Here is a 71,679-nt window from a genome sequence, read left to right as displayed (position 1 = left end):
ATTATTTCCTTAGGAAATAAGGAAAATTAGTTTAAAAAATAATTCACTGAAGGTTATTGATACTCCCATCCTTTTAGAGAGTCTTATACCAACACAAAAAGTACTGTTTATGACAGAACTAACACAATTTGCATGAATTACATTTCTGAAATAAAATTACTATAAACTTAATTTCAGCCTGTAATAAATAATAAAATATATGTAATGAGTTTTTCCTGTATTTCTACAGATTGATCCAACAAGAACAATATCTGCAGGAAAAGTAAATCTTGGAGCTTTTAGGACATATCCTAAGGTAAATAGCTAAAATTATCTAAAATTATTTAGTGTGTGAACACTGAACTGTCTTTAAATGATTGTCTGAGTTTGGTCTGCTGTGCTGTACTGAATGTTCATTCCAAAGGAAAATGTGTCCATACACTTGTTTCTGCATGCCTTTTTATATTGGATTACATTTATAAAGGTTAACTTTTATTTTGGTTTTCATAGAGTTTTGGCAGTGTTAAATCAATTACACAGCTCCAAAATTGTGGAGCTGTCCCAAAATTATGTAGCTTTATATACCTGGTTTTTAATGGATATAGTTGTAGGTAGCAGTCATCAAAATTGTTTTATGTTAGTTGTTCTCTGTTTATTTTTTAGACCTAAACCCAAATGTAATAGCATGTTTAATATGTTGTAATTTGCTTTTCATTTTAGAAAAGGAAGCTTCAAAACTATCTACTTCACTTTTTCAAATAAATATTACGAATCTTCACAAACTAATGTACAAAAAAATTAATGAAACCGTATGGGTTAGGCTTAAAACTAAGAAATCACATCGGTATTGGAGATCTACGTCTCCAAATGCATCCTCTCATGTACACTTCTGGCTGTGCTATTTAATTTCAGTCCAGTGAGGTTCAGGTATATCTTTTAAATACCCAGTTATGAGTGACTCATCAAGAACTTCAGACAGGCACTCAATAAAACAATTACCAAAATTAATTGCTTAATAAAAATTAAATTTTGTAATTAACAAAAATGATTGTGAGAGGTCCAGGCATTATTCAGGCATTATTTTTGTGTTGACAAAACCATAAGGTATCTTAGAACAGTTTGTGATTCAGGAGAATATTCACTTCCATGGGCAAAATCAGTTCATAAATACTTAGAGAATTTTGAACAGGGAGAAGAATCCTGTACCTGAAAACCAAATCACATCTGGAAAAGGCACACGAGAAGCATATTTTTATGGAGTTCTCACAGTGGACTGCAGGCAGTTCTTGCTTAGTCAGTAGCTGTGAATGGCACCATCTTGGCTAAACAAGCAACTGGAAGTTTTAGGTATCTCTAAGGCATATCCATGGATGTTTCTTCCCTCTTCTCAAATCTTCCCTCAAAATTTCCAAGAATAGGTAGAGAAATACTGTCTAAGAAGAAGTTTGCCCTTTCTTTGATCTAATCATAGCTACTTATTTGAAAAAACTCAACTATAACCACTACTTTGCTTTTGATAAACCTACGAATGTAATGACCAGTACAGCTCGTAAAGCCAAATGTCCTGAGATCCAGGAAAATTCCAAATTTCAGACTACCAGGGAAATGTCATTTTCTCTAGACAAAAAAAAAACCCAAAAAAACCCAACAAAACAACTAGAGTTGCATAAGCTAGAAACTTTTTTGTAAAGTTTAGGCATTCTGAAAAGCCTCGGAATTACTGTGTCATTTTTGCCATTTGTTAAATTTTTAGGGCTATAAACCTCCAGATGAAGGTCCCTCTGAATACCAGACTATTCCACTCAATAAAATAGAAGACTTCGGTGTACATTGTAAACAGTAAGTAACAAAAAACTACTAACTTTTTTTTGTGTGTTTGTGTTTAGGTTAGTGATTCAGTATGGAAAAGCAAATTTCTTGTAGTGTTTCAAATCTTGAAGTTACTGTTGCTTTAGCACTCTTGTTTTTGTGAAAAAAGGGTTACTGGCATTTATCAGGAGATGTTTTTAAGGGAGAACTGCAAAGATAAAGATGAACCTGGTTAAAAGCTTTAGCAGCTGATTGCTGAACACTTTTAAGTAGTGATGCCTTGCTGGGTCACATGTCTATTGATCAGCAGGACTGGGGAGGCTGTGATCCCACTGCTCTTCTTAGTGGGGGCAAGTGTTGTACACCTCCTTTTCTTGCATTACTGAGTGTTCATTTGTAACACCACTAAAGCCTGGCTTTCAAAATAGGTGTGGTAGGATGTAGGATTGTTTGCCTGTTTGTAACATTTACTGCTACCAGGCATTCCTCAAGAAGTTAGAAGTGATACATGCAAAGCTACAATCATCTGTAAGTTATTACAGTATTGAAGAACCCAAGCATGAAATATGTTAAGAGAATAATGTTAAAAACTCTTGCAATCTCATTTAGCAGAACACAGCAGTTTGTGTGGGGATTATGTATTAAATCTACATATGAATTAGTTATGGAACATCATACAGAGAATTGGAACTGGCAGTAACCTTAAGTGCTTTGTATTTTTTAAGATATATGTCATTGTTAAGGATTTTTTGAGTTGCATGTACTTTGGATGTGACAGTCAAGCAAGACATTTTTAGAGGGACACTTCTTTTGTTTGCATGTCTGTTTTTAAAGGTATTATGCTTTAGAAGTCTCATACTTTAAATCGTCTTTGGATCGTAAATTGCTTGAGCTGTTGTGGAACAAGTACTGGGTGAACACTCTCAGTTCTTCTAGTCTACTCACTGTAAGTACCACAGCTGTGTGCATTCATGAGTCTGAAAGCCAGGCCCTCTGCTGTAAAATACTTAATAGAACACTGATAGATACAGACCCCACATTAAGAATCTGTCCAGTAGAAGAAGAAGGGAAGGTTTTCCTAATCATAAATACTGAAATGTTCCTCATATCTGCTCTGTAAAAGTAGAAGGTGGGAATAACACATTTAATTTTACTGAGTTCTGTTTATACACGTAGATTTTGTCTTAAATAGTTTTTAACCTTGTATCTATAGAGCACTGCAATGAATAACGGTGTTTAATAAGTAAACACTTTAAAAAAAATAAACAATGGAACTGTTGGAACTAGGTTACAACAGAAGCAGTGCAGGTACACCTTCAGTGTAACAGCTGAGCATCAAAACCTTCCCTTTGCAGAAGCCAATTTTTTTTTCTCTTGGTCAAAACCAAGTTTTACTTACTCCTACTTGACTTAGGGCATGGGTTGAAAGTAATAAAAAGAACCCAAATCAGGCTTTAGGGATTGAGCATTTGTCAGATGTTTAGCTTCTGTTCTCTTAACCACCAGTCATGTTCTATATCTTCAATTTCAGATATAGATTCAAATATGCAGCACTACACTTTTAAAAATGTTTCTCAGATGGGGTTTATTTTGTGTACCAATGCTTGAATTTTTAGCTTAAATTCAAAATATTTATTACTTTCTTTCTCTTAAGAATGCTGACTATACCACTGGCCAAGTCTTTGATTTGTCTGAAAAATTAGAACAGTCAGAGGCTCAGCTTGGAAGGGGCAGTTTCATGCTGGGTTTAGAGACTCATGACAAGAAATCAGAAGACAAACTTGCAAAAGCAACAAGAGACAGGTAAGATAACACATCCATGTGTGCTTCATGTAAAAAGTATTACTTAGTTTTAAAGTTTTCTCATGCCTGCAATTGTAACCTGAGAAGATTAGAGATAAGAATTAGGTTGTAGGTAGAAATGAAAGGGTCCAGAAGTCACTAGTTGTTTTTGAAAGTTAAAGAAAATATTGCCTATATTAAACCTACAATGAATTTTTAATTTTAGGGTGTTTGGAATAAATTTAACTCTAGTTTATTAAACAAAAAATGCTGTAAAATTCCATCAGTGTCTGACAAACAAAAAAAATGTTTTCTGTCTAAAGCAAAATTGTAACTTTACTAGAAATTACACATTTTTATGGTTAATCAGGTTAAAACTAACAGTAAGTAAAATTATGGTATAGAACATGATTTTAAGAACTAGTGTTAACAGTCCAGTAAGTTCAGTTTACACTTGTCTAATACTTTTACTAATGTAAAAATTATGACCTCCTTTTTTCATATTTCTTAAATAATGTATCATTTTTTAAGAAATAAGAAAAGGTTGGGTTTTTGTTGTTGCTTTTTGTTTTTAAGAAGTACCTTACAGATATTCTGGCCTTTATATTTAGCTACCCTGCCTGACAGCAAATACTTGCTATTGTAAGTTAATAAACTTCTTATCACTAGGTGTACAACGTTATTTCAAAGAAGTTGCAATATTTTCCCTCGGTTTTCCCTATGTTTATTGGTGATCAGCTCTGTTTATTTTGAGCTTTGAAGTACACAAGTTGCTTCTCAGTAATACTCACATCTCTTTCCCATTAGCCTTAAGAATTACATGTGTGCTTAAACTATATCATGTTAGTCACCATTTTTCCAAGTAAAATCTTTTAACCGAGGTTAATAGTATCCAACAGCTCATACAGCTGGGTTGTTCAAGTACATTGTATTTGGGAAATTTCAGACTTTGAAAACCAGGAAATACTGCACTTTATATAGTGGTACAAACTCAGGTCCTTCTGTGGAGAAGGCAGAACTCACCTGCATTCATCTTAGGAGTATTCTGAGTGAGATGTAGTCATTACATTGAATAAGGAAATAATTCTGCAGAATCCCTTGGAACAGAGTGCCAAAACTGAACAAAATCTGGGATATTTGCATATGCATGTTTTCAGATGTTGAGGCTTTCTGTCCCTCTTCCCCATGACTTTATCTTGCTAACAGAACAGTTTCCTGGTATTCTCTCCTCCTGACACACCTTTGTTTATTTTTCTGCAAAGTTAACAGCTCTTACAAGTTTCCTGACAAACATGATCGAGTTGCAGGGGGGTTGACTTTATGAAAATTAATACTCATTTAGCCTATTTTAACTGCAGAATACATTTGCAGTGGAGTTAATCTGTTGCTAGCTCATAGCAGCCAGGTTAAGTGATACCTCCCAGTTCCTATAGGGAAACAGAATAGCAATGCTTTAAAGACATGAAGAGGAGGGAGTTGCTGATAAGTTTGCATTGCTGTCTGGAGTCCCATAAAACTGACTGCATTTTATTTTCCCCTTACTCTCACATGTTTACAGTTATTCTAAGAAATAGCTCTTTATCTGATCATGCTACTATATTATTTGTTGCAGTAGTTCTAGGCATTTTTCTTTTCTGTTTTTATTTAGTCTTCATCAGTAGTTGGTTTATAAATTGTAAGGGATTGGAAGGAATTGTTTTTGTCAAAAATTCTGCTTTCCTGTGCAACAAAAGCTACCATAGTTCCCAAAATTGAGTGTAACACTTTTAGAGATGCATGTTTTTCTTCACTTACTGATCTTTCCTAACAGAAAAGACAGTAGAAGGCCTGTGCAGACACAGGACAATTAATTTGGTGTCACCCTAAATTACTCTGAAGAAATAAGGCTGCAGAGATCACTAAAGGATTGTTAGACATACATGCTTTGGGAAAACAGTGCTGTAAAGCATTAGCATCAAGGTGCTTCCACTGGGCTGTCTGATAAGTTCTGGTACTGTCCATGTACATCTCTAAGCCATTTTCTAAGAGAGCACATGCATTAGCCAAGTTGTGCTCCAAGTCAACTTGCTTTCCCTAGGATTCCTTTATCTGTCTAATAATTTGTCCCTGTTCTCCATGCCTTCAGTCCTGATTCATCTTTTGCATTTTTACAGTCTGTTTTAATTGTTAGTTTGACACCACACTGCCCTATGGCAGACACTGGGGAATACTTGGATCAGTAGGAATCCTCTCAGCTCTTTGAAATTTTGCACATTACATAATTTGACCAATAACTGATTTGTTTTGTAAACATTTCTTTAATGTTCCGTGTAAAGTTTCTCAGAGGAACCATGGTTACTGTACACTACTGCCCTGGGCTTGGGCAAAGGAGATAGAGAGCAGTGAGAGTCTGCAGGTATTGCTAATACCATTGATAATACCAGCTGATAGCTCCATTCCCCTAAGGATTTTTTTTTCTTTGTTCAAATGACCATAGAGCCCACTTGCTGTTGTTAATATAAGATGTCATAAATTGCAAGACAAAGTTTTCTGTTATTTCTGTGGTTTTGTGTGTATGGTTAGTTTGCGTTTCAAGTAACAAAAAGGTATTGGCAACAATGGCTAAATTGCTCTATGTGACTGTTCCTTTCTGGACAGTTTTTAAGATTCATGGGGTTATGGGCACCCTGAACTTCCAAAACAGCTGGATATCTTCAAGGAAAATGACAGTTCAGTTCAGTTTTTGTCCAACATTGAATTTATACTTGTTTTTCAGCTGCAAGACCACCATAGAAGCTATACATGGATTGATGTCTCAGGTTATTAAGGATAAACTTTTTAATCAAATTAATATAGCTTGAAGTGCATTACCAGTTGATATGTATCTCCAAAGCAGAAAATACCATCGTTTCTTTTGCTTGGACTTGTTCAGTTTGGAAATGAAGCTGAAGCGGAAAATTATTCATTTAATTTGTAGTTCTTTAATATTTCCCACCTGTCTGACCAGTTTTAAAGAACAAAAGGTTCCAAAATGCAGTGCAACTTTTTGTTCTTTATCATAAACCAGTTTGCAGAATTGTTCCAAAGGAAAATAAATGTGACTTACTGGATTTTGCTCTTAGATATTTATCTCTATTACCCAACTGCAATAAAAGAATTTTGAAACTAAATGTGCGTTTTGGGCCTTGATATTTTTGGCAAATGTTTATCTTCTCTTTTTCTTGTTGCTCTGTGGAAAAATTCTGTCTGCACAGATTAGATAGGTAACCTATGTAATGTAAGAAGTTTGTTTCTCAGATTTTAATATCTGTGCTTAATTTTAAGAATTGAAATCCCACTTGTTTATCTTTCAACAAGTTATTAAATTTAATGGAGCCTTTCCTGATTGAGGTTTACTGCTCCAGCCAGAAGTGGTTTCTTTCACAGTAATGGAACATTTATGCATGGTACAACGGTGTTTTGCTTACAGCTTCACACTCATGATGGACATTTTATATTTCTAAGTAGTCAACTATTGACCAGCTCTGCAGTGGAACTCATAACATGGTTATATACCATTATTCTTCTCCTGTAACTCACCTTCTATTGCTTGTCATAGTCACTTGTTGCATACAAAGGAACAAAATGAAAAATTACCTTTGAAATACGCATTAGGCTAATTTCAGGCCACAGATACTAAATGCATTAATCATAATTTCTGGCTTACAATGTGGTGCTGCTGCAGGGCTGATCTAAGTTTGTTTTGGAGGCTTTCATTCTGCATTTCAATAATACAAGATGTTTGGATTCCTTTTAAGTTTTCATCTTTAATCCTGAGTTTCCTGGGGGTTTTGGAATGTTTACTTTTGGGATAATTTATGCTTTATACAATATGCCATTATGCTTTATACCTTAAGTAACTGAGTCTCCTTTTCAACCTTAGCTCTGCCTTGATGTGGATTTTGTTTTGGTCTGGAAATTTTAATAGCTATTACTCATTTAGGCCTTTTCATACAAACAGATTCCAGTGGATTTGAAGTTAAGATGCAAGTTATACAATGAAAATTTGTAATTCAGCAGGGAAATGCAGATAGCCCAAAGCAGAAGTTCATCAAGAGTTTTAAAACAGCAGCATCCAAGTGTATAGGAAAAATTGTAGCTCGTAAATTTGAGATAATAATCAGATGTGCAATTTGGTAGGAGAACAGTTTCATTCTTCTTTCAGCATGATAGTGGTGGTGGGGAGTCAGGAGAAGAAAGCTGTGGTATTTTAATAAGGTATTTATTTTCTTGGAAATGCACTAGTAGACTTTTGTACAAACAAGCACATTGTGTAATACACAGGAGTTCCTTTTAAGTTCAAGGAAGACAAAGCAATTGTACCTGGCCAGTGAACTTTTCTTACTTAATTTTCTTCCATAGGTCTTTGAGACTTTAAATTGAACACACAGCCATTATCCCAGTCAGTGTGTGTTTACACAAAGCACCCTGCCTTTGTGAGATATATTTCCTAATAGGTATCTCTGTTGCTACTTTGTAGAATTCTCTTTGCATGATCCAAAAGTTTTGCACATCTTGTATCTACCTAACATATAAAATAATAGTTTCATCTCATATTAGTCTATTACTCTATTTAAACTGTCCTTGTTTGTGATAGCAGTGAACTGAGTTTTTCTGCATGCAGGCTCACACACCATGTTTTTAGACACAGATGACTTCAAAATACCAAGTTGTTATATAAAGTGTTGCAGTATGAATGCTGATGTTTAAATGCTCATGTGAACACTTGTCCATTGAGTTATGTGTCTTGTTACTTGCTGAGCATATGGTGTTGCAACTCAGTTTAAAATTATACATGTAGTGGGGCTGTACCTGTTGCCTGCATAGGATCCTTTCTGCAGTGTTCAGGAACCAGAAGAACAGAGCCTTTGTCTTTGAACAGCCATTTTTAATGTTAGCATTATTCCAAGTTCTGAGATCAGAATTCCATGCATTGAGGATCATTACCACAAAGGAGTCATCCCCATCTACATTCACAAACAGTTGTATCCTGAACAATGGAGAATCATTCATGGATAGATGCCTTAATTCTACCAAGCAGTTGTGAGACTTCAAAAATATTAGTAATGAGGGTATTCTTGAGAACAGTACATGTTCACTTACATTGATTCACCTTTGCAGCCACTTTTTATTTAGAAATCAGTTTATGCAAATGAGTGCCACGTATCAGGTAGCTGACAGCTGAAGTAATGCAGTAAGTACTAAAGCACATACAAACGGATTCTCTTTGGTAAGATTTTTTGAGACAGGCATGCATTCCAAAATAGTGAGTGCCTTTTACATTTCAATAAATAAAAATCTTAATGAACACAAATAATTTCTTCATCTAACAGTATTTGTCAACATACTAAACTACAGAATGCTGAAAATGCTGAATTGTATTTGAACTTCTTCCATATCCTGTTCTGGTTTTCTTTTTTGAAGCATACCTGTATGCTCACCTTTCTCATGCACGCAAATTACATTTTAAAATAATTTATACATACTAATACCACCAAAATCCAAAGAAATACGTGTGTATTTGTGACAATCAAATACAAAGGACTACACTGAAATTCCTGATAGAATACTGGTTTGCCTTATTGCAAATGGGCTAAAAGCAGAGCCATTCAGATTTATTCTGTGATTACTGGGACAAAGATTATCCTATCAGATATCCTACATAGCTTCATTATCCTATCAGGTCTGCTACTCCTTTGAAGTCCCCTTAAAATGTTTGGTAAGGAATGGGATTGCAGCTCCAATAAATTAATTTATTGCCTGAGATTGAATGGCTTGGCTTCTGTTGCAACAGAATGAGAAAAAAGACATCATGTTTTTTCTTGCTTTTATCATTTTTAAATTTACTGCATGGAGTAATGCAGCTGTGAGAGACTGGCTTCTCTGCATGTTTTCTTGTTGTCTTGTCCCCCAGTCTACATAAAACAAAAATAGGCAAGAGAAGGTGAGGGGATATGGGAAATGCCCTGCTGATGGACCATCTCCCAAGACAGCTGTAGGAGGGCTGCTAGGGAGAGCACCTGAACCTGGCCACTTTTTACCTGTTTTGAATGGATCTAGTAGCTTTCTAGAGTATTTCTAGTTCTAATAGCATGGCATGGAGTGATGAACAATTTTGTTTGCTTTAACCTCCACCTTTATTAGATTTCATCATATAATTACCTCAGCCTTCTCTAAATCGTTATATTTCAGCTTTTTTATGTTGTCATTATAAAGCTGCCACTTTGCCCACTTGACAATTTTATTTGCTTTCCATACATCCTACCTCCTAATTTGACCTTGACACACAGAACCCAGACCTGCGCTGTACTCAATATTTGGGTGCACCAAAATTTTAGAGAGAGGAAAATAGTTCTCCCTCATTCCCTTGTCTTGCTTGTAAAAACCTAATTAGGTGACAGACTATTTATTAGGGTCAATTTTTGCTAAATATGTATGAGCTGCATCCAGCAGCTCCATTTGCATCCTGAAGCACACAGATTTGCAAAACCTCAGCCCTTACTCTGAGGGAAAGTGGGGGTTAGTAAATGTTCAGTGTTTGCCTAGATCTCTTACATTAGATATCTACTGGAGAGTGAGCCTTTCTGAAGGCTTATATTAAACAGGAATTTTAAATAAGAAGCTCAGTACACTGAAGAAAGACAAATTTTAGAATATGTTTCAGTCCCAAAAACTTTCTGGCACCATTAGTCACAGGTATCTGGGTTTTGTCACAAACTCTACTCTTAACAAGCAGCCTCAGTCAAGACAAGAAATATTTTTGCTTCAGAAAAAGCTAATAAAAAGGCTGACCTTAACGTTTTGCTTTTGAGGAGTGTCACAAGTTCTTCAGTTGTTCCTTACCTCACATTCATGCCAGGACAGAAGAAATATTCCTCGAGCTTTCCATAAATTATCTTTGATTCTAGTACTGGAATAACAGGCATCTGTGACCTGGTTACAAGAGCTCTGTTCACTCTCTATCTTTGGTATTCCTTGAAAAACTTGCTTTACCCCTGTTCTGACCCTCTCTGACAAGGGACTTTCTCATTTTCCTTGACTTTGGTGGCAGTGGGCACATGTGCTCAGCTTAAATAGAATGAGCTCTCTTAAACTTGATATTTAGTAAATGAAGCATAATGTTGTTGCATTTCTATCACTTGTGCCTTTATAAAGTTTTGACTGCAGCTGGTTTTGAATATTTTGATTTTACCCTAACTTGTCCAGTGTTTCATGAAACTTCAGTGTGACAGATACATTTGCTTCAGAAAGTATAAGGTTGCCATGAAGCTGAGTACAGGATCACTCCTGCACAGCATAGTACATTGCCCCAAGACATGCAGTGTTTCTACAGTAGTCCTCCATTTATTATGAACTGTAATGCCAGTTATTATTTAATGTTGATTATGAAAAGTTGAAGAATACAAGCTGTAAAGCTAATTGCTGACATGTTACTATTTTGTTTATGAGGTTAAAAATATATTAAATATAATTAAACATTAATCATCTTAATTATTTTCTCCCTTTTGCTAAATTTTGTGGGGTTTTTTATTTTCTGTCAGTGTTTTGAAATAAGCTTGGTATGTTACTTTCTCTTTAATAAATATGCTATTTATTTAATCTATTTTTATGGCTGTGCCCCAAAAATTCCAAATCAGAACTGGACTCTCATTTTACCACTAAAATTTGTCACTGAGAGGGATCAAGCACTGGAACTGGCTTCCCAGGGAAGTGGTTGAGCCACCATCACTGCAGGTATTTAAAAGACATGTATGTGTGGCACTTAGGGACATGGTTTAGTAGTGGACTTGGCAAGTGCTAGGGCAATGATCTTTCCAATCTTAATTACACTATTATATTTATGAAATCTATCTACACTATTATGAAATCCCATCATAAGGTATTTTCTATATCATACCATAAACTAGGTTAAGATAAAAAGATAAATACTTTAAAAGTAAAAAGTCAGAAAAATGTAAATACTACACAGCTGAGATAGCATCATTTTAAAGTACAAGTCCCTAAGAGGTGAAAATTATTAAAATATGGGGTGATAAAATATAAGATTAATTGCATGCACATAGAACTTTTTTTGTGTGTCAAGTCTTGAAGAACTGACATCAGAGAGTATCCAGTTAGTTGAAAGATTTTTCTTGAGTTAAAAACAATTATGCTAAACCTTTAAGGAATTAATGAAGTATCTTGTTCCTCAGGGTGTATTTTTATGAGCTGTAGTTTTACTTTTCAGAGCCTCAGAATAATATCCACAAGGAAATATGTAATTTAGGAAAGTTAATTTTGACCCTCAGATGAAACCTCTGGCATATGAAATATTTGCTGTGACATTTGGTTTGTTTTTAATTATGAAAAATTGCTTCATAGAGGACTTTCTGAAAACTACAGTATTCTGGGAAGTAGTATGGTCCAGTGGATAGGTCACAGGACTGCATCTCAGGAGAATGGGGTTTTCTTCCTGGCTTTTCAAAAACCAGGAGTGCATAAACTTTAGCAAGGCATTTTTGCCAGAGCTAGTGTCTGTTTCCCTCTATCAAATAAGAAGATTGATCATCAGCCTTTTAAAAATGTAGTTGGTAAAGCATATGTAAGTATTACTGGGTTTATATGCACTAACATAACATCTCTAGTTTGTCAGACATTACCACCTTTAATAACAATTTGTAACAATGTTGTTAGCAAAGAGTGTTTAATCTGTTCTGCACAGTTTTTCTCTTCAGATGACCACAGATAGGAAATGGCTAAGCCCTTTGAGGGATTATGAAAGTATTGTGTTTAGAGCTCTTCATTTTCAGCTGAAACATGTATTCAACCCCTATGTAAATTTGTCCATAATTTCCTGTGTGAATTTCTGTTTGCTCTAGCCCAGATTACCTTAGGGTTTATGTGCAACTGCAGTGGCATTACTTTATTATAAAAGGAAATTAATTTATATGCCTGCATCTAATGGCATGCAATCTTTAGTAATTACAACCACCTGAACTTTCTTCTCCAGCTGAAGACAAGTTGCATTCACATCATTTGAGGTTAGAATTAAGCTTATATTTTAAATCTGTTACTAAGGGAGGCATTTTCAGTCTGAGTTCTACAAAGATCTAACTAGAGAAAATGGCAGATACTGTTTCAACTTAAACAAGATGTATTTTATATGGTGATACAAGCTCCAAACTAGCTCTTCATTTTTCCAAGTTTGTGTGGAATTCTTCCTTTTCCACTTTAAAAATTCTTCTTAGGACATCTAGGTAAAACTCTGAGAATAGCAAAAATGGTTTAACACAAATATTTATGTAAATCATCAGCTGGGGACAAATAACACATAAATAACATTTTACAGTATTTAAGAATAAAGAATGACTGTGTGAGTACTCAGATATCTGTACAATGTTTGACAAAATAATGCTGAGATGCCAGTATATCTTTGGACTGTTTCTGAATCATAGCAGCATATCATAATTTTTTCTTTCTATTGTTGATTCATCTGTTAAGCTTCATTACAAAATTTGCCAAACTGTTATTTCCTCTATGGTGAAAACTTGATGTTGGAAACAGGATTTTGCATTTCCCAAATCTACATTGTCATCTCTGCTGGAGGTAAGATACAATGTTTATTAAAAGAAAAAAAAAAAAAAACACTATGAAGATAAAATGTTTCTCCTAACAAACAAATATTTTTCTAATGACTTCACCTTTGTTTCCAGGCTCCAGCAGATTTTGATGCTGCAGATCTGAGATGCCACTTCATAGTCTTTGGTGACTGGAGGTGCTCCAATCCCAGTTGCTTAATTGTTCTGATCATGTAAGTATGTAGTGCAGATGCTTTGAAGAGGTTTGTCCATCTCACTGTGAAATTAGCTGTTGTAGTACGTTGCACAAATAGAATCAGCTCTCTAAAACTTCAACTTCTTGTTTTAAGTTAAGAGTTTTGCTTGCCCCAGCCTGCATACTGGTTGGGTTGCACAAAGCAGACTTGAGAAACTTAACAACTTGTGAGGTTATAGGAGCTGTAACAAGGCAATCATGGTTTAATAGGATAAAAACTTTTACCTTATGTGAAGTTCTAGAAGGATCAAATGATACAAATACAGATCTTAACTTCAGACTGAACTTGCTCTATTGAAAGGCAGTCTCTTTAAAGATAGTTGAACTTTCTCTTTCCTCCCTTATGTTTTGTTGTTGTGTTTTGGGGTTTTTTAATTACAATAATTTCAAGGTATTAGTTTACTCCTCATAAACATTAAAGCCTTTCATTTATCTCTGAAATCATTTGACAAAGTTGTCTGGCTGCCTAGAGCACCAGGTTTTGCTTCTAACAGGAAAAAAGATGTGTAGATCTCTTGTCTATGCTGCTACAGAAGATGAGCCAAAGAATTGAACTGTGGCCTCTTGTCAATGTTGAATGTTCTTTTGAATGCAATGCTCCTCCATAAAAGACTTTTTTCTTCTAACATGGTTTGTTAGCTTTCTAAAAGGAGGTCTAAGGATGTGAATTAATCTTGCAAAAGGAAGGCAACATGAAATGTAGACTTTTCTCCTGTTCTGAACTTACAGCAAACCTTTGCAGAGGACTCAGTATGGTTGCAAAATAAATGTAGAACCACTGTACTGTGCATGGAAAATAGGGAAAGCAGGGTGGTGTGTAATATTCTTGGCTTTAGGAAAAAGATATTGTGATCGATGACATCTTGCATGTAAGTAAAACAAGAAAATAACCTATGTCCTGTAATGATATTTAAATCATTTCAAGCCAAAATAATATAAAATCCCATTCTTTCCTCCCCACTTTTCTTAGGATGTGGGAACAAAATGCTGTGTGTTCATGTTGGTATGAGATGGGAGTTTGAGATGGTGGCTTCAGGTCTGCAGACAACAGTGTTGAAACCCATGAAGTGTGCATAGGAATTCTCCATTTTTATAGATACTTATAGCATTTTGCCACTTAGAGGTCTGAATAACATAATTCCTAACAACTGTTGATCCAAAATGAACTTGTACTCCGTACAAATTTAGAAGCCAAAGTCCCGAGCATCAATATTAAATTTCTTGTTTTATGGTAGACTTTTTGTCTACAAATAGTGTGCTAGCTAAGGAATAGAATATGCAGCAGCCAAACATTCATGAAACATTCATGACTTTATCCCATTTATTAGTGTTAGGGCTGAATGGGCTTTACATAGCCACAGATATCGGTCCTGGGACCAGTCACTTTAACATCTTGGTTGGTGACATGGATAATGGGATCAGGTGTACCCTCAGCAAGTTTATTGACAACACCAAGCTGTGTGGTGTGGTAACATGCTGGACAGGAGGAATACCACCCAGAGGGACCTTGATAGGCTTGAGAGGTGGGCCAATGCAAACTTCCTGAAGTTCAACAAGGCCAGATCCACATGCACCCGGGTGAGAGCAATCCCAAGCACAAGTATGGGCTGGGCTGAGAAAGGACAAGAAGTCTGACATGACTCAGCAGTGTCCACTCACAGCCCAGAAAGCTCAACTGTGTCCTGGGCTCCATCAAAGTAAGTGTGGCCAGCAGGTTGAGGGAGGTGATTCTTCCAGTCTCGTGAGACCCCACCTGGAGTACTTATGTCCAGGTCTGGGGCCCCTAAAACAAGAAAGGCCTGGAGCTGTTGGAATGTGTTCAGAAGAGGGCCACTAAGCTGATTACAGGGCTGGAGCCCCTCTCCTATCAAGTCAGGCTGAGAGAGCTGGGGTCATTCAACCTGGAGAGGCTCCAGGCAGACCTTACAGAACCCTCCCACTACCTAAACGGGCCAACACGAAGAACAGAGATGGACTTTTTACAAGGGCATGCTGTGATAGGACAAGGGGGGGTGGCTTTAAGCTGAAGGAGGGTAGCTTTGGATTTCCATTAGGAAGAAATTCTTCTTTGTGAGGGTGGTGAGGTACTGGAATTGTGGTTAATGGCTGCCCAGAGAAGTTATGGATGCCTCATCCCTGGAAGTGTTCAAGGCCAGATGGGATGGGGCATTAATCTCGTCTACTAGAAGGTGTCCCTGCCCATGGAAGGGGAGTTAGAAGGAGATGACCTTTAAATGGATCTTTAGGGTTGCTACAGCCAAACCATTCTAGGATTCTACAATTCTATGATTTCTCAAGTATCGGAGCCACCACCACAGCCCCAAGAGCACAACGGCAGCCAGAGCCCAGCTCTGCCACTGCAGCGTGGCAGTGGGGAGCAGGTGTCTCTGGGCCATGTCACCCTGCTCCAGTTCCTGCAGCAGCCGAGTCATCTCCTGCCTCAGCATCTCCTCACGCTGCCGCATGCGCTCGCGTGTGGCCTCATCCAGCTCCCTGTTGACCATCCACGGGTGATGGATGAGGATGTTCCGCACCACTTTAAAGAACACTCGGGCAGCCATGGCCTGGATGAAGAGGGAGAGAAAGGGTCAAGCTGGTCTGGGAAGGAGCAGGGAGCAGGTAGGAGAAGGGATGAGGCTGGGCTGGCAGGGGCTTGGGCTCTTGATGCAGGGTGAGAATCCACATTTCTGTCCCAGCTCTCGCCCAGCCCAGCCTCCCCTCACGGGCTTACCTCTGGTCCAGGCCCTGAAAAGCAGCCCCATTATGACCCATCCCCTAGGACGTCATAGGGCCAAAGCCCATCACAGACACTCCCAGCTGTACCCTGGCTCTGGCTCTGCAGCTCACAGCTGTCCCTGGCAGCCAGAGCCCTGATAGCCTCAAAGGCGGGACAGTTAATAGGGGTAGGAGGCAAGGGTGGCTTCTTCATACTAGGTGAGAAGATGCTAGAAGTTCCCTTCATGTCTGATAGAGCCAATGCCAGCCAGCTCCAAGACAGACTCACTACTGGCCAAGGCCAAGCCCATCACTGATGGTAGTAGCACCTCAGGATAACATATTTAGGAAGGGAGGAGAAAAACTTGTGCAACACTAGCAGCTAGAAAACAGAAGTGAGAATATGGAAGAGAAAGAATTCTGCAGAGCCCCAGGTCAGAGAAGAAGGAGGGGGAGTAGGAGGAGGAGGAGCACCAGGCACCAGGGCACAGATTCCCCTGCAGTTCTTAGTGAAGACCATGGTGAGTCACGATGTGGCCCTGCAGCCCATGGAATTCTGTGGTGGAGCAGACAGACACCTCTGGATGTGCCTGAAGGAGGCTTTGACTCTGTGGGAAGCCCATGCAAGAACAGACAACAGTGTAAAGAACCTCCAAAGCAGGAAGGAGTGACACTTCCCACAATCCCCATTCCCCTATTTGCTCTGCTCCATGTTTTTGAGAATCTTATATTTTCTACCTTTGAAAACATAAAACCCAAATTGAAATTAATTGGACCAAGTTATTTCAGACATATTTTACACAATAAAACATGTCTGTTCCTAACAACATTTTGTGTCATTTTTCCTATAAGAGAAATGAAGTCATAATCTCAGTTTCATTGGAAGCAAACACCCTGAACCTTTTTCAGACTGGACAGTCCCAGCTCTCTCAACTACTCCTTAAAAGAGAGATGGTTCAGTCATCTTTACAGCCCTCAGCTGGTCTCTCTCTGGTATGTCCCTGTCTCTAAGGGCTCAGAGCCAGACACTGGCACTCCAGGTGTGGCCTCAGCACTGCTGAATAAAAAGGGTATGATCCTCTTCTACAATTGGCAATATTCCTCTAGGGCAGCCCAGGATACAATTTGCTTTCCTTGCTGCTACACTGGACAGTCCGGTGTCCACCAGGACCTCCATGTCATTTTCTGCCAAGCTGCTTTCCAGCTGGTCTTTGCTGTGCCTGGGGCTGTTCCTCCCCATGGGTCAGGTTTAGCACTTTCCCTTGGTGAACTTTTTTGGGCTCCCCTTGGCTCATTTCTCCAGCCTGTTGAAGTCCTTCCTCATGGCAGCACAACCCACTGGAGTATCAGCCCCACCTCCCACTTTTGTGTCATCAAAAACTAATTACCACACTAAAAAGTGTAGTATAATTGATTAAACAAAACAAAACCAACAGCCAACCAACCCAAATTGGAATAATATTTCACCATTAAATAAAATCAATTAAACATATTCTAACATGGTTTTTTTTAGAACTTTGCTGTCAAATACAGTATTAATTTCATTTATAAAACTATTAACTTCTCCAATTCAAGCAGGAGGAAAAGGAACCATATGATCTTAGTTTTGCCAGTAGTCTATGCTCACAAAAAAAAGCCTGGCATGGAGGAAGAAGAGGCAACACCAAACAGAAAAACCACTGGTTAACAATAATTAAAAACACATAGCCTCATTAAGACATTAATAAGACAGAGTTCTTTGTAGGGGTGGGAAGTGTGGGGGATGTTGTTCAAAGTCCATTTGCATTAACAGATTTCAAAGATTTCTTCTGGGACAAATTAGAGAGCTGGGCAATCAGCAACAGCAGGGAGTTAAACAAGGGCAGTTCTGGATTCTACACCTGGGATGGGCTACCCTGGATGCACGTACAGACTGGGAATGAGAGGCTGGAAGGCAATGCCACAGAAAGGGACCTGGGGATCCTGGCTGAAGAAAGCTGAATGTGAGCCAGCAGTGCCCTGGCAGCCAGGAGGGCCAACCATGTCCTGGGGGGCTTCAGGCAAGGGAGGGGATTGTCCTGCTCTGCTCTGCTCTGCTCTGCACTGCTCTGCTCTGCTCTGCTCTGCTCTGCTCTGCACTGGGGTGGCCTCACCTTGAGTAATGTTGTCCACAAAAACTGTATTTATTACTCGGTGTGCAACAAGCCAGTAACACACCTCAGAGGGACATTGATTTCAAAATTGCACAAGCCTGGGTGTCTGGTGGAATTCTGCAAATCAAGCACATGGACTACCAAAACATTTTACAATTTATACAGTTTAGCAGATAAAGGAATTAGTGTTCATTAGCTAACAGTTACATAGTTTCCTTATGAATTAATATTCTACTACTGGTTAACAATTCTCTTGCTTCTTATGCTAATTAGTCAATATGCCCGATCTTTCTCTTCTTTTGGGTCAGTGGTCTCTGAGTTGGAAGTTGCAGATCTCCCCCTGCTGGAACTACCTTTCACTCAGAGCTGATTTCAGCACAGTTGTTGAGTTGACTTTATTAGTTATTCCCTTATCTTCAGAATTCTACCAGATGTCTTTGTAGGTCATAAATTCTGCATTCTTTGTGTCTAGTATCAGTTGGGATCCTTTTTCCCAAGCTTTGTTAACCTCCCCCTTGGTCTCAGATCATTGAAGCATGTCAAGCCCTAAACTTTAACAAGGTAATTCTACAAACAAGTAATTTGTTCTTCTAGATATCATAGATATCACAGATATTACTTAGAGTTTGCTTGTTAGCTGCTGTTTCACAAGTTAAACCTGCCTTGTTGATTGGACTTGAAGGTATACAAAGATCAAACATGAAATAACATTCTTTAAAAAGTTTTTACATAATCCACATTTTGCAACAGTCCTGTGTGCAGTTTTGGGTACAACAGTATAAAAATGGCATGAAGCTGTTTCAGAGGGTCCAAAGGAGGGCATGGATGGAGGACAGAGAAGGGCCTGGAGAGTGGGGAAGCTGTACAAGGAGCGGCTGAGGTCACCTTTTCTGTTCAGCTTGGAGGACACTGAGGGGAGACCTCATTGCACTTCACAATTTCCTCATGAGGGAAAGTGCAAGGTCATGCACTGATCTCTTCTCTATTGTGTCCAGTGACAGGACTCCAGGGAATGGCCCAAAGTTGTGTCAGAAGAGGATTAGGTTGGTTATCAGGAAAATGTTTTCCAACCAGAGGGTGGTTGGGCCCTGGAACACGCTCTCTCGGGAAGTGGTCACAACACCAAGGGTAATAAGAGTTTGAGAAGCGTCAGAGCATTGCACTCAGGCATGTGAAAATGCCCATCACTTGTTTTTAAAATTTTAAAAGTTTAATAGTAATAAAATGGTTATAAAAATAGTAATACAATTAGAGTAATAATAACTTGGACAATTTGAATTAGGACAATATGAGACAATAGAGACACAGAGTTACAGACGTCTGGGTATCTTTTTCTGTGCAGCATAAGCCCCAAAAAGGACACCTGTTAACAGAGGATTAACCCTTAAAAACAATAACCTGTTGCATATTCATACATCTCATACATGATGCATAAATTCCATTCAAATACAGGATTCTGTCAGGTCATCGTCAGCTTCTTCCTCTGAATCCTAACGTCATCATTCTGCCTGAGTGAGGGGGGAAGAAGTTCATTCCTCCTGATAATGGAGCAATAAATTCTCTTTCTCTGAAAGATTTAGGTGTCCTGTGGCTGCTATCTCACTGCAAGTCCTTTCTTTAGGAAAAAAAGTATCCTACGTAGCATAGTTTCTATTTTAACATTGTTACAAATGATCAATCGAAAGACAAATTATCAAAAATGCGAAAAGATTTATTTATCATTTTGCACAACCAAAATACAGTCCTCAAAACCACCACAGCCAAAGAGAGAGCGTTGAGCCCCGGAATGGCGCTGGGTGAACCTGGATCTGACCTCTATCTCATTGAATCCCCCCTTATTCACAAGAGCCGCTTCTAGCGGGGATGTTTTATACAGTTTATTGTCCCCCAGGCGAAGGAGTCCAAGTTTCTTTTGTAAGTCTGCATATTCATAGTTGGTTCTTTCACTGTGCAGAGCTGGACAATCGCCCGTCTCCTGGTTGATAGCCAGCGTTGATTGAATCTCGTGAAGCTGCGTATTCTTATGTATGTTCCTGGCGACTTAGGCGGTTTCTGATGAATCGAGATGCCGGTGATCATCGCCTTGGGTGTGTCTATTAATGAGCTAAATGCTGATGGTTATCTGGCTGACTCCAGGAATTTCAGAGTTTGAACGGACATCCGCCTCTCAGGGTGCTTGTGCTCAGAGACTTGTTTGGATTTCACGATCTTTATAAAACACATTCTTTTATAGCATGAATTATTTCTAATATATTACAACATTTTGTTATAACCTAAAACTATATTTAACACACTACTTAAGCAAATTAATACAGCTATTATATGTTTTCTAACACAAAACATATAATATCCATTTTAATATTTGCGGAAAGCCAATCATAAAATACGCATTTTTCACAGGCACAAGGTGTAACTTTTGAGGTGCCCAGTGCAGGAGCGGGACCCGACGACCCACGCTGGGATATTCTCCGACTCGCCCAACATGGCCGCCAGCGCGGCCGGACCCGCCAAGCCGCGTGTGCAAACAGGCCCCGCCCCTTCTCTCTCTTTCCTCGGCGCTGATTGGTCCGAGGGGGGCGCGCGCCGCAGCCGGTAGCGAGCGCCCCGCCCCTCGGGCGCTGGCGTTCGGTTGCCGCGGCAACCAGAGGCGGGCGGCGCGCGCGGGCCGGGAGCTGAGGGGAGAGCGGAGCCGGGGCCGGGCCGGGCCGGGCCGGGCCGGGGGCGCTTCCTACCGGGAAGGAGCGGGGAGCGGGGCTCGGCCCGAGCCCGCCGTCAGAGCCGCCTTCCCACCCGCCGTGCTGGGGGGCGCTGGGTGGCCGGGCCGAGGGACGGGGAGGGCGCTGTGAAATCGCGCGGCTGTAGGTAGGAAGGAGCTGGGGGACCGAGGGAGGGGAGACCTGCCCGCTGCCCCTCGTTTATTCTGCTGGGTTTGGAAAAAGGTCTGAGAAGGGGCTCTGAAAGGTGTATTTTATATAAAAAGCAAGAAACTCACAGTAGAAAGGCAACTCACATTGTCCTTTCAGCTCTTCTTCATTCCCACTTTTTAAAATAAAAGTAAAAAGCAAATCCCGTATGGATAAAGGAGAGCTACTGAGCTTCAGATTTGTTTACTAAGAAAGGAAGTTTCCTCTGCCTCCACAGCCTCGATCTTGGCTTTTCTTCAGCTTCTCCTAATTGTAATGCTGGCAGGGAGGATTCTCTGTGCGAGGTTTAGCGCTGGGATGCTTTTTGCTGTCTCCTCAGTTGTTCTGACACACTAATGTAGGGCTTTTGTGTACAAGCTATAATACATAATATACATTGGTATATTTACTGGCTGTGAAAAATGCGTATTTTATGATTGTCTTTTCGCGAATATTAAAATTAATATTATATGTGTTGTGTTAGAAAGTAATGCTGTATTAATTCTCTTAAGTAGTGTGTTAAATATAGTTTTGGGTTATAAAAAAAAAGTTAAAATAGAAACTATGCTATGTAGGATACTTTTTTTAAAAGTAAGGACTTGCAGCGAAAAGCAGCCACAGGACACCTAAATTTTTCAGAGAAAAAGAATTTATTGCCCTCTTATCAGAAGAAACAAACTTTTTCCCGCCTCAAAGATGCTGTTAGGATTCAGAGGAAGAAGTTGACTATGACCAGACAGAATCCTGTATTTGAATGGAATTTATGCATCATGTATGAAGTGTATGAATATGCAACGGGCTATTGCTTTTAAGGGTTAATCCTTTGTTAACAGGGTTCCTTTTTCGGCTCGTGCTGCCCAGAAAAAGGTACCCGGATGTCTCTAACTCTTTGTTTCTATTGCCTCATATTGTCCTAATTGAAATTGTCCAAATTATTATTACTCTAATTATATTACTATTTTTATAACCATTTTATTACTATTAAACTTTTATAATTTTAAAAACAAGTGATTGGCGTTTTTCACACTGGCTAAACAGGTGGCCTTTCTATTCTGATACATTAAGTTGTATCCATTAGGGTATCTTTATCCCCACATCATTTATGCATCCCGTTCAATATTAGCTGCTGGCCTTCTTCTCTCTCCCCCATTCTGTCATTTAAAAGCTCACTTATATGAGCCAGAGTTTGGAAAAAAAAGTTGGTATTGTGAGAGTCTCTATAATATGACACAGTGGGAAAAACTCACAGTTTTTAACTGTGCACAACATGCAGTTGTGTGCATGACAAAAATGCTGTGCAGATATACAAAGAGTTCTGGAGCTTAATACCACCTCTCACAGCCTGTAAAACCTGTTACAGTCTCCTGTATTTTCTAATTTATAATCAAATTGTGAGCTTCCATTAACTAGCTACTATGTGTGAGAATTATGCCTCCTCTGGAGCATTGTGCTCATATTTCTTTGTGAAAAAGACAAAAAACTAGGATATAATATTCTTAAGCGAACTGAATCAACAAATCAAATAGAAAAAATGTTTTAAATATTTATTAATACACCAAAAACTTGATAAAATATCAGCAATAAATGGGTAGGATTTTATAAGCAACATAGTATCACTGTAAATGAAAAGAGTGTTGGTGAGGTTATGTCAGATTTGAAGTACACATGAAAGCTTTGTTGAAGATCTGGAGTACGAGTAATATAACATTTTCCTTTTTGTTTTTAAGGCATTCTTTACTACTACTTAGAAGAGCACGTGGAATACAGTATTAAAAGAAGCAGTAGAGCAGCTTGACCTATTACAGAACCATGGTTCGACTAACAATGGACCTAATTGCTAAAAATGCTGGTCACAAGAACCGTAGTGAAGAGGATTTTGGACAATATGTGCAAAAATTAACTCATCTGAATTTATCAGATAAAAATATAGATTCAATTGTAAGATTTATTTTTTATTATTCCTTTTAAACTGGCTACTCTAATGTTTTGTAGTTACTGTTAAGATGAGGTGTTCGTTGTTGGAGAGACAAACATGGAAAGCCAAGTTTTACAAATTTGTAAACTCACAGCATAATCTTTTCAATCTATCTGTGATTTATTCCTTAAATTTCAGAGGAAGTCTGAGAAAGGAAAGGAGAGTTCAGGAACAGGAAATAACCCGAGTGAGGTTAACAAATTAGGACTGGTGTAGTGGCTTTTTCAAATTAGCCAGGTTAAAAATATACTTCTTTTTTTTTTTAATTGCTCCCTGGGGCTTACTCATTTAAAAAATAATCCATGAGCTTTTCATTTTCAAAGACTAAATCTGCAAACCTAACCCAGTCCTCCTTCCTCTGAGTTTAATAATAGGAAATGTATACAGGTTTCAATAAGTTCTGAGTTAATTCAGATCCCCTCAAGATACTGAGTAAGTTTTGAAACTGCTGAGCCCAGAACAACTGCATTGTTGAATGTGGTGAATTTCAATTTCTGCTCTAAAAGTGTGATTTTATTTAAGAAGAAATTGTTTGTTCTGTGTGAACAGATGCTGCAAACCAACAGGTTTATTCAGCCCACTCCTATGCACAGCCATAGCAAGTTAATAATTGGATCAGTCCATTGGATGGGGTCTGCTTCATCAGCTGCCACAGCAAAGTTTTACAGAAACCTTCATGGGGAATGGTCTTTTAGTTGTTTCATAGGAAAATGTTCAAAGAAACTCAACATTTGAGTGTAAATTTGAGTTCAGAAACATATTAAAACAGATTGAAGTGCAAGGTTTTGTAAAAACCAATAATTCTTTGCCAAGAACTGGTTTCCAGTTACATCAGTGCAGTTTAATGGAGACAACTACACAAAAAATTGTGCTTTTCTGAGATCCATGTGATGAAGCCAGGGAAGGGAATGAAGTCACACTGGATGTGGAGTATTTGCTGGTAATGTCTGTAGTCCTCAGATTCTGTAGGGCAAAATGGTAATGACAGATTTCAGTCTTTAATCTGTAGATAACTGACAATATATAATAACTCTGGTTTTCTAGGAAAAATAGTTTTAAGAAATGTTTACTAAAGGTGAAAATTTATAAATCATGCATCAGAACTTAAATATAAGAACAATCAATAGCTTCCAGAAGCAGGCAGTGACTGAATGTTAAGTAGCATGTTATTGTTTATTTCAGGGTGACCTCTCTTTCTGTAGAAATCTGAGAGTTCTGTATTTATATGATAACCAAATCAACCAAATCCAGAACTTGGACTTTGCTTCAAACATAACGCACCTTTACCTTCAGAACAATCGTATTTCCAGTATAGAAAATCTCTCACCACTGAAAAAACTTGAAAAACTGTAAGTTGAAAAGAATGTATTTATTTTACTAGTAAAAAGAATAGTTATGACACTTAAATTGTTTAAATTATGTAGCCATTAAAGTCCTTTCAGCTCTTAAATTTTGCTTTTCAAATAGAAAACAATAATTGCTTATTGTTTTTTTATGAGATGTTCTGTGATAAAGGGAATATCATCTTGACATATATTTGTATTTAGATGATTTTATTTTTTCAGTCTAGTAATATTAATAATAATAGCAACAGATAAAACTGCAAAAAACTGCTTGAATCAGTTAAGTGTATATTCTACTTGTATGCTAGGTTATTTACTGTAGCTATCATAATTTCCAAGTATTATTCAATAATGCTTGGAAAATATTTTTCTCTATATATTGAAGCCTTGTGTTTGCTCTTACTTTCAAAGGATATTAAATCTATTTTGTGTTCTATTCTGTAGGTATTTAGGAGGCAACTATATCACTGTAGTAGAGGGTTTGGATAAAGTAGGAGAACTGAGGGAGCTACATATTGAAAGTCAACATCTCCCTCCTGGTGAAAAGCTTCTGTTTGATCCAGTATCTCTTAACTCCCTGGCAGTAAGTATATTTTGAGAATTACAATGAGCCAATTATCAGGAGATCAGTATTTTTAGGAGAAATTATTAGAGTTGATAATTCTGTGTTTTCCTCCTTTGCCAACTGGTGGCATTATTTGAAATTCTACCAAGAGACTTCCACCCTAATTCTCTTATAAGGTGTCCCCAAAATTCTACTTCATCTTTTTTTCTTTATGAAGAATGAAAATGAGAATCAAGAGAGAGAGAGGAAATAAGGAAGTACGTGGATGCCCTGTACCAACAGAATGTGAATTAACTAAAAAGGAGGTTGGAATTTATCACTTAGTTTTCTTAGTCTGTTTCATTTGTAGTGAATTAGTTTGTTGATATTTCAGTGATTTGATTGGTATAGTTGTTTATTTATTGCCTTTTGTATTTCTGTAGAAAAATGGAATGGAAAAAGAAGGCACAAACAGATTTTTCTTCCTGGATATTAAGAACAACACAATCAAAAGCATCCAGTTTTAGTTCTGCAGTTCTTCTATGTTGTGTTATGTCAAGAGTTCAGGAAATCTCTTTGAAGTTGTCTTTCAACATGTTAATTGCTCATAAAACATATAGTTGAAAAGGTTAAAAAGTAGGATTTATTTGCTAATGGATGTAGTTCTGTACTATAAAAATTCCTCTTGCTGTATCTCCCATACTGTAGTCAGGGCTTGATAAGCCTCTTTTTGTGAAGATTAAAAACTCACTAAAAAGTGAGTTCTTTTGTTCACATGTATATCATAAATATTTGACCTAGCTCTATTTTTTTCCTGTTTTGAGATTATGTAATCCAAGACATGCATTGCTGTTTTTCTTTAATAGAGATGAGTCATTTCTGTGAGAGCATTGGTACTTTGTTCCTTCTATATTGGAGAAATTATCAAAGTAAAGGAAAGTTTTACAGCTGTAATCTTCCCAGGATAATAATGTATAATAACTTCTTCCATGTTTTTCAGAAGCCTGGTCTAGATTTTGTTCTTTGTGGCTTTTAAGGCCTTTTGATGTGTTGGTTTGGGCTTTTTTTGGGGTTTTTTTTTGTTTGTTTTCTATGAAACAATTTTGCATTCTTGATGATGCAACATCTTTTGTGGAGGCTAAATGTAAAAATATTCTATTTTATCCTTTAAGTGTCAAGTGTTTGGAGCCTTTTTAAGGCATTACTTTTTACTTCTTAATCTGTTTCTGGCTCTGTTAATGGTGTCAGAGATAAAAGAGGTAAAATCATGAGGCTGTATAGCTCTGTGTTTACCACAGGCAAATGTTTGGATGATGACAATGTCATGAATCTGACTGAGAAGATTATGTTTATGAACTGTGTTTCTGAGGATGATACTGGTAATTTCCATCTGCAATGTAGGTCTTGATCAAATTTTTGAAGGGGCTTAGTTTTCCTGTATAAACTGCTGAAATAGAGATTTTTCCAAATCATGGTAAATCTTATTTCTTGTATAATTCTAAACTCACTGGATTAGGAGTCCTTGTCATTTTCTAGACATATAAACTTTTTCCTTTCATGTGAAACTACATTAGTATTTCCCAAGATAAACAACTGAAACACATTTAGATTTTTATCTAAAATGTAAAGATCTCTGTAACTATTGTCTGTTACAAATGGCAAAGTGCAGTATGTGGCTCAGTACTGTTCCAGAGAAGGAGTAAGGATCAGAGGTATGGATACCAAGAGGTTTGTAGGATCAGGCCTGAGAGAAAAGCAGTGTAGTCCAGCTGTTAAATGAGACCATGTGAGTAGCACATATGGGCTTCAGCTCTGCAGTTCAGATGCACTCTTGGGGCCCACAGTCTAAGAACATGGACTTGTTGCAGCAAGTCCAGAGAGGGCACAGAGAGGATCAGAGGGCTGGAGCATCTCTCTTATAAAGACAGGCTGAGAGAGTTGGGCTTGTTCAGCCCGGAGAAGAGAAGGTTCCAAGGACACCTTATATCAGCATTCCAGTACCTAGAGGGGGCTTATAAGAAAGCTGGAGAGGCACTTTTTACAAGGGTGTGTTGTGAGAGGACACAGGATAATGGCCTGAAGCTGAGCAAGGGCACGTTTAGATTCCCTATTAGGAAGAAATTCTCTGCTTGTGACTGAGGTGAGGCATGGAACAGATTGCACAGAGACGCTGTGGATGCCCCATCCCTGGAAGCGTTCAAGGCCAGGTTGGATGGAGCTCTGAACAACCTGGTCCAGGGGAAGGCATCCCTGCTCATAGCAGGGGGCTGGAACTAAATGATCTTTAAGGTCCCTTCCAACCCAAACCATTCTATGATTCTAAAAAATGCAGTCAGTTTCAATGTATGTTTCATACTTCGAAAGTAGAGTTTGTAGCACTTGCAGAACTCTGTAAAGAATTTGAAGGTGTTTACAGAAACCTAAAAATTCTGTATTTACTAAGAATTTCTGAAATAATTGAGAAACAGTCTTACTTTGGTTTCACTTCAAAACCAAAATAAATTACATTTTAGGACAAGGTGGAACACCAGCATAAAACAATCTGTATGGTGTGTGGAGGTGGTGTTTGCATGTTTCTTCTTCATATGTTTGTTCGTCTTTTAAGATAATTTTCTGTAATAATTTATAACTTGACTCATGCATGGCATGAAAAAAATATTTTTCTGCTTTTCTTCCTTCAGAAATCTTTGTCTGTATTGAATATCAGCAATAACAATATTGATGAATTAGAAGAACTGGCAGTTTTGGAAAATCTTTCTTATCTTAAAGCAGTCGACAATCAACTTAAACATATGAAGGTATTAAAGTAAATATTTGTTATTTTAAGTATGGGTGTTCAAGAATTAGCCATGTTCATCCTTATCACTAAATATATACATCTAAACAAATTTTACTTCTGCAGTTACTAAATCTGGCTTGTCAAGCATGATCTCTTTTCTCATATAAAAATATTACTGAGAGTAAAAATGGAGAAGCATTTACCTGGGATGTAAAAATTTATAATTTTATTAATTAATATTGAAATTAATTGGATTAAATAGTAACCGAAATCACCAAGACAAAGTCTTGATTGAAATAAACTCTTTATTTTCTGGTTTGCATAATCATTTTATTTCCTTAGTAAACTTAACTTTCATTGCTTAGTAGTTATTAAAAAAACTATTCTTATTACTTCTGAGAACACAACATATTTTTAACTGATTTTTGAGAGAATTTGGCAATTCTCTTTACTAAAGAGGACATTGCAGTATTTTGTATGCATAACCTATCAGTTATCTAGATGAATTTACTCTATTTGGACTCTTCATTTTTTTACACTATAATATTAAAAAATGTTGAATTATGCCTTTCTTTTTTACTACAGAACTAATAATGGTTTGTATTTGAAGTCCTGGCTGGCAGTTGTGATTGAATTTATATCAAAATGCAATTCATATAGACTTTTGCTGAGTAATTAAATTTACATTGAATATGTTGGTTACATCCAAATAGCAAAAAGCTTTTTTCAAATAGGCAATCTCCCCAAATCTTCCCTTTTTTAAAGGAATCAATTTCTGAATAAAACGTATTACAAAAAAAATTATATTGGCTCTTTCTTTCTTATAAATAAAATATACTTCTGTTGTGATGATTTTAAAATAAAATTATCATAGCCAAAGAACCAATTAATTTTAAGAATGAGACAGCATTTTCAGTATCTTAGAGGAAAAACCACTACTATCCTCTGAAACAGAAAAAGGAGAGGACAAAATTACTGCATTATTCAGTAACTGTGTATATGTTATTTATTCTTTATTAAATTTCATTATTTAATCATTAGGAAAACCAGAATTACATTTACCCAAACCTGTTAGACCTGAAGATTTCTGTATAGTCACAACTGTGGAAAAATTATACAATTAGCATTTGAGTTTGCTATCCCTTACACTTGTACTAAGCTCCAGTATATTTTGAAAGTGACTCTTCTGTGTGTTTCCTAAACAATCTCCAAGTCTGGAAATGTATGGAACAGGGAAAGTGTTTCTATTCATATCTTTGCAGATATGTAAAATTAATGAACATATCAAATGTGTTTAATATACATTGTAATGCAGGTGGATATTCAACTTTCCAGCTACAATTACTGAGTTTTAAGGGATTGCATTTTGGTAGTCTCTACATATCACTAATATAAATTCTTAGATAAATAAAAACCAAACTGTTCAAAAAAGCAGTAAGCCATGAAAAGTATTTTTTACAAAGTCAGTTTTTACTCGGTATAAGGGTTTAGCTCACAGTGGACATCTAGCAGGAGAACAATCTTATACAGCCACTTACTGTTCTAAGAAATAGCTGAGGAAAGTTTTGAGTATATTTCAATATTTTTTGCATCCATGAATTTCATGATTTCACAGCATACATTATTCTAAGCTGTGAAAGTTGCAAGGATTTTAGGGGTATACAGTTCTATACACTTAATTGGTTCTGCTGGCTGAACTTGTTTCATGCAGCAAAGGCTCCTTCATTCCCACATGAGCTGCTTCCCTTCTCCTCCCTCTTGCCCCTCTGTTATCAAAACTCTGATGTATAGCTCTTTTTCATGCCAAAAGCACTATATCCCCTGTTTTCCCTTTCTTGCTTTGCCATCACTGCCATCAAGAACTTCCCCAGGAATGTCCAGCACTGATCAGAGATCGTGGCAGTGCCACATGACAGGAAATGTCAGAGCTCTGTACCCAGCTGTGCTTCACCTGGTGGGGAGAGAAGCTGCAGGGGAGCAGGTCTGGTGAACTGCAGGAACAACATGGAATCTTTGAGAAAGAGGAAGATATGAAGGGCATAAGAAATCATGAAATACAATCTTATGTAGACTTTTCTCACTTTTGTGTACTTAGTAGAATTATTTTCTATTTTAAAATTTCAGTTTTTTCACTTTATTATGAAAACCCATATTCCTTTGATTTCTTACCTATGCCACTTTGATTGCAGCATAGTTAAAAATTAGGACTAATAAATTCAATAAATTCAAGCATTTAAGGTCGTGGCTAATACATGGCTTTGTTAGCATAATTAACAGACATCAAGGCATATGAACTTGTTTCACTTGACTGAAATTTATATAATGAAGTCTGAACAGTAGACAGATGAAAATCAAGTAATTTTTCTGAATTCATGCAAAATAACTATGACTAGCTACCACATGCAAAAAGTCTCAGGTCAGTTATCAAAAATATAATTGATTTTAATAGAAGTGGCTTTTATTTGTTTTCTATTGCTCGCTACTTCATTTATTCATTGTATTGAGGTTCTGGTTTGCTTTAGTCAGGATCACAAGGTCTTCTAGACTGCAGTGTACTTGGGTTGGAATTAAGGAAATTTTTTAAAGCATTGTATCTATTAAAAAAAACCCCACACCTATTCCTTTTTACAAAAAGCCAGAATACAATTTATTTATTAAGTTCATTAGTTTTGGAAATACTATGAGTTGTGTGAGTCTTTGAATAGATAGAGAAAAGTAGCTAGAAATTCCTGGAAAAAATCTGTATTTCCCAAGTCTTTAATTTATTCAACCTCTGCCCAGTATTGATTATGACAAGAGATATCACAAAAGATGAATTCATTCGCTTTAGAATTGAGTCAGGAACAAGAGAGAAATTATAGATTTTCTCAAATAGATTATGACAGGTAATCAAACTGGTGACAAATGGCTGTCTGTAGATGTAGCTGGGGCAGTTGGATTAGACGTTTCCAATAAAAACTGGAGCATACTGGTCAAATAGCAATTCTTAAATGGCCACTGTTAATTGGTAAGAAAGTTACTGCCAGCACTACAGCTGCCTACTCAGGCACTTGCCCTTCCCCCTCCCCACCCTCCCCGATGGAATATAATTTGCTCGTCAGTATTTTGTAGCAGACCTCAAAGTGATAGCATGACATGATCATTTATCAAACGGAGCCTGCCCACAAGAGTGTCTGGTCCCTTTAGTACAGCTTATTGAAAGGCTGGGAAGTGAAAGCACTTTATTAGAGACAGGAAGGCAATGAACAAGTGGAGCGTATCGAAAGGGTAATCATATTTCAGCACAGGATTAGTGTGCTCTTAGATAAACACACACTGGAGTAAGCATGTTCAGGGTCATTTATCAAGTAAGTAACAGCTAACAAAAATCTACAGGACTCTGTATACATTCATCAAAGTTAAACTGTATACATTTTGTTTCAGTCATAGACAACTTTGTGTTGCAAAACTATTACTTGGAAAAATTCTTTCTAATGAAATCTAGAACACATTATAGACTTCAATGACAGTATCTGAATGCTTAGGTAAGGATAAATAAATATACTTGCTAAATGTTTTTTTTTTAGTAAGTCTAGCCTAAAATATTTTGCCCCTAAATTTAGTTTGTGATTAAGTGTTAGCACCTAAACTGTGGGGGTTATCACGTTGCTATTCTGATACATACTGATTAAGCTTTGCTGAATAACATGACAAAAATTATTAACATTTCTTCATGTGGACTAGCCCTCAGAGTTTCTTTCATTGTTTTATCAGTCTTGATCCTCACAGAACCAGACTTTTGCTCTCCAGTTTTATAAAAATACATTTTTATCACTGAATAACAATAGATGATATCACCGTCACCATAGTAGACCAAAATTATAGGGTTTGGAGGTATGAGGCTGTGCTGCCACTTTCTCTTCCACATGATTTTTCTAAACATGGATTATATAACTGATAGAATATTTCCAGGAGGATTTTCTACTACGGGAGATGAGCCAGCAAAAGCAGAATTCTCCCTGCTTGTGTTATGCAAGCAAGTTTCTAAATTTGAAGGAGCTAAGAGATATCTACATTGCTAGAGATTTCATGGTTGGCAGCAAGCTACAAAGTTTTACACCCTCTGTGGTTTAGAATCCATCACAGCATGATCAGTAGAATTTTCCAAATTATTACAACAGCAGAACATAAATCCTCTCTCCTGTTTGTACCTATTGTCTTGAATCCCTCTTTGAGCTTTTCACACATACAAGGAAAACCTGTCAAGAGTGAAAGTTCAATGGAATTTTGGAAAGAAAGTATTTCAGAAAGTAAGGTGTCTAGTAGAAAGGACCAATCTGATAAAGTCTGCATGTTTTCAACTTGGATTTATTATATTTGAAAGAGTAGTTTCATCTAGGTCATACTGCCCCTGGGTAAGCAGACAGAAACAGAGATGGAGAAAGGTATATTTCACTAATTTCACTTTGTAGGCCAATACTGTAACTGACCACCCACAGTTAGGTAAGGGGGGGGTTACTGTTTCTCCTGTAAAGTACAGTTCTACATGTATAAAAAGAGAGAGGCAGTCCACTGTGGATTGCATGATTTTTAGCTTTTTTTTCTTTTAGTCTGTACTTTATCTGTATAAGGTATTTATTCTTCCACACAATGATACTCTTAAGGGCTCTTTTAGACTTTGGGGATGCACTAACAGACACTGTGTATAATACGAATTTTTTCATTGCTAGTTCCTAGGCTTTGGGTGCTTATCAGTGGGATTGAAGTGGTAATTTTCCATAGCTGGCATTACTGTATCCCTAAAAATGCAGCATCTTCCAACATCACTGTTTCTTCTGTGCAATTTTGATACATTCAGAGGATGCTGTGGACCACTGTGTTTGAAAATGCACATTCTTAATGTACATAATACATGTGAATAGTCTCACTGAAGTTATTTTTGTGTGCAGGATTTGGGCCTGGCTGAACAAATCACATTACTGTTGAATTTTACTCTGGAGGGGAAAACATAATCACAATGTTCTGTTGTTGTTCCGATTGCAGGATTTGGAGGGTGTATTAAAAAAATGGACAAAGCTACGCAGAATAGATCTTACAGGAAACCCCATCTGCCAAAAACCAAAGTACAAGGATAGGATTATAGTACAGTCACTGACTTTAGGTAAAAAATTCAATCAGTAGCCCACCCATGACCCCCAGTCTTTTAGGAAACAACTGAAAAATTAATTGTTCTTGAGTAGCACTCTGCATGTAAACACAGTTACTGCTATAGATATTTATGTCAAATCATGAACTTTTAATTTATGTAGAAAGCTAAAATGGCTTATGTAATCAGCTTCACAAGCCATCTTGCTTATCTTTTGGTATTAGTCATAGTAATCATTTGTTTTATAATAGATGATTGGTGAGATTGTTACAAGACAGTTTTTTGTGTTAATATTCCAGATGTGAAACTGATTTTCAAAGATCAGTTTTATCTATTCCCCTATCAATTTGTAGTAGTTGCTAAAGTGTTTTTGTTGTACAGTGCCAGTTATGCAGATCCCACATTACTGTGTTTGAATTTGTCATATAACATTAATCCTTAAACTTATAAGCAGTTCACACTTATGTTGTGAGTCTATTTGTTAATCTTAACACTTATGGTGCAGTTTTTATTATTATTTTGCATAAAATCTTAGCATGAAAGGAAGAAGCTGATTCTTCTGTATCTAAATATTTATACTGTAGAAATAAGTTTAAAAAAATCTGCTTCTTTTTCCTTTTTTTGGATAAAGATGGTGATTATTTTTAAAGTTATAATGACAGAACTTGGTTTTTCTCATAGTACAAAATATTGGCCATTTAGAAAAAGAAAAAACCTTTCTGCACAATGAAAATAACAGTGCCTTAGGACAGTTCTAATGCAACCTAAATTTGTGGGCACATGAGGTATTTCATTTGGGCTGACTCAAACATGCAGATGCAACCAATGAATCATAGAGCATAAGGTTTATGGCACCTAAGTGAGTAAAGTTGATCTCAGAGAGGCAAATCTGTGGGACTGTCTCCATGACCAGTAGAATTCCTTGATTGCTAAGATGTGCAGTTTCCCTCTCCACCTGGATTTCTGCATCTATCTATACCCTGTGGAAGAGCATAACTTTTCTGCAGAATGTTATAGAAAGTCTTGCATGTTAACCAAATGTGAAATATGTATATTTCCCTTGAAATTTATAAAACTGTAGATTTTTTTTTTTGTAATTAAGACATGTTAACTCTCTTGCAGCTTGAATATGAATATCAGTCTTTATTGGGTATTTTTTTCTTTACCAAAATGCTAGAAAAAGGAAAAGGACTTGAAGAGAATTAATATAGAACAAACACACATTACCTACAACTTTGTATGATCCTTTAGTTCACTTTGTATCACAGAAAATGTTCTCTTTTGCAGAATCCCTGGATGGGAAAGAAATTCAAGAAATGGAAAGACGTTTCTTAATGAATTGGAAAGCCTCCAGAGCTGCCAGGCAAAAAAGCAATGAAAGAAAGACTGATGAACAGGCAGCCAAAGTAGAATCTTGTAAGCAAACAAATCAATTACTTCATGCTTATTTAAAACTTACAGAAATCATAAAATTACTGCTAAAAATAAATATACTAAGAATTGTTTATAAGACACTTGTACCAGTGATGAGTCCAAAAGACTTGAGTAGAAATGGAGCTTTTTAAATATAATATTTAATTTTAGCACTAGTTCATATGTCGTTTTTGTTTCCTCACATCCCAATCACCCAGAATTATGGAAAGGTAGCTAGTGTATTTTGATTGTGTAAATATTCACATTTACATCCATGTTTTAAAAATGTTGGGCATTCTAGAATAAATATGCATAAAATATATCAGACTTTTAAAATCTATTTGCTTATACTTATTTGATTTCTGTATATTGTCAGTCCTTTAAAGGCCTTTGCAAGATACATGTCTAGCAGAAGTCCAAGTTTTTAACTTGGAAAAAAATGTCTGGGAGGTAAAAAAGCCTTAAACCCTTTTTGAGGTTAAAAGGCAACCTGTTCTTCAAGGGGGAAAAGAAATTAGTTTTGAAACTCAAGCAAAACCTGAAATAAACTTTGATGTTTTTTAAAAAATGGTGGGAAGGTGGTGGTTGTTACAGAGTTGGCTGCAGATTAAAACATAAATGACTTAACAGCATGTCTTGCTATTTTGCAGGACTTGGATGCAAACATTAAACTTGAAATTATTCAAAATTGCTTGAATTACCACATTTATAAAATAAATTTGGGAGCATTTACACTGTTGCTTTCAGAAAATAAATTAATATGTTATTTTTGAAGACATGAAGGCTGATGCTTTGCATGCCAGCACCAGCCCTAAAACAGTTGGAGTCTCTGCTTATTGTTTGGAAGCCATATGTAAAAGGCAATGGTTCTGAAATGGTCTTCTGAATAACTACTGATATAAGGAGGTGCTAATTGAATTTACTCCCTTTCAAATAACTCTACCTGAATGGGAATACCTGTTTTAATATTCACCTTCATCAGTGTTTGCAGCACTTTCTATAACTCCATTCAAAGTTTTCCGTTCTCAGTTATCAAATCTGAGGTATTGTACCTTAAGGTTCATTACATTGTTTTCTATAATGAGAAATATTGGAACCTGTGATCAATCACACTGAATATATATGGTTTCACTTGGGATCTTGAATTAATCCTTTTTTTTGTTTGTTTTCTGCAGCTGACTTTGAAGCACCTTATTTCACAATTCCTCTTCACCCCAGTCGCCCTGTGAAAGAAAAAAAAGGAAAACCAGATTTTTTAGATTTGGCTCACAAGCAGAAAGGTGAAAGAAAACCTCCGCCAAGAATCCATGAAAGAAGAAGTCAGATGAAAACTCAGGTGTGTTTCTCTAACAACTTCCTTTTAGTTATGTTGGTTATTACTTGTCTGAAATAATTTTTTTAACCATGTTATATTTATTGTCTTTATTTCTTTGAAAGACAGGATAATAGCTTTCAGTTTCTGGTTACAAATCAATGGACTAGCTAATAGCAGCAACTTTAAGGTTGCTAGTTTCTGTCATATGCCTTTAATTGTAATCATTTTCCACAAGGGTAAAATAATGTTGAAGTTAATTCTCAGAAGTAAGTTGACGTGTGAGAACCATTGTTGAAGGGTGATGCTGTGGACAGAATTATCTGGAGAAGGAGAAACAATCAATTTTCATCATTACAGCTTACTTCTAACAGCCATGCTCCAGTTTCACCTGTGGCAATAGTATAGTCAAATATTTGGGACCTAATATCACTCCTTCCAGATTTTCAATGCTATTTTTAACCTAACAGTTTTATTACTTATCAGCTGAACTAGCCAACAAAAAACCCACATCATTTATGCAATGCTGTCAATAAAATAAATAAATGCATGCAACTGACATAGGCATTTTTTGTAATTAAATTAGTAAATGTAGTATTCTATTTTACATTCAAGTTAGAATTTATTAGTATGTTTGACAATTTAACCGAGCAATATTTAATGCTATTTTATTTTTGACACCTTACCACTTTCCATTCTATGAGTTTTGTTTATTCTGATTATTTGTTCTGATTAAAAATAGCTGCCTTTCTGTTGAGAAGGGAAGAAGAATTGCAAATCACAAAGCTCCTCTCTTTCAAATAATAATTTTTGTTCATCACAGGCAATGGATATATTCTGGATGTATTTCTGGAGAAATTGAATTTGTCAAATACGTACCCATTATTGAACTTTTTTTCTTTCTCAGAAAGCACAAAGCAGTGGAGCAGTTAAAAAAAAAAAGAACTGCAGGAACAATGTATTCATTACTATTAAAAGTAATATTTTTAGTACTATTATAGTTGTACACTATTATTTTCCAGTGAATAGTACAGGCTTCTGAAATTTGGAGTGACACAGACTAATACACATGCCATATAAATGTTGGGATTTTTAAAATTCTATTGTAAGATGGGTTTGTCCACATGCTCAGTGTTCTGTCAGCTTGCATGCCATCTCTATTAGCATCGTGTCTTTTGGGCCAAGCTGAGCAAAACTGTGCTTTGCATTTACCATTCCCCTTAGTCCTAAAAAAGAATGGAACATGTGTGCACAATGTCTTTTCTCCTGTAAGACTTTCTGCTATTCCCTTTGAGGCAAAGCATTCTGATTCTGCTTTACAATGGTAACAAGCTGAGCTTTTCTTGGCAAATATTTTCCCAGTATTAAAAATCTGGAATACAATCACGGCTCTGTTGAAATCCCTTTTGACCCTAGAAAGGCAAAGAGAGCACCTTCCATACTTGATTGAAATAAAATGTCTATATTTTAATTAATTTACATTTGTAAATTAAACAATTTAATTGATTTTTTTAAACTGTTAATATAGAAGATTTTAGCCTGATTTCACAGAAAGGTTAGAAGAAACTGTAGTCACATTACATGCATGTGGGACTAAATGGGACTTTTATCTTAGATGCTGAAGGTTACTGTACCTTACAATTTCACATCTAATCACTGATCCTGAGATGTATTCTAATCTTGTTAGTAGAGGAATTTCATAGAAGCCAAAGTTTTAAAGTTTTGTTAATTCTTTAGAACATATGTTGGGAAAAACCTCAAAACCTCAAAAAATAGAAATATTCGTTCTCAGAGCTTATGCAGATATGAAAAAATGACAAATCATAGTATTCCCTTGCCAGATCCACTAATAAGGGATATACGTGAATGTGCTCACAAGTAAAGGAAGGAATTTTTTTCAAACTGAACAAATACCTGTATTGTTTAATTGAAATTCGGTATCAGACCAAAGAAATTAGTGGGTCTTAATCCTGTGTTAGTCAAATAAATTATTCCAACAGATGTTTCCTCTTTCCCTATACATACTAGGTGATGTTTGACCTTGGCAACTGAAAAATAGGCATTAAATACCTTTCTAACATACATCTAAGATCCACTGAGGATTGCATGTAGCTTGAACAATGAAAAAAGCCACTTATTACTAGATTACTAAAATATGTCATTAATCTTTCCTTTTTGATGATATGAAAGCAGTAGCAATTTTATATTGAATTTTAAGTTAGTTTTGAACATTCAGAGAAAATTATGGATATTGGCAGGAAGTAATTAAAAGAAACCAAATCACTTAACTATTTTGAAGATACCTAATACCTTCCAATGGGATACACCATTATTAATGTTCCCTGAGTAGAGAAGTTGTTGAAATTTTGATGTTGTAAACTTAATCTGTAACCAGCAGTTTCTGCCCAGATTGCCTTACTCATGGAATTAAATATTGTGGTAGGTATTTGTAGCAATTCAGAATGTGGTGGGAAAGTCACCTTTTGTCCCTCCATTGTATGTTATGGGATTAGCAATGTAGAAATATCCTTAAATTACAGTCAGCATGTAATAAATACACTGGATTGTGCCAACTAGTCATAAGCTACTCTGCTGCCACCATGCGCATTATGAATATTTCAAGTTCTAGTCTAAAAGGAAGGAACTTGCAGTGAACAGTGTTAGTTCTCCCTCTTCTTAGGCAGATGCTTGTATGAACATTGCATTTAATTAATTAAATATTTATCAATGCCCTGAGTTGCAGTGATGTGTGTGGTCTGAAATCTACACAGGATAGTGTATATTTGATAACAGGTAGGAATGTGCATGTTCTGCATGTATACTGGGTTTTTGTTTTTATTAATTTAGCTAGCATCATAATTAATAGAATCATTACAGCCTATTATATGACAGGTTTTTGGGGCGAAATGATACTGGGACTGATAATGGTAATGATGTACACCCAAAACATAAGCTTTGCAATCATACACTTTGCATTACAGAATGGAGCTCTCTTATTTGAGAGAGAGGTGGAGAAATATGTTACCTCTGGGTGACCTAATTCTTGTTTTCTTACTGAATATCAATTTCAGCAAACATCTGAAAATTCAAAAATAAAAAAATATCCTCAGTCTTAGCTGCAGGAGAACGAGAAATACAGATTTAAGATATAAACCAGGGCAGTTTTAGCTGTGCACCCTCGAGTTGGTTTTAGCAGCAAAGAGCTTGCAAGCACTCCAAATGTATTCAGAATTAGGTGCATTAAATACTTCGAGATAGCAGCTGGAGCACTTTGCCAGCGCTGAGAGCATGCTTAGAACAGACAGGGAGTGCCTTTTCTCTCTGCCCTCTCACTGCCTTTCCTTAGTGATTGTGTTGAAGGAAAAATGTAAACATTTCTTAGTGAGGTCTACAAAGCACCAATCAGCATTTAATGCTGAGGGCTGTGGAAGAGAAATGTAAGGAATTTACTTGCTGTTGAATTATTCGGCCATGACATAGGATATGAAAGGAGTCACCATAATGCTAGATAAAGTGTAAGGATAAAGAGATAAAGTGAAGTTCTGAAATTAAATAGGATTGCTGAAGCAGAGCCTTTTGAATGAAGGTCAGGTATTAGAAGTTTCTGGTTACTGTGGCCCATGTAAAGTCTCAGCAGGCAAATCAGCCAGTTTTAGTGGTTGGTTCCCCCCCCTTTTTTTTTTTTTTTTTTTTTTTGTGGAGAATATGCACTACCTGTTAAAGTGAGTTTAAATACTTTTGAAGAGACATAATTAATATTATGGTAATCTGCAGCCTAGTGGTATTTTTGGTATCCATATTTACAGCCGTGCTGAATATGGTGCTGGATGATTCTCCCCATGATCATTCATACTCTGCTCAGAAGCAAAAATATAACTGTCTTCACAAACATACAAAAACATACAAGACACAAACAATGGCATTCTGTCTAAACTTCTTTCAGTAGTGATAATTTTTAAAAACCAAGAAAAAGTAGGTCTACTATATGCTAAAACTGTAGTACTTAGCAGTGCCATGTCATCCAGCGTCCTAAAGGCAGTGACAAAGGGCATCCCTTTTTCCTGTCCCCACTCCAGTTCCCTGTGCTGTGCCTGTGCCCAAGGCTGAGGAGGAGTAAGGATCTAAGTCGTGCTGGCAGAACACGTGCACAGACCCCCTGTGCCCTTGAGAGGAGTACATTCTTTCAAAGCAGACAGAGAGCATGTTAGCTGGTGAGCAGATTGCCAGCTAGACTGTGATACTCCTACATGTCTGGCTGGCCAGATAGAGCACAGGCACGTTCTTGCTGGGCAATCTGGCAGCAGCACACTTGCTTGCAATAGTCTGCTCCCTCTGCCAGGAGATAGGGGCTGTTCCTGGACGTTTAGAAGACCAAATGGCACATGTGACTTGTCAGCAACTTAGCAGGGCACATCTGGGGCTGCAGGCTGTCAGATGCTCTCAAGAACATTGAAACCCAGACTGTCTGAAGCCTTCTGCATAAAATACATGAATATTTAGAATGCTTTAGGTTGGAAGATCATTGAATCCAACCATAAGTCAGTAACATTTTAAACAGAATGCAGAATGAGAGGGGACTACTTAGTGATGTTAGTGTGAGTTGTGTCTTGTAACTGGGTCCATCAAGACTGTATCAGGAATTAAATACTATTTTAGGATGATAAACAAAAAGCAAACTCAGATCTTTGCCTATCTATTTTTCAGGTCTACACGCTCACCCTAATAGTTACTAGATAAATGAAACATTCAGTATGCAGTATTTATTTTTTCCCCATCCTTAAATCTTTGTTGTCAGTACTTTTAGAGCACTGTTGAGATAAAACCTCAAAACTTCATAACATTTTTGGTCTGCTGTATTAGCATTGCACATTTTTTATTGTGTAACTGACAAAATTATAAATATCCTTTTAATAACAAAAATTTGAATCTAATTAGAAAATTGTTAAAGAAGTAATGCTGTGGTTTTAGGTTTTTAAAATACATAACTACATGGGAGTTGGAAAAAGTAATTTGAGGTTTAAATAAAGACTGCTGCTTGAATAGGAATATATAAATAAATTCTGTCATTTCAGTATAATTCTGTTGAAGTCAGTTCCAATAATCTAATTTACTGCAATAATATAAACACTCTTTCAATATTTCCCTTCCTGTACCCTGTCTCACATTATGTAGGCACACTCCCCTCTCTGAAAAGTTGAAAGCAGCTGCTTTAACAAAGTTGAGGTGAAAACACAGTCACTGTGCCCTCATCTAGCAAGATGAGCTGCTACATTTTGGAGGACAGCACTGCAACCACTAATTCCTTCGTAGCAGCTATACCTCCTCAAATTCACTTCCAGCCCCTTGGGATGTATCCCATCCAGTTGCAAAGACTTGGATATGTCAGATTTGCCTTAGTGGTTCCTAAATCGGTCATGACCTACTGTTGGTAGAATTTCTCCCCACCAGAAAGTAGGACCTAAGAGGTGTGAGACCAGGCCAGTAAAGATTCCGATGCTTTTAGAGCTTCCACAGTACTGTTAGTGTGTCACTATGTTAGAAGTACCAAAAAGAAAAAAAATAGACATCATTGCCCAAATACCTTCCTTTGATAATGCTGTTACCATAATCAGAATATATGTAAACACACAGGGTTTGAGTTACCGATCTAAAGCTCATATTTGAACTTTCAACCCATAGCCAATGAAAAAATCCTATTTTTTTCTAATGCTGTATTATTTGTTTCTATATGCAGGTATAAAGCAGTACACAGCACTGCCTGTGATACACCTTTAAAAGCCATACAGTTCAAAAGTCCTGAGATAGACAGGAGGAAAAATAGCCAGAAAGCTGTCAGTGTTCAAGATGTGCCCATTGATTTTTCAGGATGAGGATTCAGACATGATCTATTAATATGGGATAGTTATGTGATTGTATTCAGAGTGTAACTGGTAAAAGTTAAGTGCAACTGAAAGGCTATCTTCCCTGTTTTTATTATTTTTTATCTCAGTGGGGTGTGCAAAGTAGCTATTCTGACTAACAGAGCTCTGAGGCAAAATGATTAATTATGTGAACCTGATTATTTACAGCCACAAAATTATAAATGCTATATATTGTAACTGGAAACAATACTTTTTACTTTGCTAGGGAAAAAAACCCAGTGTTTTTATTTTAAGTCACTTGGCCTTGAAGAATTCTAGGAATTCACTGCTAAAAGAGTTGTATTTAAGCCTTACCTCTTCAATCAAACTACACTGTAACCAGACACTACAGAAATGACTGACTACATCTTTCTGTTCTCTTAATTCTGAGCAAAATTAATTGCTGCATCAAAAACAAGATAAATTCAAGCCAGCTGTGAAATGATCCATGTAATAGACTAATACTTTAAATCAAAAAGAGTTTTTAATCAATAAGCTCTTCCTTTCTTGGAGAGTTAATATGTTAGACTGCCATAGTAACCACTGATTACACGTCCAGTAAAGTTGGGTATAATCAGTTACACTTAGTTTGTAGGAAAATATTTGGGAATAAAAGACTGACTCTTCATTTATATGAGAAATTGTTTTGATTATTAATAAGATTTTTTTTCTTATAGGACTTGAAAATTAAAGTATTTGATACACATTTATGTAGGAAAAAACGTTAATACCATTTCTGTCCATGGAAAAAGTAATTTTTGTAATAAAGGGATGTACAATACCCTAAATAGACAGATTCTGTCAATTCAGAATATTCTGGTTTCAGATTTGGCATTGGGAAGAAGAACAAAAGGGCTTTCACTGCAGCAGCCAGTAATCTTGCAATAGTTAAAGATCTTTTTTTCTAATCAGCAGCATTTGATAACATTGCTTATCATTGTTATAGAAATGTGGAGTGCTCCCAGGAAGTGTAAATGACAACAGGAGCAATAGGTGCTTTTGTGGGGCTGTGACATGAAGATCTCACCTGTCTCCTCTGATCTCTCTGATGTAGGTGGAGGAGGAATCTGAAGCAACAACATAATTGTTTGAATTTTAAAAGCCAGAAGTTACAGGACGTGAAGATTTGGTCATTATTGATTTTCCTTTTCCTTTTTTTCCCTCAAAGCTTACAAAGAAAGATATTGGTGTCCCTTTGGATATGTTGCCTGTGTCTTTTTAATCTCAAAACCAGACAAAATTATGTTTAACTTAACACTTCTTTCTAAGAACATTTAGAAAAATAAGGGGCCTGCCTATTTATGTAGAAGCAATGTTTGTCTCAAAAGCATGTAAAAACATCAGCACATGCTATGTTAAACTGGTTGCCTAATTCTTAAGCTTCCTCAAGAAATGAACTGGTTTTAGCCAGTGCCTTACCTAGCAGATGCTTCTTTCCCTATGTGGCACCCAGCAGATGTGCAGAGACGTGTTCACAGCAGAGTCATGGAGTCTTTAAGGTTGAAGAAGACCTCTAGGATCATGCAGTCCAACTGTAAACCTAACACTGCCATATTCACCACTAAACCATGGTGTGGTGAACACCAAACCACACATCTGCACCTTTTTTAACATTTCCAGGGATGGTAATTCCACCATTTCCCTGGACAGCCTGTTCCAATGCTTGACCACCCTTCCAAAAAGAATTTTTTCTCAACAGCCCTAAATCCTCCCTGGTGCAACTTCAGGCCATTTCCTCTTGTCCTGTTACTTGTTACTTCAGAGAAAAAACAGCCCCCACCTGTCCACAACTTCCTTTCAAGCAGAAAAAAGCTATTAGTACATGATTTTTGAGAAGATCTGTAGTCCTAAAAACTAATTTCCATCATTTGGATTTTTCCAAGTTCTGGTGAATATTGTGGAGCATTTAGCAGAGGAGGCGCGAGAAGATTAATGATGTCTGTGCTGATTAATTTTTTGATTGGGAGTATAGTTCATTAATTTATCTTCAAATTCTGCTTGTTTGGCAGCTTTGGACTAGTTTGAGTAATTAAATAAATGCTTGAGACTTGAGAGATATAGGGAAATTCCAGTCCTACAGGTAAGGAAAGGAAAGCCCGGATTACAAATTGCCCCTGGGAAAAGACCTTTCCTAGTGCAGTTTCTCTGTGTGAATGGCAGCTCAGCAGCTTGTGCTTACAGCCCTCTCTGAAATAAGAAAGGAATTTATCCTGAATAAGGAAATCAGGATCTGTCTTTTTGCATGGAATGTTTTGTGTATTTTGTGAACATTTATAAAGATAATGTGGTAGAGATGATTAAAATACATTTAACTCCTGCATGCATTCTCCCCTTGAAAAACAAGATCTTCATCTTCATTATAAAGAACAAGATTTCCAAAGCTAAGACAGTAAATGAGTGGGGCTGTACCTCTGAGGTGCCAGTGTTTCTGTTAAAGTGTTGTGGTTTAACCCCAGCCAGCATCCAAACCCACACAGCCACTCACTCACTCTCCCCATTGGCACTGGGAAAAGAATAGGAAGGGAAGAAGCTGGAAAACTCATGGATTGATATAAGGACAGTGTAATAGGGAAAGCAAAAGCCACACATGTAAGCAGAGCAAACCAAGGAACTTAGTCACCACTTCCCATGGGCAGGCAGGTGTTCAGCCATTGCCAGGAAACCAGGGGCTCATCACATGCTATGGTTACTTGGGGAGGCTAACACCAAACATCCAAACATCCCCCTGCTTCCTCCTTCTTCCCCTAGTTCAGATACTGAACATGATGTCATATGGAATGGGATATTCCTTTGGTCAGTTGGGATCACCTGTCCCAACTTGCCACATTGGCAGTTCCCATGTCCCCAGTCTCCTCACCAGCATGGCAGTATGAAAAGCAGAAAAGGCCTCATCGGTGTGTTAGCTCTGCTCAGCAATAACAAAAACATCTTTAGATTATCAACCCTCTGTTCAGTACTAATCCAAAATACAGCCCCATACTGGCCACTGTGAAGAAAATTAACTCTACCCCAGTCCAAAGCAGCCTATAAGGCTGGTGAGTCATTTGCCTACAAAATCAGAACATTCCAAACACGAAATAAAGCTCAGATGTGTAGCTGTTAGTCCCTTACTGAAATCACTACTAACCAAGTACTGATACTTCTTGTTCTAGCTGTAGTCACAATGATATTCAGGTTGAGAAGGACAGACAAGCATACATTAAAAATAAAACTTGATTCTTTAATTTCCAAAGAAGAATGTCAGTAGTGTTGATGAGCACGTTCACAGTGTCAGCTGCTGATTGCTTACTCAAAGCAGCACATGAGGAAGTCACTGTCTGATCTCTATATCATGGTATTACCTTTGCATCTTACACTTCTCTCTGCCTTATGCACCCCCATTTAAAGCTATTTAAGGGTTTGTTACTATTTTTTAATGTGGGTTATGCTGTGTAAGCCACCTGGAGCATCGCATACTTTTCACAGGTTCTGAGTATTTCTGAATTAAAGATTGTAACTTCTTATATGATAAATAAAACATTGAAGACCTGAATTAACTACTCCCAATGCAACATGTGCCATGGGGTTTCACAGAGAGAATCCCACAGCCAAGCAACTCAAGTCAAAATACACAAAGCAAAGCCCTAAGAAAGTCTCGATACCCTGGTCTAGCACTTGTGTACACACACACACACACACACACACATACACAGAATGGACCCCTCTTGATACTACAAATTTTAAATATATTTTTAAAGTAATTACTACTGAGAAAATGCTATAAGAAGTGTATTGACACACTGTAATATGGCACACATTTAACATAACTGTGGAATATGCTATGGTTCTACAGTACATTATCAACATGGCATTTGAAACAAGGTGGGGGAAAGTATTTAACTGGAAATCTTCAAGATATTTATTTGGATTTGGAATCCATTATGCTAAGATTTCCCCAAGATGCAAAAATTGTGAACTACAACTTATTTTCATTCTCCTGTGGCTGTGTCCTGCCTTTGATTTGCTCCCAGGCTACATCTGGAATCTGTGGGACCTGAGCAGGTACAATCTGTGTGTGGCTTCCTGCCGGAGCTGTTTTACTCAGACAAGCAATGCTTCTCTTAGTTTCTGTCAGAAGCACCAATAGCTGCTGCACTGTACCAGCAGGCAAGGACACTTGAGAAATCCTTATACAGAAATGGGAATGGGAGAAAATTAACAAATTGGAAAGAAATACCCTGAATGTTTGTGCTGAATTGTAGCCATAAAACCAGAAACTAATTTGACATAAAGGGAGCAGAGTGTACCTGGAAAAACATCGTTCTGTCTGTGGTAGAACTTCTTCTTACCTAAATCACACTGGAAATCTATGACTCTGGCAGTTTTCAGATTTGAGATATACTGTGGACAGTAAGGCAGGAAAAGTAATTCTCAGTCATTTGTCTGGGAAAGAAAAAGAAGAAACAGCTGCAGCCATTTGTTACAGCTTTAGATTTGAACAGTGGGTTGGTACAAGAAAATAATCACTGGATGTCTTTGTGCTTATAACAGAGGTGTCATCTGATGGGAGAAAGTCTTGATGGAGCAAAGAACAACTATTTCTACATTTCTATCTCTTTGGGTTTTTAAAATGCATTTAAAGCACCCCTTTTTTGGTAACAAGGCTAGCAGCCAGAGTGGTGTCTCCAAACACTGCTCAATTTCTTACTGTGCAATCTCCCTAATCGCACTCTGCAGTAAGGTGGATTTGGTGTTGTCTAAAGATGGTAATGGGAGTTCCACCACCACTTCTCTTCCAACGCCTTCCACTGGATTTCCTGCACTGAGGCAGAACTCTGTGTACAGTGGGAAACTCAAAAAATACTGTGTCATTAATCCAATCAGAGCAGAGAGGAGCACAGCACTCACAATCTGCTAATTTAGGGTGGCTGGGAAGTCTCAGGGTGTTGGGACACCTGCTGTCAAGTTCTCTGTCAGTGACATAGTTGAGCATCCCATGGCCTAGTGAGGAGAAGTCCTCCTTGAGCAGGCATTTTTTAGTTCTCCTTAGTAGGCATTTTCTGGGCAGACCAAGAAATCTCCTTGGGATGTGGGAGAGCTGGTCCCCAGAGTTGTGTGCTGGAAGGCAAATCTCCCTGCTCCCTGGGGAGTCTGGGATCAGTTCTTCCACATCACATCACAGAGTCAGAGGGTTTTCAGTACAAGCTTAAGGATATGTTCCTTAAGCAAGAGCTGCTTGTTTGAGCCCCAGAAGCTGATTGAGCAGAGGGATGTCTGTCGAGTGCATTTTGAAAAGGTCTTGACTGCAGAAAGGATTCAGCAATGCTCACTTGGGCTGGAGGCAGCCCTGGAAACCTTGGGGCCGCAAAAACATGGCTTACCAGGGCTGCTGGGAGGCTCCTCCACTGTCCTCCAGAGAAGCAGTGTCTTCATTGCTTTGCACCCTGGCGGCCAAAGGATGATCTGTGGTGCCGCTGAAGTCCATCATCGCGCCCCTGTACGTACTGACAAGAGTAGCTTTTGTCAGAGTGGCTCCTCATGGCTGAAGGGAAACCCCCTCCGAGGCTGCCAGCACCAGGCAGAGGTAAACGTTGAGGCACAGTTTCAGGACTTAGAAATACAGATGAATTAAGTACTTAACTTAGAATTTAGTGCTTAAATTCAGAACCGACAGCATTCCTTGCCATCCAGCCCTCTCGGCCCGGCGGAGGCGGCTGCTCAGGGCTGTGGATGTCAGCCAGAGGGCAGAAATCGCGGCGGGGCCGGGCGGGGCAGGTCCCGCCCGCTCTCCCAGCGCGGCGCTGGTGGAATTCTCGGGCCGGGCAGTTTGGCTGGGATGCGCGGGCGCTGCCGGGCCGGGCCGGGCGGGGATGGAGGCAGGTGTCCGGCTCTCTCTGCGCCGCTCCCGCCCCGCCGGGTCTCAGCGGGCTCCTGCCTTCCCGGGACTTCTAATTATCGCTAAACTTTAATTTTCTTGGCGGCAAACCCGGTAACGAATCGCTCAGACTTTGTTTTTCCACTGCTCCCGAGGCTTGATTTATTGTGTCTCTCTTATCGCACAATCGGGCTTCGTTCAAAATGTTATTCTGGGCTAATTCCATACCCCGGTATTTATTTTGACTGTCCCTTCTCATTAGCGTTACTGATTTCTAATCGCTCCCCGTTCCCGGTTAAATCCCCTCTCTCTGCCCGCCCAGGCTCCCCTCTTCCACCCCGTTCGTGTTTCCATCCCGTGCCCGTCAGCCAGGACCCGCTGCCCCGCGGCTGCGGACGGAGCCTCGCCCGGGGGAGCCCGCTCCGCCCGGGAACATCCGCGAGCCGGAGATGCGGCGGCGGAGCGAAGAGAAAGGGCTCGCTTTGAACAGGGCATCGCCCGAGCTCCCAGCCCAGCGATTAAATTTCTCTCCTCCAGCAACACCGTTACTTTATCCTAAGAAAAACAGCGCGAGCGGGGCGAGCGGCGGCGGGACCCGCACGGAGCCGGGGCCGGGCGCGGGGGAGGGCGGGGGTCGAGGGGAGCGGGAGGCGATGCCGCCCCGACAGCTCCGTGATTGATGACCCACCCGCCCGGGAAGGGGCGGTCGCTGTCGCCCAGGCTGGAGGGGGGAGCCCGGGGATCAGGTACGACACAGCCCCGCCGCACCCACCGGCCACGACGGCTTAAAAACACCGCGGCCGGACGGGACGGGACGGGACGGGACGGGACGGAGGCGCCGGAACCCGGCAGCGGGCGGGAGCGGTAAGTTCATCCCCGGGCGGGCACCGCGGGGTCCTGCCGGGCAGCCGGGATGCGGGACCGGGATGCGGGACCGGGATGCGGGACCGGGACGCAGCAGCCGGCGGGGCCGTGGGCGCCGGTGCTGCCCCCGCACAGCGACAGCAAGCTCCTGTTTCTCTGCGCCGGAGAAAGGGCTTTCGGTACTTGTTACCGGAGTTACGCGGAGGGCAAGGCCGTTTTAAACCCGATGCAAAATAATTCGGATTCACCGTGTTTTGCCCCCTAAGGAGCAACGGAAAAGTTTATCTAAGGTTTCCACCTGTTTGTTTTCAGTTTGTGCGCTCTGCTCTGGCGTTTTCCGTCTTCTCCTTGTCTGCATGGGCAGCTTGCCTTCATCGCCATTTCATTCACACAGAATACAAGACTAAAAAAAGTGTTGTGCTGGGGTTTTTCTTGGTAAAAGATGTCAAACCAATCATGTCTTTGTAGTGTCATGTAAAATACAAATGCATGTGCATGCATTAGAAATCGTGCACTAGAAGTGCTTTAGAAACTACACAAATACTTTAACTGACTTTCACAGCCCTGTCCTCAACTCTCTCAGCATACCAGGTGGCAAGTGGGTGCTTGCAAAAATTACTGCGATTACTTTAAAAACCAAACATTTTTCTTGTAAAATTTTAAAAGGCAAAATGACTGTTGCCCAGAGGCTTTTCATTTACTTTAGTTTTTAGCTGCATTTTTTGGACCATGAGGTTTTGGCAATGCCTGAGTTTGAAGCACCTGGAATGAATGTCCTGATTACTCTGGGGAGAAGAATGATGCTGCCCGGTCCCAGAGTGCAACAGAAGTGATGCTGGCTGTGAATCCAGGAACCACCACGATTTGACTACACATGTGTACATACCTACTGCAGATCCTTTGTTTGGTGTAGCAGATATTCCCAGGCCATTTGCTGTTTGTCTGACAGCAGAGACATTTAATTCAGAGTGAAATCTCTCATTTCCACAGCTGAAATTTAGTACTTTTTTTCCATAGGCCCAGGATTTTATCTCATATAGATGTGAAGCTCCTAAACCAGAAACTCCTATTTCCAAGGGCATCCAAGGAGATGAGGTTTTTAGGTATGTACATTACTATGTACTGTATGTCACTCAATGTAATTTCAATTCTAAATGTGAATATACACCAGCACAGCAAAACCAAAGTGTGTGTAAAGCAGCCCTAGTCCTGCATTTCAGTAGAGGAGCAGGTATTTTTGCTAACCCAGTCTGTCCCTATCCTGCTGTTAAACATAAATTGTTAGATTCTTTTTCTTAGTGCCAGTGAAGATCACTGTAATTATCTGAAATGAATGTCTTGATGTCCATTTCCACAATGATGATTTTTTTTAAACTAAAATGCATCCATATCTGACTATGCCTTAACGCACACACCAACAAAAAAGCACATAATGATTTTTTTTAAAGTTAGAGACAATAGCCAATGTAAAGACCATTTTTCAGCCCTCACTCACGACAAGCTCATGGGGTTTTAATGTAAGATTTATTTTATACTAATCATAAACACCACAATAAAAATAATAGTAAATTTTTTTCCTTTGGTTTAGAGTTATAATGTGCATAGAATATTTCACAAATAATTTCAGTCTAAACTGTACTGCTACTGAAGAGACCATTACATGATAATACTCTGTGAGCCACATTAATAGCAAATTAATCACAATTAATTACCCAAAATAATAACAATAAAAAAATCCTAAATACAATCAAATTGTAGCATTGCAAAAAGGTTTATTTAGAAACCTTTCCTTGTCTTTGATAGAAATCTTTAACCTCAGTATGTTCTTGAAATGCTCTGCAATATCAAGAGCTAATTCTTGTAAATGTATATATTCAGCCATTTATGTGCATCAATGTTATTTAAACTATTAATTACACGGTATTTGGATGAAATTAAAAGGTTTAATAACCTATTCCTGCCCTTGTCTAGCCAGGCTGTCACAGGAACAGACACTCCTAGCACGTGAAAGCCAGGATCTGGGACACCCACGAGGGCTGCTTGGCTGAGGGCAACAGGATCAGGTATTATTCCAGCTAAGAAGTGCTGCACTTCGGGGAATATTGATAGAATTGCATTTTTCTGTGAAACTGAATGAATTAAAGGACTGTGAGTTGTATTACAGGCAGAGCTGACAGACCATCCTCATAAAAAGCTGAAAAAAGACCTTAAGGTCACTGTTTTCAGCTGTTCTTTAAATCTTTTTATTGATGTTTTCAAAAGGTTATTTTGCCCCCCAATGGCCAAAATACATCTTACAAAATTCTTTTGAAGTTTGAAAATGTAGATGAGAAAGGATAAGCATGCAATTTCTTTAGTAAGGTTAGGGGTGGGAGGACAGGAGAAGTCAGTTCCTGATCCTTTAAAATTATGGGTCAAATTTTGCCCTTCAAAAACTGAGTCCATGCTCTGTAGCTTCACTTATTGATGCATTTGAAAATTATATTTTTCTTTCCATAGTCCATGGAGCACTGATCACCTGTTCATAAAATTATTGCAGTGAAAATAGAAAATACAGAAAAATATACTATACATAGAAAATATACTAACAGTATAGAAAATATAGAAAAATATAGTTTATATGGAAAATATACTAAGAGTTCCACATCCCAAATCATAGAGTTTTAAAAACTGCCTTTAGCGTAATTTTTAGTTGATTATAAATGGAAACTACTGTGGCAGTGCCTCTGGGTGGTGCCTGTTGAGTTTTCTCAGAAGTCATCTCTGGGCTATGAGTGACTCCAAAAAGTTGCTCTGTGTAATCTTGCCCAAAAAATCAAATACTAATTGTTGTGGAGATTTTAACCTCTGTTCTGTACCCCTGGGTGATGCTGAATTTGTAAGCAGCGAGTGGGAAAGCGGCTCACAGAGCTGCATTCCAGCTTTTCCCAGCACAGGCAGTGCCTGCCTTTCTGACCATCCTTATTTTCAGAACGCGCTAGCTCCAGCTCACCGCGGCATCTTACTGTGGAGATGCTCTCGTTGCTTGCAGGACCCTCCCTGCCGGGGATGGACTGCGGACACTCGGCCGAGAGCAGCGAGGAGATTTCCAGCCCGGGGGCCGAGCCCGATTCCTCTGCCGGCAGCAGCACTTGCTGCCCGCCGCTGGCGGCCGGGCCGCGGGCCGGTGCCGCTCCCGGTGCCGCTCCCGGTGCCGCTCCCGGTGCCGGTGCCGCTCCCGGTGCCGGTGCCGCTCCCGGTGCCGGTGCCGCTCCGGGCCGCCCCGCCGCCGCCAACGCGGCCCGGGAGCGCAGCCGGGTGCAGACCCTGCGGCACGCCTTCCTCCAGCTGCAGAAGACCCTGCCCTCGGTGCCGCCCGACACCAAGCTCTCCAAGCTGGACGTGCTCCTCCTGGCCACCACCTACATCGCGCACCTCACCCGCAGCCTGCAGGATGAGGAGGAGACACCGGGAGAGGGCCTGGGCACCCTGCGAGGGGATGGATACCTGCACCCTGTCAAGGTAGGGAGCTGAGGGACAGCCACCAGTGAGTGAGTACACTGGCCTTGGACATGCAATTGAAACTAAAGATTTCATGTCCTTGTACCTCGCCTAGAGGTATTACATGGAAGTTCTGCCTGGACTAACCACTGTGCCCAGGTCTTGGGGGTCTGATAGAAATATTTTGGAGCTTTGTTCCTCCAGCTTCAGGAACTTTGCACCAAAATATCAAATCTTGTGTAGATCCAAACCTGTGTTTTGGAAATGAAGGTCAGCACAGCAGGAGTCCTTGCATCTTCTTGGTCCTCGTGTGGAAACCTTGATGACCCTGAGGGACCCAATGGATCCTGCTGTGGGGGGTGTATGCAGTGAGGTGACACTGTCCCACAGCTGTGAGGGCTCTATGTGGGGAGGTGACATTGTCCCACAGCTGTGAGGGGTCTGTGTGGGGAGGTGACACTGTCCCAACACTGTCCCATAGCTGTGAGGGGTCTACGTGGGGAGGTGACACTGTCCCACAGCTGTGAATGGTGTATGTAGGAAGGTCACACTGTCCCAACACTGTCCCACAGCACTGAGGGGTGTATGTATGTGCTGAGGTGACACTGTGCCAACACTGTCCCACAGCAGTGACCCAGCATGGCTGGGCCTGCTTTGGTTCTGCTGCCCCACCAGCCCAGTGCCCACAGAAGTGTTAATTACCAGCCATGTGTTAATTGCTCTATGAAAGTGCTCTACTGAAGCATTTCTCTGGTTGGTATACACTCTTCCCTTTGTCAAACAAAAATCACAGCGATGCAGAGGGGATGAGAGAGGGGAACTGCTCTTGGAGAGGAGCGGGCTGGAAACTGTTTCCAAATGCAGCGCTCACTGACGGATGGGGCTCAGACACCACCGGGTGTTTTCTTTGGCTCTGCTCACAGGGAGTGAGTTAGAGCACTGGGGTGTTTGCTTTTCTTTTTAAGAGTCTGAATTTAGAATGATTTCATTAAGATTAATTTGTGAAGTAATCTCTAATTTCTAAAAAGTGCCTAATTCACAGAGAGTTCCTTGTTCACAATGTTGATTGCTATATTTTACAGTATGATGTGAACGTAGGCTTCTGAGGCCATTTAAATGATTAGCAGACTCATAAAGAAAGCAAAACCTCTATATCAATTAGAAGATGGCCATAATTTAAGTAAAAAAATACTGTGATGTATTTCAAAATTATTTCAAAATAGCTTCTGTTACTTCCCTCTGTCAGAGTGAAAGGACACAGGTCTCATGGCACTTTTTATCCAGCTGCCAACTACTACTGGCAGAAAAATACTTTTGAATAGTTATTACAGCAGTTAAATGATCCAGATGCCCATTTCCCAGGCTACTGGAAGAGAGTAATGCTGGATTCACCTAAGCAATTATTTTTTAATGAATATGTTTGATGAATGTGTCACAGTCAAATCCTAGTATGTGCTTCAAAAACCCCAAAACGCAGGATATGAGACAACCTTTAGAGATAAAATCTTTAACTAAACTGATAGATTAAGCATAGTAAATGCAAATAGTGAGGAAAGTTAAATATTCAAGTACAGTTGTGTGTACATTAATTGAAAAGTATGGTTAATGGCTTTGAAGTTGGATGGTTTATTAGTGACAAACTCTTAACATCACACTTGAAATGAAATTGCTGAATGAGATCACACAGTCTTTCTAAGTGAGAAGATGCTTTAGGTTTTTGAACAGAAGAGCTGAGATTTATCTGCAGTATTATTAAGTGCCCTTTACCCACAGGAAAGGTGCCAGTCTGTTCCCAAAAAAGTCTTTAAAAAACTGCATTCTTTTGGAACAATGTGCTGGCTGCATTTCAGGCATTTCTGCATCCAATGTGTGTAACAAGTTGTCTCTTCAAGCACCCACCTCTCTAATAGTGACCCTGGCACAGCAAACAGAGCTGGATGCTCCCTCCCAAGTTCTGGGTGCCCAGCTGCAGCCACCTGCACCACAGGGCTGCTTGCAGTGAGAAACCTGCTGGGGTTAGAAACTCAAGCTGTCAGAATAAATATTTAACACCAAGACCAACTGATGATTCCAAAAATCAGTGAGTGTAAAGATGAGCTGCGCCATCTGAAATAGCTGGAGCTGACAAGAACAAGATGCTGAGAGTGCTGAAGACTGCCAAGGTGCAATTACATTAAATTCCCTTAGGCTCACAGCCTTCAGCAGCAGCCCCTGTGGTGCAGGTGGCTGCAGCTGGGCACCCAGAACTTGGGAGGGAGCATCCAGCTCTGTTTGCTGTGCCAGGGTCACTATTAGAGAGGTGGGTGCTTGAAGAGACAACTTGTTGGTGCCTTGAGAGGGAATTCTTTGTTTTATTCTAACAGAACATCTGTGACACAAACTGAGCTTGGCTGACTGACCAGCACAGCCTGCTGGGGCATGGCAGGGTTGGGAGCTGTGCATAACAGTTAATTACCAAAGCAAATATCCAGGCTGAGCTCCAAACAAGCTCCAAATGTTTTTCCATCGAATGACACAACAGGAACTGTTTGGTGATAACAAGAGTTTCCTATTTTCTCGTACTGTGATTCCATCAAACCTTTGCTGAGAAGTGCAGCTGGAGTGCAGAGATGCCAGGTGTCTCAGTGCTGTGCTTGTCTCCTCTCTTGCAGAAGTGGCCCATGCGTTCCAGGCTGTACATTGGAGCCACGGGACAGTTTCTGACTCACTCGGCACAAGGAGACAGCGCAAACCATGGGGAAACATCAACATCTTCACAGATCTAACCTCCCTTCTTGCTTTGAAAAAAATGGTTATTTATTACACCTTATATAAATATATATTTAAGTTAAAAAAACGGTATCTACAGACAAACTGTAATTGCTGAAATGCTGTTTGTAGAGGAGAAGGAATTGATTCTTAAATATAATTAATACCTCATTAAGTTAACGTGACACATCATTGGTTTCTGTCACTGCTGCCATCTGAATGAGGGGAGCTGGTGGTGACTGCAGCCAGCACCAATCCCAGCAGCAGCAGCAGCAAAGAGCTGCCAGCAGAATCAGGTATCCTTGTCCTCTCTGGGACAAGTGCTGAGACAAAGGAGAGGAGGAGTTATGTGCTAATGGCCAAGTACAGGGCAAAACAGGCAACTGTAATCCCACACAGACTTTCTCCACTGCTTAAAGCCGATGCAGAAATCCCCTGACCACAGCTGTCAGGTCAGGGCTCCAGCCATCGGAGAGTCCTACGCGTTTGTAGCTATTGCTGGGAGTATGGATGCATGTTCATGGAGTAAAAATGCGCTGAAACCTATCCCTCCTGCACAGAGTGCTGCAGTTTGGGCACTGCTTGTACCCACCCCAGGACTGTGCTGCATCTTACACAGGGCTCAGGCTGTGTTTGCTCCCCCGGCACAGCCACGTCTGCTCACCACACCACGGCTCATTTCATTTAAGGGGTTCACGTGCTGGAGCAGGTGAACCCAAAGTGTTTTCACTTAAACATCTGTATTTAGGCAAGAAAAAAGTTGAAACTAAATGCACAAATGTCATCCTTTCTATCTGTTCTGTAAAACACTGTACTTCTCATATGGTTTGTTATTGCTGAGGTAAATGTTCTATTAAATATTATTCAGTGAATATCATATACTTTGAGTTGCAAAATCTGTTGTCAGTTTCTCATTGTACATGATAATATTCTAAATTTATAGATGCTGTCTCCTTTCTGAAAGCTTCATGGTTTAAATTTAAAAATTTTATTTAGAAAAATGAAATTATTAGCCAGAACAACTTTCATAAAAACAGTATGGTAAAATCTGGAGCTCTCAACTGCCCCTGCAGCATTCTGAGCTTTTAACAAGATAATATACCTGGAAGGGACAGTATTCAAGAACAGGGAAAAAAAATTTTAAAATATTCCTCAGTGTTTTTAAAAGGCTTATTCCTTTAAATGGCATTGAAAGATTCTGACTGCTTAACCAAGAAGCAGGGGGTCAGTGGGACATCAGGAAGAATTTCTTCAAAGAAAGGGCTGCTAAGCATTGGAATGGGCTGCCCAGGGAGGTGGTGGAGTTGCAGGTGGTGGAATCACCATTCCTGGAGCTGTTCAAGGAAAGTCAGGAAATGCCACTTAGTAGGTTGATCAAACTGACAAGGTGGTGATAAGTCAAAGGAGATCAGTAGTCTTCTCCAACCTAGCTGAATTTGTAAGAATGAAAAATGCTTTAGCAATAAGAGCTAAAACCATGGAAAGTTATGAATGGATGGCACAGAGATTACATCTCAGACTCAAGCAAGCTGCAAGACCTGTATCAGTTTCTCATTGTACATGATAATATTGTGAATTTATAGATGTTGTCTTCTTTCTGCAGACTTTAAACTTTAGAATTACATTTAGGAAAAAGGGAAAACAAAAATACCAAAAATACCACCAAGAACAACTTTTGTTAAAAAAGTATGGTAAAATCTGGAGTTCTCCGCAACCCCTGCAGTGTGTACAACTAAATATTGACAATGCTCTGCAGACAGCCAGAGAATCAGAGCAACAAGCACTGTAGCTACTTACTGTAGCTGTGTCCCTAAGACTTTTTCAGCATTTTATGGAATTCTTACATGCCTGTTGGAACATGCAAAATTACAACAGCAGTTTTTCAGTTAAGAAGAGTTCTTCATATTTATGAGTGGGGATTTTTTTCCCCTTGAGACAGATTATTCTGCATCAGAATTATGCCTTTCCTTCCAGAAGACACCAGCTTAGGCAAAACGCTCCCTTCGACCAGGGCAGGAGCTTTTATCTTCTAGAAATTTACACAGCAGGATAACAACAGATTCTCTGAACCTGCTTGCTTCAAACCTGATGCTTGGTTCCAGTGCTACATTTCCTAAGAACAGTTAATATCCTCGTGTACTGAAACTGAAGAGTTAGGCATTTAACACTAGGAATATGCACGTGCCTAGGAACACAGCTGTAAAATGTTTACACACTGCTATCAAAAGCTGGCTTTCTTCATGGAGGAAGCTAAAAGATCTCGGCAAACATCGGTCACTGTCATCACAGCCGTTCCGTCGGAGGGATGGGACAGGTGAATTTCCCGCGGCCACAGCAGAGGCAGGGATGTCCCCTCCGGGCAGCTCGCAGCCGGAACTCCAGCGGCGCCTGCGGACCCGGATCGTTTCCCTTCCCGTCCCAATCCCGTCCCTCTGGGCAGCTCGCAGCCGGAACTCCAGCACCGCCTGCGGACCCGGATCGTTTCCCTTCCCGTCCCAATCCCGTCCCTCTGGGCAGCTCGCAGCCGGAACTCCAGCACCGCCTGCGGACCCGGATCGTTTCCCTTCCCGTCCCAATCCCGTCCCTCTGGGCAGCTCGCAGCCGGAACTCCAGCACCGCCTGCGGACCCGGATCGTTTCCCTTCCCGTCCCAATCCCGCCCCCCCGGGCGCTGTCCCCGTGTCCCTCTGCGCGCGCAGCCGGAAGGCGCCGCTCCCGCCCCGCCCCGGCGCGCCGCGTATTTAGCGGGATCCCGGCGGGAATCGGCCTTTCCCTTTCCAACGGGCACGGAACTGGAGCGGCTGCGCCTGCCCGCCTCTGTTCGGGGTGCGTGGATGGATGTGGCGGGGCCCGGCCGCGTCTGCGGGGCTCCCTTTGGCGGAGGAGCCCCAGGCGGTGGCTGGGAAGGGGAATGCCGGGGCGTGGGACGTGCCCGTGCTGATCCGTGGCTTGGGAGCCGTCCCGCCCTGCCCCGGCCTCGGGCGTGGGAGCGGCCGCCGAGTCTGATGAGTACAAATTGAAAGAGGGGAAATCTGGGTCGGGTACGGGAGGAAATTCTTACGGTGAGGGTGGCGAGGCCTCTGGAACAGGAAGGCTGTGAGCGCCCCAAGCCATGGTGGCGTGTAAAGCAACCGGGCTGGATAAGGCCTTTAACAATCTGGTCTAGTGGGCGGTGTCCCTGCCCGTGGCGGGAAAGGGTTGGAGCTGGATGATCGCTAAGGTCCGTTCCACACCTTTAACATTCTGAGGTTCCGTGGTCCTGCCGTGTGGATCCGCAGCGATCCGTGTGGTTCCTCAGCCGCCTGACCCCCGCCGTGCTCCTTGGAGCAAGTCCTGCTCGGCACTCCAGACATGTGCTCGTCTGGAGCAGTCGAGTGATTTCTGCCCTTCTCAGAGGAATTAGAAATGGTCCCGGGTGGTGAATGTGGGAAATCGGGATTGTTTTGACATGGCAGGTCAAAGCAATGGCTGTAATCTCAGGAACTGCAGGGATGGTTTCAGGTGCTTTTCTAAACAGCCGGAGCTGTCACTTGAACTAGGAGGGATTGTCACGCGGCTGTGGCTGTGCCTGTGTTCCCCTGGGCGCTGGGGTGGCACGGTTCAAGCTGACACTCCAGCCACAGGATGCCCAGGAGAGCCGGTGCCGTGGGAGACCGAGATGGACCTAATTACTGAGTGCCACTTGGTGGCTACTTGGAGCTGTCTCTTGGCTCATCAAGTCTTGAAAGGAATGACAGCTTGGACGTTCAGAGACACTTGGTTTTGCTGACAGATCGTTTTCATCAGCAAATGCCTGTCATGATTCAAAAGATAAATTACCTTTTATTTTCCTTTAGGGAATTGGACAAGGGCTGAGGTGACCCAGACTATGCCCTTGTTTGGGTTATAGGCACGGATCCAAACTGGTGGGGTCTGTCAGGGACAGGGCCCCAGGAGTATCAGCAGCTTCTGGGATAATGATCTCCTGCATTACAGACTGTGGTGTGAGTGCTGAGCTCAGTTCAACTGGTGGTACAACATCAGTGAGTTCCCCAGTGTCCCACATGAGCTGGGGTTAAAGGCTGTACCCTGCCAGGGTGCTCCTCTCCCCAGCCTGGCTGGTCATTAGGAGCACTGTACTTGTCCTGCAATTAGTCATTGGAGCTTGTTGTATGAAAATGGTCATGTCTCTGCTTAACCTTGATCTCAGCTGATGCTCTGTCCCAGGTAATTACAAGGAGAGCATGGGGTTCCTGTTTCTTGAACTGGCTTACTGTTCCCAAAGAAGTGTTAATGTTTTCTGCTGCTGGCTCAGCAGTGGAGCTGTCTGAATCAAATATCTTCTTTTCATTGTTTTAGGCAAAAAGTGAAGGTCAAGATGAGTTTGTTGCTGGCTTTGGGAATCCTCAGTCTGGACTCTGCCATGCCTTGCAAGCAGAAAGATGCCACGTGAATTCTGGGGCTACAGAAGTAAGTCTTACTGTACTTAAAGTAATCCATACTGGGACTTCAACTGTGTCAATCTTGGAATATATTGCAAAGGGAAAGGTTGCTGTGGTAGTAAGATTCACCTGTAGAAAGATAATCAGCATCTGGGGCTTGAATGTAAGAAAAGGGGCTTGCATTTTTGTGCCCAAACAGCTGTTTTTCTCTTGGTTGTACTCAGTCTGTTTTGTGCTTAGCAGTTAAAATGAAGGCTCTACTTCACCTTATGGAACTACAACTCCTGAGACAAACTGAACCAACTCCCTTGTATTTAGTACCTGGAAAAGCAGCCTTACACAGGCAGGAAACTGCTGGCATTGTGATGATACCCTTTGCCGTTTACCCAACTGAATGTTGTGATGAGCACTGTTGTATATCTGATGTGCCAGCTAATCAGTAGGGTTTTCCACTTTGATTTGCTCCTGTCATTTCTGATTTTATTTATTTTTTCCAAGGTTCTGTGACATCATATGACCACTTCCATGGTCTTCCAGCCTTGTGCCAGCAGGAGAGCCCATCCACTTGTGGAAGTGTGGGTGTTTAAGGAGGTCAGTTGCTTTTCTACTGTCACAGTGCTCAGACTCCTGCAGGCTCTACTGCCATCCAGGAAAGCCTGTACTGGCCATGTTGGCTACCATCCTTTCATTGTGGTACTGCTACAATTCTTCCAATTTGCAAGAGCTCATGGGAGAAACTGGGAAGAAGCAAGGATTAAATGTTGTGCTCTTTCTGCAGAAAACCCCTTAATATTGCTTCTCAAAACCGGTGATTTATAAAGGAATTCTATTTCAGTCTACCCTTAAAGAGTAATTTTTCTGGCATAATGATGAGACTTTTGCCGTTTACCCCTCTGAATGTTTTTTGATGTGTATCTTGAGATCTGAAATGCCAGTGAGGGTAATGCCTTTGTGTAAGATTAATGAAGGGTACAGGAAACTAACTCATTATTGCTATTGTTCTTAGCTTGAAAACAGCAGCCTGGAAGGTGGAGTTCTAATGCACTTGGAAATGCTTCCATTGCCCTTCTGCTCGTCAGAAATCCTGCTTGGTTCCACAGTACAGCGAGGAGTAACTGTTCGCTGAAAATTAATAATCCTGGAATGAAGTTTGGGGTAGAGTGTCACTCTAGAAAGAGAAGCGGCCTTCTGGGCAGTCTGAAGACTTAGTATCAATTTTTGAGTGTATCAAATAAATGGATCCAAAGTGAATAAGGCAAAGATTAAAATGTGAGAAAAATAAAATCTTGGATTTCTGTTTTCAGTAGCTTATTTTTTAGTTGAGGCTATGGGAGCAGTAGCACTCTGATCCTGCTGGATGACATCCTGAGCATGAGTAACACAAGCCTTAATTATTCAGCTTGTTCAGATTTGACAGAAGTCTGGACAATTTTACTGCAGCTTTTTATTTAAGGTGTATCTCTTGGATGCAAGGCTTGCTGAGGATTATTCCTACTGCTATATCCTTACTAGGAAGATGAAACACAGGAAAGCCTGTAGCTGGGGAACCATAGGGTGCTCCAAAAACTCATCTCCTACCACATGTTCTTCATTTGTTTTTACAGTGAGGTATACAGAGCTGAACTCATCCAGCTACCTGCTTACCAGATTGTCTAACATTCTTTTACCTAACTGTAGCACTCTACTATCCCCTGCAGTCTATATAAAATAATGTGGAAACACTGGGTTTTGCAGGTTGGGGTGGTTTGGTGGGTTTCTTTTGTGGTTTGTTTTGTAGGCTTTTTTGTTTTGTTTGGGTTTTGGCTGCAGGAGCATCTGGCATCCTTGTCTAATCTTGTGTTGCTGTAGTGTAAAAAAAAGACACATAACATGAAGCAGTATGATGATACTTTTATACATTTCAAAACCCATACAACATGAGTAAGTAAAGACTGACTTAAACTATGAAAATAAGATTTTTAATGTTTTAAAAACTCCTTAACCCTTTTGGTGAGTGATAGATTTGAAAGGAAGCAACAAGAAAAACTGCTGAAATGAAACATTCAATTCTGAACCGGTGGTTTAATTTATAGCTGTAATCTTATTAAAAATCCTGAATCCTAAATTACTCCTTGCTTAGCTGTTGATGGAGAGTGGTAGCTAGGAAGAGAATACAGCCCCCTGGTTGGGGCTGTATTCTGAAGCCATGGCTTTCCAGGATGAAGACATACCTCCTGCATTCAAATAACTCAGGAAACTTGTAATTCAAGTCCTGTCAGCTATGCTTTATTCCTTGGTAAAACATCACTGAACTGTCCTCTGTTTTTAGTAATTTTGGATTTCTAACTGTAGCCTCTCAAAAAGCCAAAGCCTCAGGCTTTACTTAGAGTTTTTACTCTTCATTAGTGTTAATGTGAATTCCTGGGCTATAGGCAGAAATAAACTTCAGCAGTTGATGGTGGCACTGCATGAGGTAAATATCTCTCTGTTGCAGGGAGTTTTCATCACTGAGCTCAAATGGAAATACAGGATTTGGTGCCACACACAGTGGAGATGTGCCTAGGCAAAGAAGAAATTAAGCTGTAAGACTTGATATTTGCCAGTACTTCGGGGGAAAAAAGAGCTATGATGCAAATTATATAGCAATGCAGTCCTAGATCATAATTGTTACCTTGCTTCCAAATCTGTGTGTGAACAAATAATGGCTGATGCTTAATAAACAAAAGAAGTCCAATGTTTTTTGTTTCCCCAGGGAGGGAAATCTGTCCTTGGTTTAACCTGAACCAGTGTTAGAAGAGCAGTGCCTTAAATAAACTGGTATGAAGGACAGACTTGGTGCTGGCCTGTGGGCTTATTACATACAGCACTGAGACAGACTGACAGACTTCTCCAGTACCAATCTTGAGCAGTGGAAGTTCTGGGTTTTGATTTGAAATTACCTGCTATTGCAATCAATGGATGTAGAATTTGCTCAGACTGGCAGATGTGACAGTGATGCACCCAAGGCTAAGGAACTGTTGTGCATTATTTACCGTGTTTCAGGGTCAGCGATGACTCGAGCAACAAGACCGCAATCACTGCGTCTTCCTCAAGTACTCTCTGCCTTAAACTGAGCTTGGCATGAGCCTTAGCCAGTGAAATCCTAAGAGATCAATAGAAGCATGTCAGAAATAAAAAATAACTGCAGGCACGAATGCAATGTGTACTGCTCTGTATCAAGCACTTGTGTAAATTACGTTAACACTGGGGTGGCTTTTTTCATACTTCAGCTCTGCAGTTACACTTACCACTGACAAAATACATATTATGCATGCTAAAAAGTGGAACTTAGCATGTTATCCATTAATACTTTTTTTCCTCCCATAATAAAGCTGTACATATTTAAATCCCTTTTTTTTTTTCCAGATAACTTTATGAATTATATGCTTTGTAAATAGCTGGGGTTTTTTGTTTTCTTTTGCCTGGCAAAGTTGTTTGAACTTGGGTTTCTTTTAACAGTGTCAATATATAAAATAAATGGCATTCATAAATAGTAAGATTGTTTATGCTTGAACTTTTCAAAACATGAATCTTACGTAGCTTTTTATTAAACAAGCTCTTGAGCAGATTAGCACAGTTTCTCTTTGAAAATGGGAAGTAGGACATACAGAATTTTTAGAGCAGAGGCTGATAATGTTGATCCATGAATGGAATCTCTTCTCACCCTACGACTTGCAAGATAATAGCCCTGAATGAGACTTTCTGCTTCTGAGCTCAGTTCAACATGAAGATTCCTAGCAAACAAAATAAACTAGAGAGAGGGCATGAACTTTAAATATTTAACAGGAAAATAAGGAATTCACCTTTTTTTCACATCTTTTAATATACCAGTGGCATAGTAATACAGGCTGGACAATATATTCTACAAATAGCTTTACTAGTAAAGACAGTTGTCACCATTTGGCTATACTGAATAAGAAAAATATGAAGGATAATAATAAGGACACATCTTGGATAGTAAACAAAATCATAGAATAGTTTGGGTTTGAAGGGATGTTAAAGGTTATCCTGTTCCAACTTTACTCCAATGGGACACTTTTCACTAGACCAGGTGGCTCAGAGCCCCATTCAGCCTGGCCTTGTGAACACTTCAAGGGGGAATCATCTGTTAGTTATGCTACAGCTATAGACAATTTAATTAGAATTCAATGTTAACTTCTACTGGTGGTTGTAAACTTTTTGGTCAAAAATAGATACTGGAGATCTGTTCTCGTATGAATGTTAACATGGTATGTTTTCCAGAAATAAGCTCAAAGCTCAAACTGTATTTTTTACACTGACCCTTGTCAAGACCTGAAGCTGCTTTTGTCAATGATCCTAAGAATGCTAGTGGAAATATGGTGGGGGAAAGGGCAGAAAGTGAGTATTAAAAGTAAGCAGACAGCAGAGAGAACTTTCTGATGCCAAACCCAGTATGATATTCAGAAATATAATGCATTTCTAAATTATTGTAATTTGTTACCTCCTCATAATCCTGTGTTCTGAACTGCTGTGAAACTTTGTACAGCATGGCTTCAGGATGAATGGCTTTTTTCAAGGTGTGATGTACAACAGGAGAAGACAGGCGACAGGAAGGAAACTCATTGTAGATCAAAATTCCAAAACCATCTACAAGGTTAACTGGAATCAAACTCACATCCTAAAGAAAAGATCCATAGAAAGAAAACATCTGTATCTTTATTTTGGGTGTTTGACTTGTAGAAGCATCACAGTGTTTTAGATCTGAAATATCCTATATCCACTTATACTGCAAGATTATCTAATGAATTACCTGTACGACTTGGTAAAATGTTGTTTGAATGACACTCACTTTTTTGGGAAAGCTATCTCATTTTAGAAGATACTTGATTTAAAGTTACTTAAGTTGTGACTTTCTGGGAACTCCTAACAAGTTTTATTGTTTTCATTATTTTATTGGTGGAAATAAACACCAGTGACAGCTATAGCACAGTTCCTCTCAGAACAAGGCATGTGCTTTACCATCTGTCCTATTAGAAAGTTCTCCTTTTGTATATGTTTCTTTGAGGAAGAGTCCACATCTACAAAGGACCAAAAGTTGGTCTGAACTGAAACAGTGACTTGTTGGTCAGCCTCTTCTCCATACTTCTTCCCAGGAATAAACACTGTTGTTGTTCTGCTCTCTAGCACTAGGATAAGACAAAATTCATCAGTTACGTGATGGATTGAGCTTAGCTATAAATTCTAGTCCCACACACATCTGAATTCAGTCATGATTATGATTTTGCTGGATTGTTATGATTAATGAATGTCTGTAATGTAGCAGATTTAAGTTTACAGGACCTTGGCTTTTTTGTCCTTGTGTCCTACACAGACCCATTAAAAACAGAGTACATATTTTTGCAGCATTTGAGGGCCATAAGCTGGGGAGCAAACCTAGCCTTAAATCTCATATTGTTTAGTTCTGTCCCCTCATTAGGAGTGGGAGATTACCAGACTGTAGAAGTTCAAGTTTATCCTTTTTATATGAACTCAAGTCTCCTATGTAACAGATGCCACCCTTGGCCAGCACAGCGCTGCAGGCTTGAATGCTGGCACTTCCAGTTCCGTGTTTATCTTTGGACACAGAAGGGAAAATGTCACTGGAAGGTGGGTGTCGTATGCCACGGGGCAGAAGACATAAGCTGTAATTCAGAAGCCTGGAGGATTAAATAATTCTGTCAGTCATAAATTGTTAAATTACTAACTTCTAAAAAAAGCTTGGTAAGTATTAAGACTCAAAAAACAACAACAAAAAATCCTTAACATGAAACCAGCATCAAAACTAACTGTTTAAATACAAAAGGTTCAAGCCTGCTTTCTAACAGCTGCCATCAAGACACTTTCTTATGAATTAAACATGAGGCAAATCATGGGTTGCTGAAGTAAATCCTAGGAAATCAAAGATGTCTCATCATTTAACCCCACATTGTTAACTCCTCTTTTTATTCTACGGAAACTTTTCCAGTGATTTAAAATTTTAGAGGATTAGTAATTCTGGCCATCTGGGAAAAATGAAAAAGCTGGAACTTATAAGCTCTGCCTTCCTGAGTTACACACTCCCTTCCAATTCTTTCAGAGAAAGAGGGTATAAAAAATCATTTTCATCTCCTGTACTATGTCCTTTGGCACAGAGAGGTTGCAAATTGTCTGTCTGGTTCCACAATCAATGCTTCTTAATGATTTTAAGATGTCAGAGCATGGTTTGCCCCACTGTTATGCCCTGGGAGAAAATTACTAAGTAAAATTAGTAAGAATTAGTAACTAGGTTATTGCAGCAATGGAAATATGTAGGAAATGCCTACTTTGACAGGCTGCTGATAGTGAACACTGTGCTAATGCAAAATAGTACAAATTACAATATCAATCATGATTTACAATGTGCAACTGTTTAAATATCAACCAGATGTTTTGATTCTTAAAACACAGAACTGCTGTTTGTCTTAAGAAATCTTAACCTGTGAAAAAAGAAATCTTGCAGTTCAGGTTTTTAAAAATTTGAACTAATTCCTACAACTGTTAAATTTTTAAAAGGTCAAAGTTTTGGGATGTTTTTCACAACAAAATATATTAGTGAATTGGTTGAATAAATTCCAAGTGAAAATAAAATTCATGCCCCTTTCAAGATCTTGAGTTATGACAGGAGAAAGTGATTTTGCTTAAATTAATGTAAATCTGAGTATATTGTACTTTTCTGCAGTGCATGTAAGATTATATCAACAGTTTATTATTGCATGAATAGGTAAATACATAAAATGCATAGTGAAAAATATTTAAAGGCAACAAGCAGCAGATTTATTATGTGTAAAGATGCATGTGAATTCTAATACCTTATTTGAATGGTTTTTATGAAAAAGAGATAAAAATGTAAGTATCTATTTATACACTGGTTATTTATTCAAAAGGCTGATAGCTGGAAATCAGTGACGAGAGAGCTTACACTTGAAAAGTTGAGCCCTTTGTTTTTGTTACCAGCTTCTGGGACAGCCTTCAGTTTTGGTTTTAGAGGAATGAGCTTTTATCTGAACTCTGCAAACCAGTGCTAGTGTTAAATTTTTACAGTAATCTTATGAGTGTTTTCAGAAGTTTTATAATTAATGTTCTGATCTAGAGTTATCATGTGAAAGAAAAATGTCCAAGGGATAAAAATTGAGTATTTAACTAAGTTGGAGCCTTGTATATTCTTTTAAAATAAAGTCTGTAGCTTTTCATATCAGACCAATCCTATTATCTTTAAAAAGACTAGATTTTAAATTCTAATTTCTGTGGAAAACAAAGAATCTCTTTACCTGTCAATTACTAGTGGGTCACTTGTCATAATCAAGAGATCCAGATAATCTGAATTTTCTTTTTCACATGTCTGTACTAGACTCAGCAATATTGCAAGTTTAAGAGTATTGTAAGTGCCTGGTGGAACAACTTGAGAAGCAAAGATGTTGGCCAGGACAGCAGTAAACCTCCAGCATGAACTTGAAGTCAGTGAGAGCAGATACTTAAAATTCTCACTGACAAAAGAAGGACCTAATGGAAACAAAGTACAGGTGAACAAACACATTGAAGAGACCTATGCAGGTAAGTTAGAACAAATCACCATTGGAGTCTTCATACAAAAAACTTATCAAGAACAAATATATCTTTGTATTAAGCACAAACTCAGAATGTAAGCATCTGACACTGTTAATTTTACTTCTAAAAAGGTGGCAGACATGATCTGTTAGAACTGATGCAATAAGAAAGGAAAAACAAACTGAAATATCAGGTTCATTTTATATGATTACAAAGTACTTTCCAATGGACAGAAGATGGAAAGAAAAGTTGAAGAACTACTACATAATTAGGGAGTTTCTCAATGCATGGAAAGCAGGCAAAAGCAGATACTCTCAAATAACAGCAAGTACACATTTGAGGCTATAAGAGGAAAGTCCCTGAGTAGTTTTGTACTCTGGACCTCAGATAATAAAAAAATGTACCAATTATCAAGATTTTTTTCTAGGAGATTTTCCAGGGTTTAAGTCAATTTTTAATGGAACTTTCTTACCATTTGGTTTATAGAGCTGTACACTATTGACTTCTATACATGCAGTCATTTGTAGGCCATTTTGTACACAAGCTGGAATTCCTATAATCCTGTAATGGTTTCCTATTGTCATTTTATTGGCCAGTTCATCTGCAAATAATAAAAAAACTAAGTGCAGGGGGGCAAAGCTACAGATAGGTTAGGGCATAAAAACAGTTTTAAAGATATGGTCAGAAAACTTCTACACATTCTGAACGTTTGATTTTATGATTTAACATTGGCAGAAAACAGCTGGAGGCCAGATCGATAATGGATTAGAATAAAATGAAACATACAATTTTAATTATTTAGTGCAAAAGATAAGGAAGCCACACCAGGTTAGGGAAAATAGATTTCATGAAAAAGAAAATGGACAATGCATTTAGTCCTGCATTGAAAAGAAAATGAGTAATTTTTTGCAAGTACATTTCCTACTCTAAAGTTTGTGACCATTATCAGTCGCTGTCCTATAAAATGTCAGAGAAAAACCCCAACACAATAAAAAGGAGATACAAACTACATAGATTTCAAAAAGACCCACAAATAGCTTTGTGAACCTTTATATTCTTGTGCACCTTAGGAAACCAAAGCCCACTTATTTTTTTAAAATGAGAATTAGATCCAACCAGATCTCAATCTCAGCCTGAGAAACACTGTAACCACACTGAGCACTAGAGCCAGCAGAAATTTACTGCACACAACTCTCAGTATCTTGACCACAGACTGTTCTATAAATTTTTATTATAATTTTAGTACTACTAGTTCTTTCTATTTAGTTTTCAATAAATGAACCATAGAATTCCCTAGACTTTTAGAATGGATGAGGATTTTTGTTGCTTGTCTTTGTGTTTGTTTGGGGTACTTTTAAGAATTCATGGAAGTATGTTGCTGAGTTGTGATTTTAGTTGGATATTAACATTAGAAATCATTTAATGTTTGTGGTGGAGGTAGAGGTAGTAGAAGCCAAAAATCCTGCTGGAATGTGGAAAACAGCTAGATTGAGTAAGGATGTTAAATATACATGAAGTTAGTACAGAACAGCATGACTAAAGGAAGTAGAAAGGAGGAAAAAAAACAAGCAACAGTTGTAGTAAGACACTGCTGAGTTGGGCAGGGGATTTTAATTAAATGGAGGTGTAAAAGTGACACAAGAATTTTGTTATTTACACTCTGCAATCACCTGTGCACACTGCTTTGTCACCTAGCTTCTTCTTATCAAATTAAGGGGGGGAGGTACAGAAAGAACTGCAATACAAATAATAACTTTCACCATTTTAGCAAACAAAAAAAAATGAGCTACAATTGCAAGGGGTTCTTATAGATCAATTCTAAAACATTTTTGATGGAACTCCAAAGTTCAGCTTACCTCTCAAGAACAATGTAAATGCCTGAATCCTAAAATGTGATTTATCAATGGAATATCCTTTCAAAGCATTCAGAATTTTAGCATCAATCATTTCAACTATTTGTTTATCTTTCAAAAAAAGGCAAAGAAAAAGGTTAATTCTCTTGAAAACATCTCTTTTTAAAGGACTGGTGTATTTTAAGTGGGCTTTTCCCACTTAAATATTTTGTTTACTTATTATATAACAGAAGTAGGAAACTACCAGATCTAAAAGTAAGATTACATAGATCCTACCACCAAGTACTCTAAATTTCATGTCTTCCTGCAGTGGTGAGGAACACAAGCTACACACAAAATCAGTCCTCACTGTAGCAGACTCTGTAGCTCCAGGGCAATGCACTCTGATGCACCTAAACCCTAAAAAAAAAAAAAAAAAAAAATTACCAACCATTTAAAAGGAGGGCATAGTTCTAGTTTTAAATTTCCCAGGGAGAACAGAAGCAATTAAAACACTGGACCGTGAAATTCTAAATTTATTATGTGTTTCTTCAGATGAGCTTCCCTTACACATGGCACTAAAATAACCCATGTGATTTATCGTGTTTGGCCACGAGATGGCAGTTTCCCACTGCACATTCCCAAGACGAACAGCTTGGCCGGGCTTTCTTGGGGAGCGAGCCACTGCGGCTTCTGCCTGCCGTGGGAATGACATGGGATATGGATAGTTACTATTAGAGGGACGTGTCCTCGTAAAGATGTCTGGGTGACTTAATCTGCTGACTCCAAACTCTGGGATTTTGCATCTCTTTTATAACTGTATGGACTCTCTTACAGAAGAAGCAAAAAACAGCCTTAAAAGTACTTAGGGCCTCTCTCTGCAAAGTACAAGCAGTTCAGTAATACTCCTCAAAGCAGTAGTTCCGCAGAAGTCAACTACTCATCCAAGCACCACTTGTTCTATGCTAGGAGCTTTTGCCAGCCACTTCAACGTATTGTCCTGTGGTGTTTTTTCATAGACAGTTTCCAAGAAAAAGGTATGTTACTAGTTTAGCTAATTTACTTTTAAGATATTTTATTGTTAAATTAAGATATTTAAGTATTAAGTTATTTAAGATATTAAAGATATTCAAGTTATACAAGTGACTTATGTTTTCTCCTACATACTATCTTCAGCATTAGAAAAAGGGATTGCTGGCATAGCTGTTCTTCCAAAACATTTAATAATGCTGAGCAAGTCCACTCCTTTCAATTAACAAAAGTCCTGCTGTGTTCATTACAAAAATGTATGCACATGCAATAAAACTATATAGGAAAGTACCTTTGTTAGGCTAGGTTTTAATGTCTTATTATCAAATTTATTTAAAAGCTTTTGAAATAGTACAGATTAATTTTTATAATTTTTACTACCTTCAGAGAATGGACAGGTTTCCTCAGTACAAAGAAATCTTGCTCCTTGTGTGTATTTTGTTACAGTTCCCATTGCAATCACTATCCCTTCAGACATATAAAATCTTTGAGATGTGTAATTAAAGGGATATGCAGAAAGACTCAGAACATAACTCGGTAAAGGTGGCAAATGTGTTGGTTTCAGCAATATACTGATCTAGCAAGAGACACAACACATTAATATAAAAACATGTTTTTATTTAAAACTGCTTTACTTTTTATGGACAAACACACAATGTGATACATAACTGTTAAAAAAATTCAGAAACACATGAAGAGTAACTAGGTTCCATATTAATTCATCTCACAATTGCAATGTGGTAGGGTGACTCTTCCAGCTATTTTAAATTATTAATAATTTAAATAATACTGCAACCAAAGGGAAAATGAAAACTTAATACAACAGTATTTGCTAATATTTTACTATACTTAGAAGATTCAAGATCTAAATGGAGAAAACCAATGGAGACTCACCTGGGCTTCTGTCTGCAACTGTTCAATTAATGATAGTGTCTTAATAGCTACAAAGCATACCTGTGATGGAAAAATAACTTCATTTAAGAAAGGAAAATCTTGTTAAAATTTAGATGATGCACTTTTGCCTATTCATCTGTTATGCACTTACTGACTGAAAAATCTGTGCAGCTTGTAAGGGATTATGAAGAATATAGTTTCCAAGAGTTGCATCCAATTCAGCAATGTCAGAAGGATTGATTGAAATAATGAAACGATAAACAGCATAACTTTGTTTTGAGTCTGTAAGAGCAAAAAGTATTTTAAAATAATGGATTTGTTAACATAACATTATGTATCAATTCAACAGACTATGTATTAAGTAATACCATTATATTTTTTGCAATCATGCACAAATTTCTGAAGGCCACCACTCCTGTCAAGGTAGACAAGGATAACTTCCCTCATTTTCTGTATTTCAGGATCCATCTTCCAAGATCTTTGCACACTTTATCCAGCTGTGGGAATAAACTATGAAGAAATGATGGTAGCACTGGCCATGCTATAACAGTAATAATAAGGGTACATACTAACAAAGCCACACAAAATTAAAATAGTCTCTTTTTGTAGCTAGGCAATTCTTGAAGGATTTTAAAAATTCAGTTCAAAGCTCTTTCCAATGACTGACACATACTCTGTTTCTAGAGTAAATTTCTGAAGAATGCTCTAGTGTTTTCATTTCCTTGGTGAATTATTTCACTCTCCTAATTCCCTAACCCATGAAATTAAAGTCTCTGTTTAATTTAACCTCCCCTGTAGATTTTATAATCAGTCTATCAAGAGTAAGACTTAAAATTTTATCTCCCTTATTTGAGAAGTCTGTCATAGCTGTTAAAAGTGTGAAACTGGGCAACATCCCTATTCTTAAAATCTGACTTTGCTACCCTGCTGTGATCTCCTGTAGCACCTACTTAAGGTGCTGATCTTGCACTTACTTCCATGCATGTACACAGATGTTCAATTCTGATTCCCATTGGCAAAGCTCTAACAACTACAGTTTTGGTTTGGAGGCTGATCTTGCTCTTTAGTGCGGTTTTCATTGTGTATTACCCACATCTCTTTCTATTTTATTTTTTTTTTAAGAGCAGAGTCTTGTACCATGAAGCATTACTTTGCAGAATTTAGAAGGAGAATTACTAAGGCCAAAATACGGTATCCAGTATATATGCATTTGTTTCAATGTCTTTCATGTTTTCTTCGGTGAAATGTCCACAGTTGTCTCTGTAGACGACCAATATGAAATAACACGCGAATCTTCAAAAATAAGACTTACCTACCTGGTTAAGGATAGGACATGGAATTACTGAGCTGATGAGGGATCAAAGCTCACAGCATATGAGAGATGCCCTGTAGGAATGCACAGAAATTACTTTGGGAGGACAAAGAGATCAACATC

At 38.9% G+C, this 71,679-nt stretch overlaps 4 protein-coding genes and 1 long non-coding RNA gene across 5 annotated transcripts in view; 4 read left to right on the top strand and 1 right to left on the bottom strand.

The window, feature by feature from the left end:
• COPS5 (COP9 signalosome subunit 5) overlaps positions 1–6,719 on the top strand; it is a 10,181-nt gene extending 3,462 nt beyond the window's left edge. The window contains exons 4-8 of the mRNA XM_059483237.1: positions 230–295; positions 1,733–1,818; positions 2,623–2,734; positions 3,443–3,591; positions 6,326–6,719. Coding sequence (XP_059339220.1) covers positions 230–295; positions 1,733–1,818; positions 2,623–2,734; positions 3,443–3,591; positions 6,326–6,410 — 498 coding nt within the window. The 3' untranslated portion in view covers positions 6,411–6,719. The remainder of the gene's footprint in view (positions 1–229; positions 296–1,732; positions 1,819–2,622; positions 2,735–3,442; positions 3,592–6,325) is intronic.
• A 16,241-nt stretch (positions 6,720–22,960) lies between these two features.
• Positions 22,961–42,626, top strand: PPP1R42 (protein phosphatase 1 regulatory subunit 42). The gene is given in 9 exon segments (XM_059470338.1): positions 22,961–23,089; positions 24,309–24,475; positions 24,914–25,052; positions 26,415–26,479; positions 27,688–27,811; positions 32,815–32,932; positions 34,205–34,333; positions 35,506–35,666; positions 42,597–42,626. Coding segments are annotated over 9 exon segments (1,062 nt in total).
• An 8,682-nt stretch (positions 42,627–51,308) lies between these two features.
• TCF24 (transcription factor 24) lies at positions 51,309–55,280 on the top strand. Its single transcript, XM_059486488.1, has 2 exons — positions 51,309–51,761; positions 54,392–55,280. Exons 1-2 carry the CDS (start codon positions 51,309–51,311, stop codon positions 54,503–54,505), a joined length of 567 nt encoding a protein of 188 aa, XP_059342471.1. The 3' UTR covers positions 54,506–55,280.
• A 1,920-nt stretch (positions 55,281–57,200) lies between these two features.
• LOC132083278 (uncharacterized) lies at positions 57,201–62,423 on the top strand. The gene is made up of 4 exons (XR_009419909.1): positions 57,201–57,313; positions 58,826–58,936; positions 59,407–59,499; positions 59,915–62,423. It is a non-coding gene; the product is annotated as an uncharacterized LOC132083278 (long non-coding RNA).
• On the bottom strand, positions 61,280–71,020 carry MCMDC2 (minichromosome maintenance domain containing 2). The gene is made up of 14 exons (XM_059487898.1): positions 70,613–71,020; positions 70,396–70,526; positions 70,245–70,304; positions 69,732–69,927; positions 68,619–68,741; positions 68,346–68,453; positions 66,962–67,090; positions 66,213–66,444; positions 64,378–64,583; positions 63,907–64,073; positions 63,389–63,565; positions 62,535–62,677; positions 61,920–62,029; positions 61,280–61,446 (listed from the first exon to the last, which is right to left on the bottom strand). Exons 1-14 carry the CDS (start codon positions 70,710–70,712, stop codon positions 61,280–61,282), a joined length of 2,049 nt encoding a protein of 682 aa, XP_059343881.1. The 5' UTR covers positions 70,713–71,020.
• Between the last annotated feature and the right edge of the window lie 659 nt (positions 71,021–71,679).

The sequence above is a fragment of the Ammospiza nelsoni genome, chromosome 1 (assembly GCF_027579445.1).
Source record: "Ammospiza nelsoni isolate bAmmNel1 chromosome 1, bAmmNel1.pri, whole genome shotgun sequence".
NCBI lineage: Eukaryota > Metazoa > Chordata > Aves > Passeriformes > Passerellidae > Ammospiza > Ammospiza nelsoni.
This window is presented reverse-complemented; position numbering and strand designations above follow the sequence as displayed.

Bases quoted from the DNA above. Each gene is read 5' to 3' on its own strand.
- TCF24 (XM_059486488.1), top strand. From the start codon at position 51,309: ATGGACTGCGGACACTCGGCCGAGAGCAGCGAGGAGATTTCCAGCCCG. The intron at 51,762-54,391 runs GTAGGGAGCTGA...CCTCTCTTGCAG, and splicing joins GATACCTGCACCCTGTCAAG to AAGTGGCCCATGCGTTCCAG.
- MCMDC2 (XM_059487898.1), bottom strand. From the start codon at position 70,712: ATGGATCCTGAAATACAGAAAATGAGGGAAGTTATCCTTGTCTACCTT. The intron at 64,584-66,212 runs GTAAAGAGATTC...TTAATCCTCCAG, and splicing joins GACCCACTAGTAATTGACAG to GCTTCTGAATTACAGCTTAT. The intron at 63,566-63,906 runs GTAAAGCACATG...TCTTTTCTTTAG, and splicing joins ACTTTCTAATAGGACAGATG to GATGTGAGTTTGATTCCAGT.